We start from the raw sequence: 72,089 nt of genomic DNA, 5'->3' as shown, positions 1-72,089 counted from the left end.
CACTTAAGTATTACTTAATGATATAATATTTAAATTAGTAACTACTGAAGTACCTATATCAAAGCTGACAATATGACAGATAAAAAGCTAATGCTTACTATAAAAATAGAAAAAAACTATACATTGACCTTTTTTCAAATTTAAGATTAAAATATCTACTACTATATACCATTTTATTAGCTTAATGATAGCTTAAAGATAGATAGACATCTAATATTTGTGATTTTTGATTACTCGAGTCAAAGGTTATCTCTCTGTTTTACCACAAAGCAGTGTTAAAACTAAACATAACCATTTTATAAATATTAAAAAATTATGTATCAGTATTACGATTTTTAAGTTATTAGTAATACTATTGTCTTATCAATTAAAAAAATGATGAGGAATATACTTACATTGTTTAAATCGGCAGAGGGTACTTTACGGTGTCTAAGAATACTATTCTTTTTTGCTGTAGAAGGACTATCGGCTGCATTTTTTTCAGGCTTTGTTATTGTTTCAGTCTGTACACTTTCTGACATCTTGGTATCAATTTCTATATCACTCATCAATCTGTAATAATTTATTTCAAAATGATTTTTTATTTTTATTCTATGTATAGGTACTTACACCACCTTTAGCAAAATTAAATAATTTAGAAGTAATATCTTCAAACGAATTAGATAGGTATTAGATAATTATGAAGTTTGGAACTTCTTAAATTTGAAGTAGTGAATTGTTAATTGACTAGCTATTTTATTCAACTATAACTAAAACAATTAAATCTATTTTACAAATTACATGATAGTTGGAACTCCAGTTAATATTTTATAATAGCATAATATTTTATACCCATTAATCAGGTACTCAGCTTATAATCAAAGTACAAAATAAATACTATCAGTTCTATAACTAATTTAAGAAATCTAAGCTGCGTTGATAATCAATTTCGGTAGTTAAATTTTGACCTTCAAAAGTGTTTAATTCAATTTCGGCTAAACAATTAATTGTATGACATTTATTAAAAACAGAATAGATTACAATTGTAAACCATCATTGTTTTTAAGCCTTGAAAAGTATGCTCACATATGTTTACATACATAAAACAAATATACATTTTGTCAAATAATTACAGACATTGTAAATAAAAATGTCAATAAAAATACTTTTGGCTATAACATTAGGTGCCTATTATATCTAAAATAAAAATTTGTATTTAGTATAAATCAATACTATTCATCTTTGTACACTCCACGTTCACCAATTCATCATCTACTTTTCAAATGCATTTAATAAACAATATATTTTCCTATACATAGGTATATTGTGTACACATTTTGGTGGGATGAAAAATTATTCATACCCAGATTAATACCTATAGATTTTTCAAAAATAGTATGCTGATCAGTCATCAACAATTTAAAAATGAAATGAATTAAATTAAAATGTTATTAGCTCCTAGTTCAGAGGTATTTTAACTGTTTGTTGCAACAATTCATGCATATTTGTAGTGGGATCCATGGCACAGAAGGAGGAAAAAAATAATAATCATAGTACTAAATATATTTTTTTATTGTAAACGTATAACATTTAATTTTAATTTTAGTATCAAATGTATTGTCTAATATAATAATTAAACAACTATTGATGTATTTATAAATTTTAAATATATTATAAATAATTAAGCATTAAAATATTATTAAACATAAACATAAACATAAGCATGTATCCTAAATAACTTAAATCACCAAAATGTAGTGGAGCTGTGTAAAGAAGAAATTTTCTCTGGTTAGATAAAATATAAATCAAGACTTACTGGTTACATTTCTTATACATTAGTTGATATTATACCTAACATTCAGGTTTGACTATTAGACCTGTGGTAGTTGTAAGCAGTTTCTAAGTGAGAGGGAGGGGTGAATTCCTCTCTTTTTCTTATGGCATGGTATATTATTTACTAACAGTTATCTAAACTATTTTTTATATTATCAAAACAATTAATACTGGACGTTTCATATAAAAACTTATTTTTCATAAGGGTGATCAAAAATAAAAAAATGAGAAGACATTTAAGATTATAGACATTTATAGTACATTTTTTAATTTTTCTTTATCGTTTTTTAACATTTTGTAGCTTTTGATATCATTAAAATTATAATAAGGTTAAAGTTAATCAAATGTATTTTTAAAATAAAAATTGGATATAGTATTTCTTATTATTGCTATTAACTAGGCATCCTAATAATTCATTCACATAATAATTTAAACTAAATTTAGATATTTTTTTGAAAAGTACTTAAATGTATTATATTTAATACAAATTAAAATAATAATTAATATTACTACATTAGTAATATTTGTATTAATTACGTTGTAAATAATTCTAATGGTCATCATAATGTTGTCATAATTTGAATATCGTTGGTAAAAGATTATAAATAAAACTACTTCTTATATTTTAATTGAAGAAAAGCAAATAAATTATTTAATGTAATAATCGTTCAGTACAATATAACAAAATGTTTCATACGCTACACATATTACACAGAATTCTTGTTCATATTTATTATACTACAAAATCATCTCTAAAAGCACTCAGTGCAGAAAAATCAAGGCAAATGAAACCAATAATCAATTAGTTGTATTTTACTGTTCTAGGCAGATTAAATATCATACTATATCAGTGACAAAAGAATTCTTTGAAATTAAAACTTAAAAACAATCAAACAATGTCAGAAAAACAAATGAGTAATTAATAATTAACTATTATAATTTAAACCCTGCAAGGTACCTACAGAACAAAAAAAATTGTTGGACTATTTAATCAAAATAATAACAATAATAATTTTTGTGAGTGCCTAGCTAGTCAAGTAATTTTCATAAGAAACTGTTGAGTTGTACACCTAATAATGATTTGAGAGAATAAGACAAGTAACATCTTATATATATTATACTGGTACTTATTGTTTTAATCTCAAGTTGTAATATAAATAAATGCAGTGATATACTTTAACTAAAAACTACATCAAACAAAATTATATATACTAAATTATTTACAATGTCTGGATAAACTAATAACCATAGTTCATTTGATAGTAAATAACTAAAGTTAGTCTAAGAACTATTTATTTTTTCAATTTAAATTTTAACATAGTGAAGATAATCAGACAATTAATTACTTACAATATAATGCATATAAGATTTTAGTAAACAAACATAAGTTTGTAAAAAGACATTAATGAATATTTACTTACCTAAAATATATAACAAAAGCCTAAGTGGGAATTCAAGATGACCTCAAATGATTATTTAGAAAAACATTGTTTCTAAGAAAATTCTGTGTATATTTTTTTAGTGTATTAATTGAGGTAATAATTTAATCAATAATCAATTTGTTAAACGTAAAAAAGAACAATGTAATATTCATAAATAATTATCTAACACTGATAATTTGTGACCTCTTTTATGATCACATTTTTCAAGCAAGTTGTCATTTTATTAAATAATTACTTAAACCTATAGAAAAATATTTGACATAATAATATGAACTATTTTTTACTACTATATCTATGATTATAACTACCTATACTAGTAAATTGATGTAAATTGTATTGACCATATACATATCTAATGTACATGGTAACTAACAAAAAAAACCACATAAATTAACAAGGCTGAGTAGTTATTTTTTAAAGTCATAAATTGTAGTTCATTATAAAGGATAATGAACTTATAATGAAGAATAATGAATTATCTTTTCAAACATTAAGAAATAACCAAATCACAGGCATCGTAGCTTATAATATTGTATTGCTTTCCCGCTTTGGGTTGCAATATTTTGGGTCATAACCGACATAACCAACCTATGGTGATCAAAAAATAAACTAAAATCTCAACAACGGCTGTTAATTATCTCCTCGATCATCTCCTAGCAATTTCTACGGTCATTCAGTGGAGGTCTAGAATAAAGGGTTTCAAAAAAATTGTTAGGTTTAATTGAATCTACGTCATAACTAACGTCACAAACACGATTCTCCGGAATTTCGAGTAAATACCGTGTGTGGTCATGTTCAACATCAGAACAAAAAAAATGTACACCATAATAATATTATAATTTATATTGGAATAGACGAAAAACGTACCTGTTGCGATTAATTGAGAAGCTCCGTCGACCGGCCAGAAAATCTGAAAACCGTACACTACGTTCACTCGATAATAGTCGTCGGCAATCGATCGACCGACGACGAGCGATAAATTATACTATTATTGTGCTCGCCGTAAATACTAAAATATACTCGCTACGGTACGACTACAAAACAGACGAGTTACAACGTGTTATCACTACGGTCTAAGAGAGAAGTGAACAAAATACGTTTTAAAACAATAATTTTATTACGTAAGAGGCAGCGATGTGCGCAACGTCCGCCGAAACGAGTATCGAATATTAACGCCGTTATCAACAATGACAACAACAATAATAAAACTGAATACTGAATACTAAATACTTAATAGTAATAACTAGTAAATAATGAGAATGGTATAGAAACGCGTTTATAATGGGTGGGTGGTAACTGGTACTTGGTAATCTGGTAGAGTCAGTCAGTCCAGCCTCCGGGCACCAGGGAATGGGGATCTGTCACGGAAGACAGAAGTCACTTTGACTTTGACTCAAACTCGCGGAGCCGTAGCTGCTGGCGGACAACCGGGGCAAAAATGGAAAATGACAAATGAGTAGCCTATGGCCTATCGGACACCGGCGATGGGCGATGGGTGAAATGTAATAGGTGTTTTGAGTCGTTGATAAAAAATTATTTATCGAAAAAATAAACCCTCTGGCCGGGATAGGAAACAAGGAAACCGACTGACCCGATCGAGTTTGTGACGCACGTGAATGTCACAGAAAAGAAACTAATACGCCGCGCGGCCAACGGGAAATATCAAAAGTAATAATGATAATAATATAATTCGACGATAACGAAATGATAGCATTCGACCCGAGTATGTAATATGTTGTCCTATGACAGAATATACCGGGTGATCCATTTAACGCAATGTTGTAGTTCAATGGCTGTAGATAAATTGTACATCTAAAACCGTGATATTTTAATGTAAGAGTGGTTTAAGACACTCATTATTTCAAAAACTATAAACATTTTTTTTTAATGTTATATATCATTGTTAGAATTCTTTAAATATTTTACTTTTTTAAAGACAACGTGTACTGTTGACTCCTTATTCCAAAGTAAAATGTTTTTTGGAGAACTTCAATCCATAAAAATTTAATTTTTTAATTTATGAATTAGTTAAGTATTTAAAGCTGATGAGTGGAGTGGTACAAGGATAATTCGCAAAATATTGGTCCACTACTCCTCTCGTCAAAACGTATAAATTAAATACTTATAACTAATAAACTACTCGTCAGAAATTGTACTTTTTAAAAACCGAATAATGTTTTACTTCAAAATATAAAATTTTAAATGTATATGTTACCATTATTTAAGAACTTAAAAAATGAAGTCGATAAAAATAATTTTTTTGTACCTATAACGACTTAAAATTATGTAAAATAATTGTTTTCAAAAACGTTTATATTTTCTGAAATAATTACTAAAAAAAGTTATAATAGTGAGTGTCCCATACTAAATGTATACCCCGTGTAGTAAATAACAAAATGTTGTTGACCGCTGCATCAGAATAACGTATACTTTACTGAGGAGTGGAGGACAACTATTACAACATATTTTACAACTCGATAGATTAATGACGTTTTAAATAAAATGCTGTTATGATTTTTATTATTGGTGATTAGTGACGGTCAACCATCGTAATATTTATATTATTTGACTCAAATGTATTATGTATTTATATATATACAGTCGTAATTAAATATTTGAACACGTTGTTTTTACATAACTGACAATAATTGTACACCGATTATACGAGTACATATACCTGTGACATAAATTTCTGAGAAGTGAGAAAGTGTGAAATGTGAATGTTTAAATGTTTTCGTCGTTTTCGAGGAGTGGACGAGTGGTGTTCTTACCATAATATTTATATATTGTAACATCCCAATAGTATATTTTTTGTTAATCGGTAAGAAAATACACATGGCTAAGAATACCGGTACCAAGTTGAAAAACTCAAAAGTAAAAATATCATCTGGAAGTCAATAAGTTAAAAGTAATGTCCAAATGGCAAATTTAAAAAAATACTACATTAGTGTCTATATAATGTATAAGAAAGGTGAAAACCACTAACTGAAGATTCCATTGATTCCAATATTCCATAATAAAAATACTAAAATACTATATTTTTTATAACAATATTGTTAATAATATGCAATTAAAAAAATTGTATTTTAATGTTTGTAACACTGTATAGGTGATAACTATTTAAGATCACATACGTGATAAAAATTATTGACCAGTGAACCAGTTGTCTACTGTCTAGTTCTGATTTTCTATTTTCTGAAAGTTGTTCTAATATTATAAATACCAATACTAGGGCCAAGGAATAAATTATTTAGGTAATTTATTTAATTATTCTGTACTAGGACTACCTATTGACTAGGTAGTAGGTATTTGGTAAACTAAATAAATTGTATTTAGACATTTAGTATATAATAGGTATTGGTATTATGTATATGGTTCATACTTTAGAGTTTAGAATATAGAATATGGATTGTATCGTAGGTATACAATGTAATTTATAAAAAAACTATGGGCAAGTGGGTACCTATCACGTGGGTGGTGGGTTACTGTAATGGATGTATTAAATCTAAATTATATAAAACCATTAGGTATATTATAGTTTAAGCTAGAAGTTAATAAGAAACATTTTTTTAAAAAATAATATTGCATACGAGAAATGATTTTAAGCTAGTAAATTTGGTGATATTATTGCTATTAAGATACCTAATTTATTTAAGAACTATAATATTAAAAGATTGAATTAATTTTGCCAAAAAAAATGCATATGGACATTGTATTATGTGTATAAAATAGAATAATAAATTTTAAATTCCAACAAAATAACTTAATTTGTTATCCTCAGTTAAAATATCTGATTTAATTCAAATTTTAAATTAAAATGTCAAAATAAAACCAAACTGTTTTTATATTTTTTGATATTTTGGTTACAGTATAAATTATAGACAATACTATTATGAACTACTTATGAGAAACCTTGTTTTAAATTTCCAATCCTTAGTTATGAAAATTGAACATTTCATAAATTTGCAATTGTTCGTGATTTTGATGAACTTTATCAAAATTGTTACTTTAAAATTGTAAATTTTTTATACATCTTAAAATACTTATAACTCGCTACTATATAAAAATATAATAAAAAACCTATGAGGTTGCCTAAATAATAATCTTACCTTTAGATTTTATAAGAGGTCAATTCGCACTAATTTTTAAACTAACGGAGCTATAAGTGTTCTGCTGAGCGTAAAATTTGCTATGTTACGCACTTGTAAGACAGAGACAAGTAGACAACACATGTAGGTATCACGTCCTCTTAAATGTTTATAAAAAATAAATCGTAGGTATCTTTAATATTATTGAACTGCTATTAAAAAACGTATGGGGAACCTTGCGTTCAATTTTTAAGTTTTGACTTAGAACATTTTTTAAAAAAAAATCAACAAAAGTCGAAAATTTCTCAAGTCTATAAAATTTAAATAGCTCAGTCAAAATGTTTTGAACATTTAAGCATATATATAAAATGATAAAATAAACATTCGGTGAAAATTCAAGTAACAACCTATATCTACAGTTTTTTTTTAAAGTTAAACCGAAAAATTGATAGAATTTATAGAAACTATATTTATTATAATATAAGTTATAAGTTAAAATCTACGATGGCGTTTATGAATCCTTCTTCGCTAAACACAGAAACTATAACTTCAATTTTTTTTCTTCATTATTTTAAAATATAATTATAGTTAGGTAGGTATACTATAGTCTTTATTATAGTTTTTGAAATAATAGGCAAGTATTTCTTTTTCATATATTTAAAAAAAATTACCCGTACATATTATAATCAGTTTATAATATAAATTCAAATGATTTAAAGATAATATGTAGTTTATTATCCACAAAATACCATGTTATTTTTGTTCAATTTATGACACTCTTGTTATTGGCATTTTACCGAGGGAAGTTCCCTGAACCTTTCTGAATAAAACTTCTGTATAATACTTTCGTTCGTCACACCACCTAGGTAGATACATATTACCTACCAACATATTTTCTCTTCAGTGTTGGAGTTTGACCTTTTAAATATGTTTTAAAATATTGTATAATTTTACCCGATTAGAATCGCGATCAATTGGTCGATATTTAGAGACAATATGTCCATTGCATTAAAAATTAATTATACTAACGTCGGTTGATTATATGCTTAATTTTAAAAACGCATTTACATTTTATAGTTTATATTATACAAAATAAAATATTTTGGTTAAAGAAAGAAATACAATTTTCTGATGGAGAATAATAATAGAAGAATAATATCATTTACTATACAATTTATTGTTATGTTTCATGTAATCATATAAATAATATAGGTATCTTGTACCTAAATAGATAGTGGTCGATCACCACCTAACATATTTAAAGGGCTAAAAAATACCGGGAAAAATGTAATTACCTACATAGTGTTGCTGCAAATTAAGCATGCTTATATTCAGGGTTCGGAACTTATATCACTAAAAAATGCGCTTATATATATGACCCGATAAACTTAAAAATATGACCTAAAAATGAAAAAAAAACAGTTAAAAGTCATTAAAAAGGATTTATTTCATGTAAATATAAAAAAAATTGGAATTTAAATAAAATTATTAATTTAAAAATTTAAAAAAATAAAAATAAAATCTTTAAGAATTGGGTTTTGAAAGATCTGAAAAAAAAATTTGTACCGGTGCAGTTTATCGATCACTAAAAAAAAAAATAGATAAATTATTGTCATAATTTGTCAAGCGATTCGAATGTCAGAATGTAGATAACTGATAAATACGCATATCAGACGTTTTTCAATTAACCATCTCAGATTAATGACTACATGATTTTCGATTTATAAGGTATTTATAAATCACGTTTCATGTGCAGCATATTAACTGTGGTAGGTAGCTAATACATTTTGAACAATAATATCCACCAATCGTTAAAAATCGTTAAATATGCGACAGTACCTATTACAAAAAAAAACCCCAAAATTTGCAAAATAAAATTTCATATTTGATTTCTTCGTAATATAAAACGTACCTATATGTATATCACTCTGATATGTTTTACGTCATCTATGATGGATTTACAAATGCAATAAGTTCCGAACCCTGCTTATAATAATATATTCATTGTCCAAGGAGTATATATATAGGTACTTGCACCTTAGAGCAGGGAATTCTCAAACTGTGGTACGCGTACCCCTTGTGGGTACTCGAAATGTTTAAGGGGGTACGAGTCTGACCAACAAACCAACAAGGAAAAAATTCTTTAAAAGTCTTAAATTTTTTTTATATATATATTTTAGTTTAGTAACTAAGAAGGGAACACTAAAAAAATGTATTGATAAAAAGGGGTACAGTGTTTATAAGAGTTTGAGAATCGCTGCCTTAGAGAAAACAATTTGAGACCAACCGTACCTATATTAATTGTTAAGTGGTAATGGTGTCGTAAACGATCTACTATAATTTTTCGTTACCAACGTGTAGAGGGCTTAAGGGCATGTGTAAGTGTCGTCGTAAGTGATGTACCAAAAACAGTGTATGAACAAATAAGACCCGACCCATTTTACCTAGATCCCATATTATCATTCACACATTATACATATGGTAAAACATGGGTCTATTTGTCATCCCTAAGACCCTAACCTAACCAACATATAGGTAGGTATCCTATGAATCATTAATAAATAATGTCTACATTTTTAAAAAGAAAATTTCATCCCGATAACCAGTCACCAGACAACTGAAGATTCGGTTTGGCATGGGTATATTAAGTACCTACTAGGCTAGCAATAATATAAAACAATAATATTTATCAAGTTTATAATATATAAAGTATTATAAAAACAACAAAAAATTAGGGTGAATATTACATCAAACCTACGACAAATAATATTAAAATATAAAACTTAAGTCATAAATACAGTTATTTTATTATAAATATCTATATTCAATTATAAATTGAATTAATTTATATATCAAAAGATTAACATATAAAACAGCTAGGTATATAAATAATACAAATAATTATGTGTTAAAACATAAATAGCTAGGTAACAAGAAGTAATTATTAAGTAAAAAATGAGAATTTACTATTCATTCAAGTATGTATATTTTTTATACCATTGATATAAATATATTTTTTATAATTATTTAAATTTTCTAAAAATGTATAAATACATTATTTTGAATTAAATTTACTAAAAATGTAGAAATACATTATTTTTATTTTTATTCTTAATATTTTATTCTATTTTTCTCAGCTAACATAATATAAAAAAAAACAAATTATGATAATTGAAGGTTGAAAATTCATTAATAGATGCAAATTGGTGTGCTTTACCAATTTGTATCTATTAATGAATTTTTCATTAATTAAATTTAAGTATCTATATTTTTTTAACATGTTATAACTTATACAAAATATTCAAAACAATTTCATTTCAAAATATATTTAAAAATGATAGAAATTATTGTAAAAAATTACAATAATATAAAATGCTAAAGAAAACATTGCATTTTACATGTGAGTGTGCTAATCTTCTTGATGTATTCAAAAACATTAGTAACATTAAATTAATAATTGTATTAATTTATTACCACTTATACATTTATACTAATTTAGTGTCATAATTTTTTTTTTTTTTTTATGTTAAATAAAATGTCTTTAAAGTAAGTGATCAGCAGAAATCTGTCTTTAAGTATCATATTATAGAGATCTGGAGACTAAATTAATTGTTATTAATTTATAAAACAAATAGTCACATGCAAATGTAGTTTATTATTATTAATAGAACAAATTGTTAACCGAAACTATTGTTTAAATGACACAGATGCAGCATATTGTTGTATTTCAAAATAAGTTAAGAGGATGTCAGCGCACTACTTATTTTATCTCTCTAGACCCCTTAACATAGTATATTTGTGTTCAGCATAATCAATTTTGGAGAGATGAATTTTTCAATTTTCAAGTATAAAAGTTTAGAACATAATCCAATTATCTGTGATAGTATCATTGGGTGTTTTTATTCTTCTGTGATATATGAGCATTTTTAAATCATAACATTTTATTTATAACTTGCATAAAAATACTGTAAAAAAGCTAATGTACAAATACAAGTTTGACATTGATAATAACTAATAAGTATACACTAATATTAAATCTAACAATATAAAAATGGTTTTGTCATGTTGTGCATGGGTTGATTAGATAGAGAAAACCAACAGTGCGCCGACATCCTTTTAAGTAAACAGTAATACAAATCTATTTATCTAATCTATATGGTTACACATCTTCACATATCACATTTATACTATTACAATTATTTAACCTATACAGTGCATAGCCATTATAATTGTAAAATATGCTATACACAATAGTACACACCTAAGATACATTAAAAGTTTATAATAGAATAATGTTTATATTAATAATTTATAACATTAATCGAGTCAACATTTAAAATCCCATCGGGCAAATTAGACTCCACAAGCTATTGGCAGTATCAACTGGTTAAAGAGTTTTAATTACCCTTTACAGATCAAAAACAACATCAACAAAAACTTTCGAAGGTAACCCCACCTAATTTTTTTAAGTTTCAGAGTAAGATTATACTTACAAATTAATAACTGTATTAACAAACAAATTTTTAAGATTTAGTTCACAATACAACTGTACATGGTTATAATTGTATTGAAATATTGTTAAAACAAAACACCCAAATAATTTACATAATATGATAGTTATAAATGAATCAGATATGATGAATTATTGATAATTCATGTTTTTCATACTGAACATGGTCTACGGATTTATTTATATGTATACATATATAAATAACTAATAACAAAATACAATTAAAATCACAACAAGAGTTAACATAATACAATAAATGTGTTAAACAACTAAAAAATATAAATTGGGTAAGAAGAAGGATATTTTAAACTTTTATTAATCAATATTTTCATTGTTTTTAACAGTAATATACTTAAATTTGTATGAATATTTTTTTTTATATAATTTATAAATAATTCTATAAATGACGTATATATTATCCATATACCTTAAAATAAATATAATGTATTTATTAAAAATGTTTTATTCGTTAAGTATTTACTATTCAATAATTTAAAAATAGAAATTACTTTAATTATATTGTTATTTAAATAAATTACTTCTATATTCATATATTAACTAATAAATTGTTTTAGTATACTAAATTTAAAAATCACAGAACTTTTAACAAGAAAAATTTTGAAGAAAACTAAACAATTCATTCTGAATAAAGAAACACAGGATCCTTACGTTATCACAGTTGGAGAAGTACGTCCAGTAAATTGTACCAATTTAGAAATCTCCAAAGCTATCTGTAATTTAAATATATGTAAATAAATAATTAAATATTAAACATAATTAGTTTTCAATAAAAATAGTTATTGAGCAGTCATTTGAGTTTAAGATTTTACAATACTGAACATCAGATACTCAAGACAAAAAAAAACAATTCCCTATAATGCACAATTCAGTGAATCTAATCCAGTGTTTAACAAACTCTTTGACACTTTGGACAGTATTTTTTTTTTAGTGATGGCTAAAAAAATGTGTACCTAAATGTGTTCTTAATCGTTCTTCAATTTCCATATAAAACTAATGTTTTGTGCCTAACGTGCTAAGGCCATTACTTTTACAGATAATCAGTATAAAACAGTTGAAAAATTGTCATAGAGGTGTTCTTTTTAATTTGTTTGATATTGACAATATTAATGTTATAATTTTTGTCTTTATTATTTTTTTTTTTTATTGTATTTTTCAGATGATAAAAAGGTTGCTGGTTTTTTTTTTTTGCTTTGGAAACCTACATTTAAAATCCTGGCTATGCTACTATAAATTACTTTTTACAATATTATTTTTCAAGTGTACATAATTCGTATTTACTATTAATTAACTACCTAATGAATTGTTATTTCACATTGTCTTTATAAAATATTGATTGGTATCATAAATGTCTGCTTTCGTGAAATGCAACTTTACCTACTACCTAAATTGGTTTAGTGTTACATACTTGGACTAGAGGATTAAGGGCCACTTGAGCGTCTTCTAAAATATTCGATGTTGGTGGTTCATATGATTCAGCATATAAACGAATAGTAGCACCACTACTGCCAGTACCACTTAATCGAAACACAAATCTGGATCCATCTTCAAATAACACCCTTATACCCTGTTTATAAATTATATAAATTCACCAATAAATTACAATATTCTATTTTGATTTTTGTTATAAAGTTAAGTTATTAAGTTATTCTCCTAATCACCATTTTTTAGGCTCTACAGAAAATTGACCTACCTGTTTTTTAGTGACACTCTTATCAATTGGATCACAATATTCAAAATTATCAGCTTGTTTAAATATATAAACCTTTGAACCGTAAATAAATTTCTGGCCTTTAATTGCAGGATCAGTAACTTTTTTTTCCAAATCTGACATTAGTTGGTTAGAAGGTTCAGATTCACAATTTTCATAATCATATCTTGTAAAGTAATTACGTCCAAAAGTTTTCCAATGATTAGTAAGTATAGTCTCAACAGACTCTCCAGTATTGGCCAAAACTGACAACCATGCCAAAACAGCCCATATACCATCTTTTTCACGAATATGATCAGAACCAGTTCTAAAAGTAAAATTTAAAAAAACTATTGTGAATAAAACTGATAATATGTTTAGTTCTTTTCAATGTTACCCAAAGCTTTCTTCACCGCAGAGTGACAAACGACCTGCATCCATTAAATTTCCAAAAAATTTCCAACCTGTAGGCACTTCAAAAATTTCTTTTCCTAGCTTTGCTGCCACCCTACATTATTATTTTTAATTAAAATATATTTTTGTGAAGACAATAAAAAATATTTTACCTATCCACAGCTGCACCTGTTGGCATACTTCTGGCAAATCCTCTAATACCATTTACTTTAAAGTAAGGAATACATTCCAGATTATTAGCTAAAACAGCTAACGAATCACTTGGGTTGATGAAAAATGCCTTTTTGCCAAGAATCATATTACGATCCTAAAATAAAATTTGTAAATTTCAAATAGAGTAAAAAATATGTCAAGTTACAGGTAACAAATGAAGTTTTTTTTAACCTAAGTCCTAAGTATATCACTAAACATTTTTCTATAGAACCTCAAACAATATAGATTACAATTAAATAGTTCAACTTAAAAATATTCTAACTTTATTCTATTTAGTAGTTTCCAAAATATGTATTAAAGATCAATTATTTGATGGAGTTAAATACCCTCAAAAATTGCTAGCCCTAATAAAGTTTCGTATATCACAAACATTCAACACATAAGGGTTAATACAATGTTAACTACAGCCCTACAAGCAATTCATCATAACATTTTGATTTTTTTGACAAATGGATGTTGTCTGACTTTATCAGCACCAACTACATTTCTTAACTTGAACAGAGTATAGCATTGTAATTACTTTTAAACCTGAAAAATAACACCCTAAATTTGGTTCAGTGAATTTAACCTATTAGTTGAATTTAAATTAATTTTATACTTAAACACTTAGTTCTATTATTTTATAGCATTTCAAATCATCATATTATGTCCACAAAAACTTACACCATCTCCATCAAAAGCAGCGCCAAGATCATACTCCCCTTCTTGTAATGCTTTTACAAGGCCTGAAGCATAAGTGAGATTAGGGTCTGGATGAATTCCACCAAAGTCGGTTAAAGGTACCACATTGATAGCGTTATTTGATGGTGCACATAATTCTTCAATAAAAATCTTCTTTACATAAGGTCCAGTAACTAAAATATAAGTATTTTTAATTTTTTATAAAAATAAATTACAAATCTAAAATATAGATCAGATAAAATTTTGACTTTAAAACTATAATTTAAATTAAAGTAAAATATATCAAAACAATTAGATTGTGATCATGAAAATTAATATGTTTCATGTTTATTACCTCCATTCATTGAATCAATAAGAATATTAAAAGGAGATTTATTATTGGACCCTTGGATTAACTTGCGAATAACATCAAAATCAAAAATACTTTTCATCAACTGAAGGTAATCCACAACAGAGTCAATGACTTCTACTTCAAATTCTTTACCACTAACCTAAAAATAAAATAGATACATGTAACTTTCAAGTTTATGTATAAATGTTGTATAAAATCTATACTTTGAAATATTGTAAACCACAATAATCTATAGAGCATTTCAAATCTGGTACAATACTATAAGAAGAGATAGTTTTGGTTAACTCATAGATGGCATCTGTAACAGATTCTGGAGCAGGACCTTTAAAACAGAAAAAAAACAATTATAATATTAACATTGGTATTAGACAATATTATTATAGTATGGTTCTTATGATTTTTTCAATTTTAAAGTAGAACTCACCTCCATTGGCTGTGTTGTATTTAATACCAAAATCATTGTTAGGACCTCCTGGGTTATGACTAGCTGTAAGTACTATGCCACCGGTTGCTTTATATTTTCGAATGATGCAGGACACAGCTGGTGTTGATAGAATTCCTTTGTGTCCAACAATTAATTTCTTTACCTGAAGATTAAATTAAAAATAAATTTTTAAATTCATAATTCATATAACAAACAAACTTACACTAGATAACTAGGTACTACTCTTATAATTTCATATTTAAGAGCACTGTTCAATACTTTAGCTATACTATCATGGTACATTAGTATGATTTTAGTAAACTTCATATTTAATATTTAAAAATAAATATTTTGATTAGGATTTATTTATAGACTACCATTAAACTGGTCTCATTAATTCTTTTAAGAGAAAATGAAGAAGCCAAAATACATATTTGCTTCCTACTTATTTTATAATTATCTATGACTATTGAAAGTCAACTTCAGCCATTTATTTACATAATTAAAAATTTATCACTGAGTAAACATTTAGATTAAAATACAATATGTGCATAACAAATACATTAATTATTTAACCAAACTTATCGATGAACAAATTGAATAGCTATTTTTAATATGGTAGATTTACCATCAATAATAATTTATTACAAAATATGGTAGGCATTTTTTCGAAAATAATCAACACAAATGTAAAACTGTATAATCACGTTTCTTATTATTACCAACACGGTAACAATCCTTTTTTAAAAAAATATTGTCAACAATACAATAACAACCATAGGTACAGTAGGTATCGACTATCGTTGAGAGCAGACTTGAGCTTTTTATAATATATATGATATATATCTAACTAGGGAACTAAAAAATATCTCAAGAAAACTCGAATATGGTTTTATAAGAATCCATTCAAAATCATTTAAGTGTGGGGAGGGACCCAATATCAAATATGCACAATGTCAATACATGTAAATACCAATATTATAATACGCAAGTGCCTAGAATTGTTTCGTACACTATTATGTAGTATTTACGTATTGATCGTATTATGCACAATACAATATTATATCATTGATTAAATATTATAATTACATATAATAAAATCATCCGAAAATCATTTTTCGTCCAAGTACCTATACCAATAATATTAAATATGTTCAGCCGCCTATAGGTATTCTCATTGCCTGCAATTCACCGGCATCGATGGAGAAGGAGAAGGTTATATTAGAGGTTTATCTTTATTGTACTTAGATAATAAACTCATAATTTATTCATAGTGCCAGAGCCTTGCTGATAATGCGTGTATTACGCTATTGGCTTATCGTGAAATTTCACAATTCATAATTCAAAAAAAAAATAATATTGAATAACAGTAATTTCAACTCTGCTTGTATTCTGGGTTTGATATTGATAATAATATAATAATCGGAAACTCGGACGACTACGTCAAAAAATGAAAAAAAAGCTTTCTTACTAGGTACATGGGCAATTAATATTTACATTTATTTTTAAATGTACGTTTTCTAGTATCAAGCATAGCTCGGTAATATACTATCTAATAATACTTTTCGGTGCATTAATATTATAACGACGAAATTCGTGTCTCGCTGTTACAATATTATTAGGATTACGTACGTAAACGGCACGAACCTTTAAAAATAAAACCTAACATGTCGTGTCATACCGTGAAATAGGACGAACAAACCATAAAGAATATTATAACGTCTACAACTTACTAATTCTAAGACATAAATGTATGGTTCAAAAAATCCCCTCGGTGGGTGTCGTCTATGCCTGTTATGTAATAATTAATATTACGACCGACAAACAACCGCTGTGAGCAGCCTACAGTGTCATCAAAAAGCAACAGTGTGCAGTGTTGGTTTGGCGGGAGGGTAGTAAGAACTAAATTTAACTGTGGGTGGTGGGTTGGTGGGTGGGTACCTAACTAGCCGGCTGACTGCACCTAGGTGCTTCGGAAAAGGTTCAGAAATCTCGACGGTTCAACGGTGTAGGCAGGAATAATAATAATTTTTATAAACATTGGGCGGGGAAAAATTGTGTTGCCCGGCGCCTTTCCGTCCAGACGCCGCGTTAATCTATAGTACCTAATATATTATTATTCTACGGTCGCGTCACATACCCCGTTGGCAGCGGCGATTTTAATTATCACGTCCACGGCTTCGGTGCAGAAGAACCGGCCGTCGCCGCCGACCACCAAAGTGCTGCCGGCGGCCGACGGCTGGACGGCGCCGAGCACGGCCTGCACGAAGTTCTCCGTGTAGTTGGGCTGCTGGAATACTTTGACGGCCTTGCGCAGGCCGCTGGTTCCCGGCTTTTGGCCTTCGTACGGCGTGGTCTTCACTAGCACCGGTTCCATGGCGGGACACGAGCTGGGACTACTTTACAGAACACCGGTGCACTCGGATGCAGCGTGCGGACGGAGACGAAGCGATCGGCCGTCGTCCGTTACAGAGAAACAACGAGTGCGGAATGACAGCGGCGAACGTGAACCGTGAACAGCAAACGTCCCGTCGTCCTCCGGCGCGCTCGGCACGCGCACGCCGCCGTCCCGACAGCTGATCGACGCCGCTCACAGTGGAGGGGGCACATTCAAGGTTGGCGGTGACGTCTTTTTTTAACAACAATATCGCCCGCTGCCTTGTTGTTGTTGCTCGCTGTTGTCGTACAACACACTACACAGTTTCCCAATCGCTTGGAAGTTTTTTCCACTCATAAAACTTATTTTCACAAACCATATTTTTCAATCGTACATATTTTTCACAATAAGGTAATCAATGTAGTGAAAAGCAACGAATTTAGTACTTCCAATCGGCTAAGCATTTCCTCCTGAAATCCAAAAGGACTTGTGATGAGTGTAAAATTAAATTTGGTCCGGAATAAACAACGTTTAGATTAGATGACTAATGAGCGCACATTTAATTACAAAAACTTGAGATTTAAATAACACAACGTGTTCGACATTGTCGACTGCCGTCCCTTAGATATCGTTCAATATTGAATGCCCCATTCCCCAGGGAGTTCTGCGATAACATAGCTATGAAACAAAATCAGAAACGCAGGCACGCAGTCTGCTCATGCTGGGCAAAAGAAATGGGCTTGTCGTAAACTGCTCTTATCGTCTTGTAACAAGTTATGCAGCTTAATACTTTTTTAATGGCAATTCATTTTCTTTCGTATTAAATCTGTCAAGGGGGTCTATGTTTGCGCCTCACGAGACACGAGTCGCGACACTCGGATTATTGGAAAAGTGTAATAATTGAACTATGAAAATGAGATGATAATATACTACAAACAGCATGGCACGAAATCACGTGCACTGTGTTGAACAATAGCTTGATTGTACAAAATGTCTATCATACAATCTATAATCGATGTTAATGTAGGTAGTAGGTACACAATGTATACTTAATATTAAGACTCTTTATAGGTACACCGTAGTACCGTACACTAATACATACAAAGTTATAATGATAATATAACAATAAGTACAACATTAATACATTAAAATATACATTATTTGTATAAATAATCAATGCTACAATGGTGAAATACAATGGTATACTTATTATACTATTATAGTAAATACCAGTACACATATAAGCTAATATAAAGTCGACGAGATTCATCTACACGCTCGTGCTCCATGTCTAGGTATTGTTAAATTGTTTCAATGTCATTTATCCTATACATATATGTACCTATATAAATCTATAAACTAAATAATTATATCACGTACGTATTGCAGTCTTATTATTAATGCGTTTCCCTAGATTTTAAATTTATTCCCATGAAATTTGTGATGATAATACTACCATAGGTACTGTCCATACCTCACACAACATTATTTCATTAAACAATTAATAAATTAACATAATTAGGTTAAATCTCAACATTTCCTAATTATTGGACAGTGAACACTAATGATATCTTCGAGGTCAAATTGACATTAAAACAAAGTTTGACGTTTCCACCTTCCATCAGAAATAATGTTAAAATGTAATTCATAGTTTTATTGAATATTGATGAATGTTGTATTATTATATTCCAGATAAGAGTAACGCACATTTTGATATGAGGATGACGTAAGGTATTATATTATTCTAACAAACAATGACTTAGTATTTACTAATAAAAATACATTTTTAATACATTTTACACTAGATGTATAACTATTCCCTTTACTTAGTAATAAGTAATACCTACACTAATTTAAATAATAAATCATAATATGACATACGTACGAATAAATAAATAATATAAATTGCTAAAATTAAATTATTCTAAAATATAGAAATGATCAAAAGTACAACTGTTCAGTTGTATAAAATACTTTGCATTTTTTGTAATTAGGTATCTGATAACATTCTTTACAATTAAAAATTCATAATAAATTAAGTCTTAGCGATTTATTGTAGTCCCACAGTTATTAATTACTGAATTCCTATCTATCTAGTATCAGTAGTTAGTAGCCAGTATTAGGTACTATATCTTCCCACAACAACAGTCAACAGACAACAATACAACAATGGTACATACAACACAGCCATTTCTAAACCACAGAGTAGGTAATAACTAGTAACTAATACAAATATACGTTCTACTAATATTAATCATAATATATTATACAATATTTTCATAAGTCTGTCGTCTGTGGTCTAAGAATGTCAAGATATCGAACCAAATTATTAGCACATACGAATAACATAAATATTTTTTCTTCAAACAATTTTCTCGAATACTATTACTCAATATCCACGTTATCAGGTACCTAAATTAACCATAGCAAGTTTTGACGCATTTTACTGTACAATGATTATTGAACTGATTAGAAAGTTTGGTGTTTCGCTGAATCAGTAAAATATGTATGACTTCTTCCAATTAAAGTGTATATTTTGATATATCGCAATACTCGCAATTATAATGAATTTCAACATTTTTCTTTTCTTTTCATTTCATACCATATTTGATACAAAAAATATTAACAATGTATCCGAAAGCATTCAGAAACTAGTAACTACCTAGTAGGTCCCTACCATTGGTTTTACTCAAGCCATAAAAGTAATACCTATTAAAATAAAATGCATATTTTTTTTTAAGTCAACGACTGCTCATATAACTTATAAGGAAAAAATAATTAATGTACCTATAGAGAGTATAAACTATATAGTATATAAAGTAATAGGTCTTCGTTATTTCATTACATTCAATAAATCAGAATAATATTTTTACAATCTCGAGGAGAAAATTAAAAATTATCAATTATATTTCAACTGAAGGCTAAAACCACAAAAAGTAACAACTAAAACTAGAGCACTTTAAAAAAGACACAAAGTATAAAAAAAAAAGTAGCAAAATTTAAGATTCCTATATTATTAATATAATATTTATTTGTTTATGGTTCTCTCTGGACAGCAACTCGCCAATATCTAACTGAAATAAATATCTTCACTAATAAAAAACCATGCAGATGAAATTTGGTTTAAAACTGACAAAAAAAAATCAGAACTTTTTCACTCCCATCCCTCCAACATTATCCAACTTCATAATGACAATATATTCTCAGAATGTGTAAAAAACTATCTACTTGTCCCCCTGCCGCTTTTTGAACCCCCTAAGCAGTTCTCACCATGTGAAGTCCAGCACTACTTAGTACTTATAAATGTCCCTCCTTTCATACACCCCACTCCCATCATGCCGTCATCATACATTCATATTGTCCGATAAATTTCCTTGTGTGAAAAACTAGTTATAAAGAGTATTTCATTGTTAATATTATAGGGAATAGCTAAACAAGCAAATCTTTTTTTTTAAAAAAACCATATAATAGTAAGTAAGTTTCTTTTAATATAAATAAATAGGCCTAAACTTCTGACGAGAATCAACTGCAATTTGTTTGCATAGAACGATTTAGTTTTTCTTTTAAATGTCACCGCGTTATTTTTATACTTTTATACTAAATTTAACTTATCTCCCTATAAGTATTATAAAATATTTTTAAATAAAATATAAAATATACATACTATTATATTAATATATTATGCATTATGCATTAATATTTGATTAACTACATAATATATTCCTATTATAGTATAATAATATAAGTAGGTTATAAAACACAGCTAGTACACCTGCTGCAATATTAATAGTTACAATAATTACATTATAGATAAGTTTATGAAAGTGGTGAACATAATATATTTTATTAATAGACTAAAGTAGTATAGTATTAGATACATCCATCTTGTGTTAGACATTTATTTAAATATGAACGAATGCGTTAATCCAAAACACACAGATTATATAGAAAACCACTTTGATAGTTTGATAACACTCAAGAACTTCATAAAATATAGCTAAAATATAGAATTATTTTTAAAAAAATTAGAAGAAATATGACATAGCTAGATATTACTGTACCACATAATATTATACTTGTATAATAGGTCATTATTGTGTAGGTTGGTAAACTGCCAGGTAGGTAAGTTAAAACCACACAATTATATAATATATGGTAATAAATTATAATACAATAATATAGTATGGAAGTGAACATTTTTAAATTCATAACCTTTCAACTTGTAACGAAAGCAAATCTTTTTTTTGTTTTGACTTATTATGTTATACAATGATTAATTATTATTATGTACATGGTTGACGGATGCTGATCGATGGAATTTGGAATCAGATTTAGAGGCGTTATCTGCATAATAGCTAATAATTAATATATGTACGATGGTTTAAACACGATTATACTTATGTCTTTATATAACGAATATATATATATAACAAGTAAGTATATTGGTATAAATAATATAGGATCAAAAAGTCACGTCGACACAGAAAATTATATTCCAATGAGGATTTGTTGCAATGATCACGAATGTACAGGAAAAAAATTATTTTTCATGGTATATTAGTAGATACAAAAGCAAAAAAATAACATAATAGCTACTTTAATTAATATTGATAACACAAAATTTAAACGCATTTATACTATGCTGATTGCTGACCAAGCATACTACTGATCTATTATTGAAGACTGAAATATATAATATAAGGAATTGGTAATTGGTATATTCTAAATGAAATAATGCATAAGGCAGCCGGTGTTGATATAAAAATAAAATACACTTCAGAAATAATGATCTTGTTCTATAGAAGCAACCAAATTTAATTTTGATTTTTTTTAATTAATAAAGGGAAATTTTATACATCCCGCATTGAAATCCATTTTTCAATATTTTAATCTCAAACTTAATAAAGTATTAAAAAAAAAAAAGTTTTAAGCTTTTTTTACAAACTATTTTAACAATTATTTGAAATTAAGTAAAAAAACCAATATACAATGCAGGGTTTAGAGTGCTCTATGTTATCAATTAAAAAATAATTTATCTGAAAATATTCAGTTGACAATGACCATCCTCATTACTGTGAAGTGATTTTTGGTGTCGATACGGTCAACTAAATATTTTGTTATTAATTGTTCCTTAATACTTTATTAGTATACGTAAGTATTGGGTCTGATGTCATATTTTACTTGCAGCCTTCATAGATCTGTTATGGTGGTTGGCGACATCACAAGGGATACGTTAAAAACAAAAGCCAAAGATATTGGGTCAAAGGATGCAATATGTATTATGGTATTATGAATAATTCATAATATCTATGTCTTATATACATCATTAGGTAGGTATCCGTAGCCAGATTTAGTTGTTGGTTTTTTTTTTTTTTTGGGGGGGGGGTACAATATTTTATTGCTGGAGCTAGGGTACTACCGAGAATAATAAGTTTGATATTTTAGAGGGGGGCCTAAGTCCTAAAGCCCCCTCCCCCCATCTTGGCTACAGCCCTAGTAGGTATGTTTGTGTCTGCACAAAAAATACTGAGGTGACTAAAAACAAGTACACAAATTCAATAAAATAATAATCTAAAATATTAAAATAGTTCTAGTTTTTAGTATTTATATATTTGAATTTTGAACAGTGTTTTTAAATTTAACACAATTACATCTAGTGACTAGAAACAATAATTACTGCGTCACAAGGATTTATCAATTTTCTAAATAGTAGTATGGCAACCGTATTTAGTTTAAGTCCTAAAGACCAGATACGCTTTGAAGTTTAAACGCGACCAAAATACATTTCTAAACTTTATTGCCTTCAAAATGAACATTTATTATTAATCCTCGCGATTATCGCAACACGAGACGTTTCCAAGCTTCAACCGGTACGCCACTAGGTAATCTACCTAAACTATATTCAGGTTTAAAGTGTTAATAACTCCAGTTAAATATCTCATTGTTTTTAACAAGTGAACCCCAAACACTCTAAAAGCCTAACCTATATGGACTACAGTTAACAACGTGATTACTTTAAAGGTGAACATTAATTTAATCAAAAAATATTTGGAGATATGTTTATTATATAATTGGAAGTTACATAGAAATATAGTAATATATTATAATATAATTTTTGATTTAATTTATTTTTGAGCAATGGCCCAACATTTTATCAGGTATACCTGTGCTTCTCCACTGTCTCCACTCCGCTAATCAAAGTTTAAATATTCATAAGTCATTATGATATAAGTTATAAGCTTATTACTAATTAATTACCCGCCCGAAAGTTCGATTTTGTTCATACAAGTACTTAGAAAAATATTCTAAGAATAAATATAAAATTAAAAAATATGATGTCATTCAAAAACATAAAAAAAAAAAAATTAATATAAATAATTTTTAAAAAAATTAAATATTTTTATTGTCTTGCAATGACTTCAAATTATCTAAAAACAATATTTCTAAAAATATTAAAAATTTTCGAGAAAATGAATGTTAATCTACCTATGTCACCAAGAGTTGCAACTTATAAGTTGATTTGTTGATCAAAATATAATATTATATAACATTTTATTTTTTTTTTTAGCCTTAAAGATAAATTTGTTAAGTATTTATTTTATTATTTATATTCATGCATCATCATTAGAGATTTGTTCGAGTGTTCTCAATATTGTATAACCAATTATAAATGGAAATTTGTTTTCACTACATTTTAAAAATTGTTTACCGAAGTTATGTCACAATATGAACTTAAATTTTAAATATTTTAAATTAAATAATTTAATTTTCATGATTATTATGATAAATTATTTATAGTAGAATATTCGATGTTTATTTAAATTTCATTAATTTGTAAAAGACGCTGTAGTATATACCATGTATATAGATTATAGGTACTCAATTACTAGATTATATTCAATTTTTTCCATATAATATGATACCTTTATGTTATAAGATAGGCAATTTAACTTACATCAATTAAAAAAAAATCAGTGAAGTCATTGCGGTGTATACTATATTAGCTAAGGTTTCGAGTATCTAATCATTAACTGGGTCACTGTAATGACTAATGGGTGTGTTAATTTATTTTTCCATTAATAACATGGTTCTTATGCTGGACTTTTTTTTTCCAAAAACATCGCATATATTATATACCTGTAGTAATTATAAAACTATTACATTAGATATTATTGTTGGTAATATTTGGTAAGTGAACATTGAAGTACCTTAGAAAAGTGTGAATAAGGTAGTGGTGAAAAAGCTTAATATTACATTTAACTAAATATTTTGAAAATTTGATTTTATAAAGTATTTACCTACCTACTTATGTACGTATTGACGAAAAAAGTTTCAATTTTTTATGAATAATAATTTTTGAATTACGACAAAATAACTTATATCGTTCTTTTTTGTTTACATATTTAATATTGTCAACATTTGAAGTATTTTGGACTTTAAATCTCAAAAAAATATTTTTTAAGTTTCTACATGCCATTGAGTATTTTAAATATTTATACATTTCTTTAAGAAAAATTATGAACAATCTTGTATTCAATTTTGAAGCTATTATTTCACTCAGGAAAAAAAATATTAACATAAATCGAAAATTTCAAATGTCGATTAGTACTTCAAAAAGGGTCAAAATATTTTGAAAATTGTTTTAAGTCTTGTCAAAAATTGGTGTTTTATAAATTTCAAATATTCCAGAATATTTTGAAGTTCACTATGAATGATTTGAACTCCCCAATTAGGCACAAACTAGGATGTTTTAGTTGAAACCTCCCTCAATATCTTTGTAAAATCATTGCATTCATCACTCCACTTCTTAAATTTATCAAAATTGTAATGTATTAAAGAATTTAGAACCTGTTTGTTATAACTTATAAGTTACACTGCATACGTACTGTGGACTATTCGATCAATTGATAATTAATTCAAATGTATATTTATTTTTATTGAGATTCCAGTTCAGTTCAATACCATATATTATGTTAGTTAAAATGTACATTTTAGTTAACAGTTATTATTTTCGAGTATAATATAATAATAAATGAAAATATACAGGTATATTATGAAATATAATAAGTATAACACGTACAATTATAATAATACACATTTTCCTGGGATTCGCCAAATGAATGATATTTAAATATTGCATTATGATTTTAAGCTCTAGGCAAAACAAGATAGGAAGCAACTTCGTGGCTCTACAGGTTTAGTAGCTATACAGATGTTGTATCAGTAATACCACCACTTTAAGTTGTGTATCAGACAATATCATAGTAGTCCAGTGAGATCAATTTTTCGAATTTCCTACTAAACATTATCAGATGGCAGAGTTCAGATAAAGTTAAACTATTGCTACGACAACCTAAGAGTCCTACCACATTTTTTTACTGGTACCTAGTTTTTTCTTACGTTAAGGGATACTAGATTCTAGCATACTGTAAAGAAACAATTGAGAAACGACCTGTGGAAACCATAGAATCAATCATTATCATCTTATTCATATTATGCATAATATATCTAAGTCAGTATTCATAAATTTGCCACATGAAGCTACGTTGGATCCTTTTTACTACTCAAAAGTGTTCACATAAATCATCATTTTTAGGAAAAACCAAAAACATCATCGTAATTGGAAGACTACGATATACATCGCTAAATATGTAGTAGATATTAGTATTTATAATCTATGGTAGACGGTAGTATGTACCTATACATATATTCTTCGCTGCACAAAGCACAAATAATCTGAAGTATATATTCTTTACAGTTTACACTTTAAAAAAGGCTCGTTGAAATGTACACAAAACGTTTGGCAGTACACTATCTATACAATAGAAGGATGAAATTCATTTATGTTAATTTTATGTATATAAGCCATGTATGAAGCTACATTTATAAGGCAAAGCAGCGTGAAAAATAGCAATCGGAAACAGAAAGTACAAAATTAGTGAAACATTAAAACTCAATACAAAGCGATATGACATAATAGCTGAAGTAAATTGGGATTTTTTTGGGGATTTTAATGAATGAAATAGGAGTAAGGAATAGTTTATAGACGTATCTTGGTGTCATGCTTTGGTTTGCAGCAGTCTGATATAATTTATTATATTATTACACAATAATATGTTATAACTTATAATATATATATTATACTATAAAAAAACTATTAAGCAATAGTAAAGGCCGTTATTTTAACAATAAATACATAGGATTACGGATCGTCTTATCAATAAGTTATATCTTCCAAATACCAATTAGATTTATTTTAGTTTTACATTCCAAAATTTCCAAATTACATAACATTATAACAGTATAGTGTTCTGTATTTAACACATAGTATGGGTACACATTACATGAAAAACATTAACATATTATCTACTATGTAATGACTAACGCAAACCTAATGCAATGCCCCACACGTCCAAACGACTTGGTGAAGTTCGCATCATGTTATTCATTCGTACATCATACAATAAAATCAAATTTAAGGTTAAATTAAATTCAACCGTATTTTGAGTCACACACAACAATTCAACAATTAAGATGTAAAGATTAAAATATTAAATTGACCAAGTCAAAAAAAATATTTAATCCATTTTCAAAACAAAATTTATTTTGTTTCATCACATCTAACTTAACCATTGTTTGAAATAAGCTCAAAGTCTGTTAAATGCATGTATGTAACATATTGGTAAGTAATTAACAACAAAGAACTTTTTCTAATTATTTATTTAATAATTGTATAAACATTTGTTATTATAACTTGATTCTAAATGATAACGCTTATTATAATTACAGGTCAATGAAATTGATTTATTTATAAGGGAATACAAACTGTATATTTAACTATATTTAAAAATTATAAACAATGTGTATCTTATTAGGTAGGTTATTACTAACTATCGAATAAACATTAACAATATTTGAAATTTGTAAATTATAATTATTACGACTGTTTAACCGTAAATCGATACTACATATTATATAAAATATATCATATTTATAGTATACCAATTTAATATTGTTTTGAAAAATGTATATTTTGCGCCACCCTCCCTCCTCCCAAAAAAAACCAAATCCTAGATCTACCACTGCTCATTTAAGAGCGGATTATATTTTTAATCTGGACTGGGCATGTTAACACTCTATACTCTATAGGCAATAACAACTCTCACTTCCCGGCTCCCACCCCTTAAGTGAACTATAAAAATAATGATGTTTATATAATAGGTCATCTGAGATAAGTTTTCCGTCTCCACCATGTCGCATATGTATCGGACGTCACCTCTCTCTATAATAATAATATAATGTCAAACTAGTCACAGACCACAGTATACGAATGTAAGCACTTTGTACCACACGCGTTTATAATAATATTATGTAGAATGTATGGGCCACGGCCGATGGCTGTTGTGTTGTCCAACAATTTATTTACGTGTTCTCGCTAGATTAACAAAATTATTGCTAAAATAACTCTAAACTCTAAACATATTTAATACTACGTAGATGTAGAGAGCCTAAACTGTAAATATGGTAAGTATAATTAATTATTATTTTTTGACATTTTAATCATGAGTTAACAATTAACTAATTGAATATTATTAAGTGGTGTTATATGTTTATTTTCTCATCACTTTTAGTTTATGCGATGATTTATTATTTATATGCTATCGAAATTTTACACGAAGTATAGACTAAGAGTGGATAAGTACTAAATATTATACGATTTAAGTAAATAGGTTATGGTCTATGGCTATTGGCTAATATAATATAATATTATGTCTGATTATGCACGATGCACCTTTACATTAACGGGATATCGCGATAACATGTTATTTAGCTTCAATGATCTATAAATATTGAACGGACCGATTGGCCATGAAAATCGTTCAACAATAATATCCAAGATTGCATAAAAAGAGTTAGCGAATACACACTTCGTACGTAGGTACATACCTTAAAAATAATTAGCAATTACATTTTTATCACACAAATAATATTGTATATACATATATATCAGGTGTACATAATATATTTATACGCGAATCGGTTTCTGTGCTGACTATAACTACTGAATTTAATCTGGCCTTGTTTTCAATCTCAGTTTTTGCATAAGCATTGGTATTATCTTATTTTTCCAAGCCACGCCTTCTTTTTGCGCCTTTGACCAAACTGCCTTATTTAAACGATATGCATCTTCTGCCCGAAAATTATTGACGGTCTACTATACTATAATATAGACGCGCGCGATTCCATAAAGTAGGCTATGAGAACAAGGTGAATAGAGTTTAAGGGTCATTGTTATTGATAAGATTCGAACAACATAGCACAGCAGGTAGCAGTAGTGTAAATGGAAAAATAAAAGACATAGCTCCGAGAGAGTCTTACGAGTGCGTTAGATATGTAACCATGTGGAGTAAATGTATTACAATTTATTATTAAAACAATCATCCTATTTGTTTTTATTATGAACACTTAAAAGCAATGGGTAGAGTTTCTAAGAAGTCGTTTAAAAGGTCCAGTAGACCCAGGGCCAAGTCTATGATCACGGATTGTGAAATCCAACCACTATTAAATACAGAACTGAGCAGAACAAGCATAGCGTAAGTTCAACTTTTTTATACTATACTATAGTACTACAACAGTACTATTTTTTTTTCAGAGATAATGGATTCATATTCAAATATGATTCGGAAAACAGTGATTTAGAGAATAATAAAGCACCTACAACTCAGTCAAAGGCCAATGAATTACTATATCCGTATTACTTGAGGTATGCTCGACATTCAGATACATTGTTAAATACATGTTCTAAGTAAATATAGTAAAAATTTAATAAACAGTGTAACATGAATGTAATCATTTTTCAGGTCTTTTAGTTTGGACTATGATATACTAAACAGGCCAAAATTTTATCGAAAATTACAGCCTTACATTCCATTAGGCGATACTGTAAGTTAACATTTTTCATTTTTCAGTATACAATTTCACACAAATTACTAGTTTAAAAAATATATTTAAGTTAAGAACTAAGGTATAAAATTATAAAAAACAAAATAATAAGTGTAAGTAGAACTAAATGACGGTATACTACTATCGTTAAGACTAATTAATTACTAATATTTTAGTTTTTTATATAATAATTAGGTACTTTAACCTAACATTTTATATTTTTTCTTTTCTTTTATTGGCATTTATAATTTATAAATTACGTATAACAGTACCTACGTCCATAGTAACTTAATAAATAATGAATTGATAAAATATATTATAAACTAATATTTACGATAAGGTATATACACTGATCATTAACATCTGCTACATGCGTTTTATATAAATACGAATAAAAGGTATTTAAATTAAATAATACTTTTATAATAATTTTAAATTAATTTTTAGTATAATAAAAAAATTTAAAAAACGATAAAATATGTTATTACTTATTATACATTATATATATGTATAAAAAATTATTAAAACATTTTATTTTTATACATCAATAACGTTCACACACTGCTAACCCCAGTATGGTTTCTAATGCTTTGAACCTATAGTTACGTACTATAACATGGTATACCTCGAATTTTGAAAACCGAAATATGATATAATGAGCCTTGAAAATAATATCGTATTCTACTTTTTTTGTGGTGATATTTTGAACACGAATCAGTTAATATAGAATAGAAAAATGTGTAACTAATTTTAATTTTATATTTTTGAAACGAAGTCGTATATAAATGATTATAATATTAGTTTTACACTTCTAATTTCAATAGGCAATTTATACATGTAATTGTAACCAAGACTTAAGAAAGCGATTGTGAGGTACCTATTAAATTTTAATGCATATAAAATGTTACAATCCCAATTATTTAATTTATTTAAGAACTATAAAATAAAAATATCATTATTTCTAAATATGATTAAAACTAACTGATAATAAAATACCCAACTACTCTGGACGTATAATAATAACAAAATAGGTTGTTATAGGACATAGGTATATTATATAAAGTTTAGATATTTGTCGTATATAATTAATTAATTAATTTAAAATCACAAAATAAACTTCTTATAATGAAATTTAAAAATAACAAACAGTAATTTAATGGAAAATATAAATTATATAATAAAAATAAATTAATACTCGCTTTGATGTAGGTATAGTATGTTTGGAGTGTACCGAATCATCGAGTGGTAACTCTCGAGTACTAAATATTGACTGTGTTACTGTTCAATGGTTCTTTTTTAATTTTCAATTACATATTAAAGCATTGCATGAAAATTACAATTCTGAGGGGAGCCAGCAAAAATGTATAAGAATATTTTATACTTAATAACTGCACGCACATTATACATCACCATTAGTAACTTATTTTAGATTCTGAGAGGGCGATGAATATTGATTTTACAATGATGTTTTTTTTAAATTTTTAAACTTAAAAATGCTTTGATTTCCAACTTTGAGTGTGGTTTCTGAATCGAATTTCTAGTTGATACTTTGAGGGAGTACTTCGAAGAAAAGTAAAAATTCCCAGTTAATTACAAAATAATCCGAAAAACACATAAAAAATTTGAGAAAAACCGAGATTTTTAAGCGAAACCGGTTTTCGATATTATTTTTAATAATAAAAAAATTACAAAAAATTGTAACTCAGAAACAAATAAATGTAAATACTTAAAATGTTCACCAAATATGTACTATATAATATACAATATATATATATTATAATTTTTTTACATAATATTTTGTAGCGTTTGAGCTATTTATAGACATTTGACATTTTCAATTTTTAATTTTTTTTTTTTAGTTTTAATTGTTTTTAAACGTTGATAAAAAGTTGTTTGTTGTTTTTTAAATTCAAATGGCTATAAAAAAAAACAGTGCTAATGTATTTTCAATATTTTTTGATTGCTGTATGAACTTATAAGGACCCTTGTATTAAATACTCAAGCTTTTTGTCACGGAAAATATTATCAACATAAATCGATAAAAATTAAAATATAGTCAATAAATAGCTCAAAAAGAGCCAAAATACAACAGTGGTGTAATGAGGATGTCACAAATCCAGCATTGACAAAACATTTTTAGGTAGGTGTTGATGTATTGTAATTGTCTTGCAACACCAAAAAATTCAGCTTCTTAATTTTTAAATTTGAGTTCCCTAGATATGATATTCACCACGTTTTTAGAAAACGTATTAATTTATTTGTAATATGTTCGTTACGTCTGCTTAATATTAATATACAATTTATACTTAGTTCAGAATTACTTAAAATTCAACAATATATTTTTTTTAATGGCATCTACACACATCTTTGTATTAGATGAAGGAGGCCATTGAAGTATAAACGAGATTCACCCAGTTACAAACTTAAACCGATTTTAAACCAGAAACGAACAACCACCTTCAAAGTTAAATATTAAACCATTTTTATTTCTTCAAAAGATTATACGAATACAACAATAAAATTTGTATACAAAAAATAAAACACACATGATTGTAAAACCAATAGGTACATCCGATTAAAATTTAAAATAGCTTATTAATATATATTTAAACAATAAAAATCTAAATTATTTAAATATAGTTAGGTGCTCATGACTATTCTATTATCATCTATAAATATATAGGTTTCATTAAACTGTCAAAACTCTGGTTAATGAATACAATATTATAATCTTTATGTTTCAAATTAAATAGGTTAAAAGTCTAATCTTAGTAAATATTTTTACAAAATGATTAGTGATAACTTTTTACAATACCACATTGTGTCACTTATTAAATTAACAAAAATGTGTTTAAACATTTTATAGATTACCAATGAGCCATACACCCAAAATAGTATAATTACCATGTAAGTATTTTTTTTAAACATTATATTTTATTATCGTTTATCATTTATTAAGTATTAGGTTCTTATTTGACTAGTGTATGTTTCATATAATTGTGAAAATCAATAAATCACACTATCACAGTTCAATTAGTTGTAACATCGTAATTAGTAGGTATGAGTAAATGAATATTTCTAAAAAATACTCGACATTTAAATTTTGTATAAATATATTCAATATTTACGGATATCCGTGGCAACTTGCGTGACATCACGTGGCGACATGCAATGATGTGTTCGCTTATAAAATTTACCAATACAATAAAACATAATAGTATATAACACTTACATTGTGTCTACATTTTTCATCATAGACCAAGACCATAGTACATACTACATTCGAGTCCTAATACGTGTGTCGTATTGTCTGTAGGAACCCATGGCGGGTATATAATTGGGCCAAAAACAAAATTCAGAGGATTCGAAAAATGATGTATTTATACGATATGCTCACAATCACTTTTTCTATACCTACACAGTTCATAATTATATATTTGATTAAACACTAATTATTATTATTATTATTATTATTATACACGTTACACGCGTCTACCGACTACTCTACATCAGCTATAATATATCATATGCTCGAGTGCGTTACCTTACTATTCGGTGCAGTCTGACGTCTGCCGTTGCAGTGTCATCCCCGCCGCAGAGGTTGTGAATAAACGAACGATCGTGCCGCATACATTTTTTAGAGACGGAGGGCCGCCGAGAGATAGTGAGACATGTCGTTTATAAATGTATACACCGACAATCTATGCATAATGTTTTTGTACTGTGGTTGAAGAATTACGGAACTCGTAAAAGGGCACGCTTGTATCCTATATATAAATATATATGTGCATAAATATATAATAGTGATGACCGCCGACCGGCCGGCCGGCCGGCACTCGATGAATGGGGGTAAAGCCGCGGAGCGACGTCGGCGGCGGAATGCGAGCGGTTCCCCGAGACTAACACGTAGACGGTGGCGGCGGCGGCGAAAAGGGGTTTATTGATCTGCCAAACTAACCCCGGAGAGTCTGGGGTCGTTGCACCTCACGCACGCCGGGTCTACCCGTAGGGTTCAACAACCCGTGAAATATAGCGGCGGGTACAGGGCTTACTTATTTGTGTGCGTATATATTGTGTGTATATATAATATATATATAGATTATATTATAATATTATAATGATGAGTAATTATATAGGGCACTCAAATTTTCGAAATAAAAACACACGATTATTTTCAACCGAGTTCCGTCCCGAGTTACAAAATATAATTATCACGAAAATTATTGTGCCCGAGGTCAGTGACATATTTACATTGTGAACGACAGGGGGTTGGGATAGGATACCATACGATTATTATTCGCTCATACATAACAAACGTCGTATAAATGAAACTTATTATATAGAATTCGAATTTTTGGTTTTAGAAACACCATCATATTTCTATAAATCATCAAGATAATTATTTGAGTTCATTCATTAACCCGGTATACGTACCTACCGATCAATGTTATAAAACATTTTTTTTTTAATTAACTATTTACATTTTTTCTAATTACTGACAAATAATATATATTATACATGTATATATTTTTTTAATGGAGTATAAACGCTAAACGAAAGTTACAAAATGGTTAACAAACATAATAGGTAAAGTAATAGATCCAAGATATAAGTTATTTATTATTGACTACAAGTTCTGAACGTGCAGTAAATGGTGGTTATGGACGTACCTACAATGTGATGTGACTTGAGACAAATAAAGGAAACTGATGGCGATGGCGGGTAAAATAAAAAAGAAACTCTAAACGAGATTCTTACAAGAACATCTGGAGTATTCAAAGCTATTTAAAAGGGAATTAATAAACTGTTGGTCAGCTTCAATGTCGTTAGGAAAAAGCATGAATATGATGTAGGACTTCACGAATAATTAAAGTCATGGTGGGTAGCTGGGAAATTAAGAATATAAGAACAATATTAAAATACAAATCTATTTTGAACAGTTTCAAGGCGAGGTTTTGCAAGGAAAGGGTGGAAAACAACCACACCATATTTTGGAAGAGGTCTTACAAGTACAAAGTATAAAGTTCGGAGTCAGTCGACTGATTTAAAATTGTTGTCGCTAAATTTAATGAAATCTATAAGACTTCTAATACTCCTATTTACGGAAATGTTGATGAGGTGTTCTAAGGAACGAGAGAAAGAGTAGACAGAAACTCATTGGTGTTGAAAATAATTCAGAAAAGAAGAACGAACTGGGGTGGAGGAAATCTGGGGAAAGAATTTCCACTTCCTCAAATTGAAAGTTAAACTAATGTTAGTGACTCAGCGGCCGTTTTATAAGCTACGTATATGCTGTATTATTCAAGTATGCACTAATTGAAGTCAACAATTAAAAAACTAACAACATTCAACTATCGGTCGTAACTTTTTTGTTGTCACCTCTACTATGGTAGATCTCTGCTGAAATGATCGTAGGTAGTCCTCTATATTTATGCGACATGCCATTAGCATTAGAACTTATAGGATTTCCCTAACGGAATAAGCTACTAAAGCGGCCCATACTCGATCAAAATTAGAGACATCAATAAGAACGCGACAATAAATAGGTACCGAAACGGTTTTGATATTTTCAATATTATGATCGTGTTAGGGCTGTTTTAATCAAAACCAAGATATTTGGCGAATTTTTAGGTATCGGCGGCAACTCTATAGGTTCTATGGTTCTATGTATATGGTTTTGGATCTGCAACATAAATATTAAATAATATACGCAAAACGAACCTATATGTATTATATTAAGTTTAGCAATTAGCCTACCCCACCCCCAAAAGAAATCCTTCATAGAAAATTTGAGCTATACACTATCTAAAAACACGAACAATTTTAGTGTACAACATTAGATATTTATTCGTCGTAAAAGTAGAATACTTACCAATCAACAACTGGGTACTTATATGTTCATAACCCCACAAATATATTTTTTATTTTGTAGACAAATTTCAAAAAAATACCGACATATTACGATAAGTGCCGAATCAACGTGTACACATATTTATAATTTATTTGATCGATAGATTGACTAGACTAGGTATTATAAATAATATAATATTTGATTTTAGTTTCGCAATATGGAACACAATAATGGGAACATCCCTATTGGCAATGCCTTGGAGCGTGGAACGTGCAGGACTAGTGATGGGGTTATTACTAATGTTCATCATAGCTGCACTATGCTTATACACGTCCAATCGCATTCTTAGAGTGCAAGTACTTCACGGTAAATATGTTTCGAAAATCATGATTAATTAATGGCCCACCACCCACGAATAGAATTTATAAGAGACAACTGATAGGTGCTTTCATACCTTTTTTTCCGTTCAAAAAACTAGAAACGGGAGAAAACTGTTTAGCACAATAATTCCACCCGGTTCCGTATCGTTTATTCGCCAGGTGTTTTTATACCTGGAAATGACAATGAGTGAAAAAGTTTATGTATATTGCCTACATAAAAAGCGATTGAGCAATAAAAAAATTACATTTTCTAATGTTGTGATGTTCATTTTTTTTTTAAGGAAACGATACCGGCGAAGTAGCACAATTGAGCAAAAAGTTGCTGGGCCCTTGGGCCGAAGTAATAGCGAAACTATTCTCGTTCATAATTTTACTAGGTGCCAACATAGTGTACTGGATATTGATGTCGAATTTTTTATATTATTCTGTCGGATATGTTCACGGTAAGGCAAAATCGTAATTTTTCCAGACAAAATTATAATATTATTGTGACCGACTGATAAACCTATAATCATAAAATAAACTTTTGGCGCGGCTGCAGATTTGCTCTTTGCGGACGAAAACACGGGGTCGTTCGACTTCAACACTACTAACCGTAAGTCAGAGTATTAAAATTTAAACCCACTATGCGTCTGGATAAATTGTATTCGAAATATCGAATGCCAAGGGTCATTAAGGTCGCGGCACCCTCCCAAGCCCGTATTTCTAAAAAAATGTGTATTGATGACATCCCTCCACTTTTTTGTATTTACATTTTTCATCCCTCTACTTATTTTGTCTAGAATAACGCATTCCTCCTAAGACTTGTGTTTTAAAATTAAATATTTATTATGATTTTTATATTTATATCTATGTATAAGAAAACTTTTTATTTTTCGTATAGGCCTAAATCTGAATTGTAAGGGGACATCCCTCCACTTATCTTGAGCCATTTCGACCACAGCTGACGATTGCGTTATTATGTGAACTTTTTAAGGTTTTTTTTTTTAAGTTCACAAATGGCATAAATATATGAGGGAGCTAGTTTAAAAAGTAGAGACGCTAATCACACCCCCTGGGTCCCCTACCCACCAAAAAAATTCCTTATCATATCATGTAAATTGTAATCATTTCGTTTCAGTTATATGTCCAAGCAATTCGGACTATATAAATGCTACGTCCAACACGACCAGGCAGTGGACATTATACGAACGAATTTGGGATCTCAACACAACGGTACCGATATTTCTCGTCGTGATCGTTGCCCCGCTGTTGAACTTTAGATCGGCCACGTTTTTCACGAAGTTTAATTCTTTGGGTAAATTGATGAACATGCCACTACACGCTTGGTGTAATTATATAATAGTCGCATTTGTCTCACAACTCGGCGTTTTATATTTATATATTTTTATTTTCATTGGGTAAACGATTACTGAATAATGTTGTGGATGTACAAGGTTATTCATTTTAGTTTTTTTTTTAATGTTTTCACTAGAAAATATCAATGAGTTTTTTAATTTATGTCTCTAAAAATTTTAAATTTATTCAGTTTCTTGGGACAATTTTTCTCGTAGGTAATTAAAAAAATGTTATGATTATTTAACATAATATTTACAGTTATACATTTTCAAATCTTAAATACAATTTAAAAAGAGCAATTTAATACCTATAATATAGTTAACGTCTATACTTGCATAAAAAATAATAGGAACAAATAGTTTAAAAACTTAAAAAACAAATTTGTCATAAATATAATATATAATATATTTATTGACGGCGATGAACACGGTAAAACACTTTGTATCACTGTATAGGTATAGGACGATTCACCAAGAATGCTCATTCCATATTTTTATTTAGTTATTTGTACTACTTAAGGAGTATTTTGTGGAGACTCAAACTTCTGTTTCTCAAATGACAACGCCCTTTTTCTAGTACAAATTATTTAACGGATATATTTTTGTGGGAAATGTATCACAATAAAAATTCAAAGGAGTGCCTCACGAGTTATTTATCATTGAATTCTAAGGACAATAGGCTCATGATAATGGGTTTGGAAGATGTTGGGGAATAGCTATTTGAACATTAATTTAGTACCTGATTGATATTAATTTATCAATATTTATAGTTTGTAAAAATGGTCTAAATATAATAAATACTAGATTCAATTCTTATTTTTGTAAAACCATTTTTAAGGACCATTATTCTTATTTTAAACATTTTGATAACTGGGAAACTACTCATTCGAGTTTTGATTTAGGAACATAAAAGTTTTCAAAAAAATTACTCACTAACTAATTTACAGTAGAAACTAGAAAGGGTGTTTTCATTTGAAAAATAGAAGTTTAAATTGCCACTGGATAACCTTAAGCGAGCAAATGGATTTGAGGAGTATTTAAAAATTCCAAAAATTAAAATTTGAAAAAATGGAAGTGAGCATGCTTAGTGAATTACTCTGTATATACTTAAATAGATTTAAATTGATTTTCTAGGAACTCTGGCTGTGCTGTATCTATTCATATTTGTCCTAATAAAATCATATAGTTGGGGAATAAATATGTCTGCACCAACTATAGAAGGATTAACAGATTATTCTGAATTTTATAAAAACACATTTCCTGCAACGTCTGGTATGCTTACATTATCGATGTTCATACATAATATTATCATTACGATAATGAGAAATAATGAAAATCAAAAACATAATGCAAGTAACTATATTATTATTTTAAAATCAAATACTAACTTTGAAATTGTTTTCATTACATTTAGGGCCGTGATCTATCAATAGCATTCACTCTTGTTCTCCTAACATATATATTAATTGGAATTACTTTCTATGTATGTTTTCCATTAGCTAAATCATGCATCGAGGATGTAAGTATAATATAATAACTACTAATATTATACAAATTATATTCTAATAAGCACTCTGGGGCCAAAGTACAAAGTTTGCCAAAAGTCGATAATATGACTTATGAGCTATAAATCTATTGTAGATAATAAAATACAATGTACATAATATAGTACATCTTAAATAAACTAGAATAAGAAATAAGAATACACATTTTAAAATTCAAATTTTAACAAATTATTTTTTACCTACTTTATAAAGAAATTATATAATAACTGAACTTAATTTATTTGTCAAATGTCAATCTTATAACAATAAAATAAAAAATTATTAGTATTTTTTTTAATTTAGAACAATTTAAATTGGCATTTCTATTTCTATTAGTTAAATAACATTTTTGTACATTAACAGATGTAATTCTATAAATCAGTCACTTCATTAACCATTAAAATGGACTTCATACCCACATGTATTGTCATTTAACTCTAACTTCACAAAGCAAATTACAACATACAACATAACAAACCTGTGTCAGAAGAACCGATTTTGTGATGTAAACATTAATATAGAATGAATCTCAAGTTTTAAGTTGGTTTTTTACAATATTTTAATTTCTAAGCATGTTTTAAGCAATTTTAAAATGCAATATTATACACACTGATAACTTCTATAACAAATTTTCATAAAAAGTGCAAGAACGTAGTACAAATGCAAAAAATGTTCTATACAACTTATACCTAACTTTAAGTTTAATCATAGAATAATTTGTCCTAATATTAAAGCTGACAATACAAAACTGGTTCTGCTAAATGCAAATTTGATATGTTGTATCAAGTTTACAGTTCTTTGTAAGACAGAGACAACACATGTGTGACCTCCCCTTAATGTTAACATTTAATAAGAGTAAGTTGTGTTAACTATTAAATATTAACAATAAGCAAAGAAAAATATTGAACAATAATTTTGAATGCCATGTTACTAAAATGAAACATAAACCATTAAATCAAGCCTCAATTTCAAAGATAATTGATGATAATATTTTGACTTTTACAAGTTTTTAAACTAATTCATAACTAATCAAGGCAGCATAAAATATAAGTCTAGTACAGTCTTAAAAACTATTTCTGTGACTATTAGTTTCGTTTTTGTTTTTACCATCTAACTTATAGTTACAGTTAAGTTAATACATTATGGTACTTGAAAGTGGAATCACACATAATTGTTAATTATTATGCTTTAAATATTTAATTGTATGTACATAATAACAGTAATAAGTGGGTTGCTAATATCTTTTGGTTTTTTTCAGAATTTTTTGAACAATTTTCCTAGAACAGATGTATTTAGCATCATTGCTAGAGTTTTTCTATTCTTTCAATTATTGACTGTCTATCCTTTGATATCATACATGCTACGAGTACAAGTGTTTGCAGCTCTTGAGCTATCAATCTACCCCAGTGTTTTACACGTTATTGCACTTAATTGTTTTGTAATTTTCATATGCATATTATTTGCAATCTTCATGCCACATATAGGAACAGTAATACGGTAAGAAAATCCTTATTTTTCTGTTTGTGTTCCTATGTTTTCTTAATTAAATCTGTACATAACAATATATTACTGTATTTTCCTTAGATTTAGTGGAGCAATTTGTGGATTTGTCTACATATATACATTACCAACCATGTTACATTTGGCATCACAGAGAAGGCGCAATCTTTTAACATTTGGTTCAGTCATTTTTCACATTTCAATATCATTAATCGGACTAGCTAATCTAATTGCTCAATTTTTCGTTTGAAAAATAACTTTAAATTTTGTTTAAAAAAGTTTAAAGTAAAACCTGTAAATTATTATTGAAATTAATATAGCCAATTTATTTTCATATTCATTAATTAGTTGTCTTTAATTTTTCATCAAGGCATTTTTTTTTTACTGTGATCTCTTAATGATAAGAGTGTGATATCCATTGACATTTCATTACGTATTTTTTTAACTTAAATTATTTATTTAAACTATTATTTATTATACACTATCTTGTAACATAATAGAAAATAAAAATTCATTGATTTGAGCCTATTTGTATTTTATTTTAAATGTTCAGATATTTGTAGGTAAATTATATACTTAAATTGTGAATCTTATTAAATATTTATTGTTAGGATCATTACCTACTAGGTACCAATTACAGAACTACATATCAAATACATAATACAACTGAGTATGAACTATTAGTGAAATATATATTGATAGAATACATAAAAACTAATAGTTAATTAATTATAGTTATAGTAAGTATAGACATATAACTTGTTTTAAATATAATTAAAATGCCTACCTGAATTATTCAACCCCCAAATGTATCCTCACTATTGTAATTTTAAATTATTAGTCCACTTTGATTTTTTTAAATAGTATTGTTATTAATTCGGGATTTTATTCATTTTCCCATTTTTAAATTGTAGTTAAAAATTCAATAACTATTTTCGTTCTAAATATTTGTTCACAAATATTCATTTTATTTGTTATTTTTCTATACATAGAAAACTTCATGTCAGTTTGTCAGCTACATAATATACATTTTTATACTAAAATAAATAACACAAATAATATGATTACCTATAAAAACATGTTCTGATGGATTATGGTTTGGTCTTAGATATTCTATAAGCCCAAACTCTGTCAATTCCTGTGCCAATGACTAAGTAAGGTTCTAAATTTGGGAGAGGAAAGCGACAAGCAACTATTACTGTTCCCTCAGACAATTCCGTAGAGAACTTTTTTTCCAGATCCAACATCTAAAAAAAAAATGTGTATTTGTAAATAGACGTTATATATATATAGTTAAACTACGGTTATAAATATGAGGTTATAGACATTGATAATACACACTAATACACTCTGTTAAAGTTATACAACATAGTCAAAGACCAACTTGTGCTCAAGGTTGTGGCAATACTACATGGCCGGTATGCAGATAGTTGACTGGGTGAGGTAAACAAACAAGTACTGCCTGACCACGAACTAACAAAACCTGGTTGCAGCCGACTATGTTTCTTAACTTCCACAGAGTATATATACATACTAATAATATACTATACAAACTATAAGTTTTACATTATCAACCTAAAATTATAATTAATAGACAAGCTAAAAATAAAATTTAATCAAATGTAAAATATAGTTTAAAAGTATAATTCATAATGTAATACTGTAGGATTGCATAAAAATGTGTTACAATTATATTTTTGTATAAATTTATAATATATTCATAGAAAATTATTAAATAATTACTAACCATTTCTTCAACACCAAATATTACAACATTTGTGAAAGGTCCTAAGTGATATTTCCACAAATCTGTTCGAATAAATTTTGGAGAAGGCTGAATTTTAGATTTCATGGCAACCAAACGTGAATACATCACTAACCAAAAATTTAACTCTACACCAACTGATTCAAATCCTGCTTTCGCCGTATTCATAACCTATGTAAGAAATTATTTTAAAATTAAAATTTTTAAGTAGAATCATACAGGGTAGGTTATAATATATAAAACTATACATTTTTAAGACATAATACATTTATTTACATACTATTCTTCCATCGCCACTGCCTAAGTCTACTAATTTCCCTTTTCGCCCTTTGATTACATTCAGTACATTTTGGATTTGCATATTTGTAGCTGGAACATAAGGTAAACATACTTTCCGTAAAGCTGGAGAAACGAATGGATAACAAATTACACTCAAAGCAATAGAAATACCGCCTAGAACAACCAAAAATAATCACCAAAATTATAAAATTGTAGAGTAATAAATACTTGTATGCATAGTTTAAAAATATAAGCCTAATAGATTTAAATTGGTAGAGGTACCCTATAAGATTTATAAACAAACATTGAACGTTATAGATAGGTACTAATGAGAAATATATATATACATACCAGTTAATCCCACTAAAAATAATCCTCTGAGGCTTCTATTCTTATTAACTGACTGCACATTTTCAAATGATTGATTTACATCAATAGGGAAATCACTAGACATACTAAAAAAAAAATTTTCTTGTAAGTACTAATTTTGTAGATAACTTAATACTAAACATTCAAATAACTCTCTACTCAACAATTAATCATATTAATACCTTGGTATTTATCACAATGTTTGATTTAAATACACAGCAGTATCTAACAAACGAGTAGGTTGACATTTTTATATTACACCTTGAGTATTCTTCATTTTCTTTTTTTAAACAAACAAAATTACGTTCTACAACAAAGTATCTATATCTATGTATGGACATGGATAATAATAAAAACTGATAACTGATTTATATATTTTACATGTCTTAATATAATTTTTTTTACAGACACAATATCAAAATTGAATACCGATACAATCAAGATTACTTACTTAAGTGTTATGGCCTTTGGGATATTGTAGCAATTTGTTAAAGATTATTAATTATTTAATACATAATTCGAAAACGTCTCGTGTAAGATACATAATATATTTACAATTATCTGACTAAATCTCGACTCTCGAAATTTGGAATTCCGATAACTAACTTAATAATTAATAAATTAACTAATATAGGTACAGATATTTATTTTTTATACCAATAAAAGTGTTGTGTTTAACTTTCCTGTTATACCTATTATGATAACAGTTTGAAAACTGTTATCACAAATCACGTGCTCGTGTGCATATTTTTGTTATCTAAATTCGCAAATCACTTGTTTATTTTAAATGAATTGGGCGGAGTTCAGGTGGTAGATAGTTTGTAAAGTATTATTAAATATTAATTAATAAATAATAATATTATAAAGATTTAAGATATGAAATATGAACTATGAAGGACGAAAACGAAAGACGTCAATAATTATTGTCTCATAAAACATCAGTCTAAATTATAATTCTTTAAAAACTTTTATTCATCACCCAACTGGCTTATAAATGTAAGTAGACGGATTATACCAGTATAGAATACGTATACTATAATATAGACACGTACCACTTAATTTATAACTTTTTTAAAGTTATGTCTGCATAAATATTTTTATTATTTTTTTATTGTAACCAGATACACAACTCAAGGTGTTACCACTGAGAAGTACTGAAGATATCTTGCCTGCCCACTACAATTGAAAAATGTTTCAAAATATTGATACTTGTTTGGAGAAATATATTCCACAAGAAGAATTAGAACATGTGCAGAGGATCTTGTATGGAAAAAAATTAGAGTGAGTTTTTTTCGTCAACCGTGAAATTGTGATTTGATGATAAAACCTTTAACCTACAGGCTACATTGTGTCAATTATTTTTACAATGACTAATATGCAACCGCAAAGACAACAGATAACTTGATTTTTAAGAAAATACCATTTAATTATTATCATAATTTGATATTTTATGCTGATTTTGAAAAGTGAAAATTTTTAGAAAACTTCTAGTACATGCAATAGTTCCTTTTGAATATTATTTTGTACTATCTAAACACAAAAATAAATTATTGATTTCTTAAACAAAAAAATAGAACATAATAGTTCAGTTAAAAATCAAATGTTGAATGTTTTTGGGAGAAATTCGTGATTAGGTAATATTAATTTCAATTGTTGATTAATTCCAGAAATAAATTTTCCATTCAGAAATAGTTTTGAAAGAGGAAAATCTCTATTTACAGAGAGGTTAATTCGCCTTATATTTTTAATGATATATCCTAGAAAAAGATATTATGGTATATACATAAACCAAATTGTATTATAGCTAAATATTAATTTATATGTGATGCAGTTTTAAACTAAAATAATAATGATTAAAGTAAACAATGATTTTAATTTCAAATTGTACACTTTTCAGGGAACTCCAACTGCCAGAGTCATGTATAAATAATGTAGATAATGTGGAAGTTAAAGGTTTCAAATTTGATAGTTTAACTGAAGAGTTACGAGAAAAACGGTAAAATTAATATTTTTTTAATTTAACTTAATATCTTAATTATGTTGTTTAAAATTTGGTTTAATTCTAAATTATCAAATATAAAATGTGGCAAGTAGGTAACCCTCTGCTGTACAATAGGTGTTGGGTCGTTGGGTGTACTTCAACATTAAGTAGGTCACTGCTACGTTGGACTCTAATGAATGCGTTAAATTTAAATTCAATAATAAATCATTGAACGTAAAACGATTCTGAGCAGAGATGTTTGGTCAGCCTATATTACTATATATATTTACATTGCTACTATATTAATGTATTTTAACGTATTTTCCCATACTTTAATATTAGAAGTACGGTATGAATAACTTAAATTTAATATAAACGTTCTGAAAATGTAATTGTGTATAGTAAAATATAATAATTATGTTAAGTTTCAAGTCTCCACAAATATTCTTAAATTGCAACAAAATAATAAAAAAAATAATTTTTTGTTTAAATAATAGTTACCACTAAAATTTGAACTCCAAAGTCAATGAAAAAAATAATTTTGCCTAAATATTTTTTAGGTATTTGTATTTTATTAATAACTCCTTAAGAGGAACTTTATATTACATTTTCAACCTTTTTGACAGAGCATACATTTTGTTTTATAAAAAAAAATTAAATTTAAGTTCATCAATGTATCAAAATGAGTCAAAATAATTTTAAAACTATACCAAATATAGAAAATGTCAGTATAAATATTTAATGAAATTTACAAGTACCTACTATTATTGGTTTAAGAATTACAATAAACTAAAAAATTGATTTTGTCAAAAACAAGTTTTGTGTAAAATTCCTGTTTTTCCATAATTCCATTTTGGTTTTTCCCAATAATTAAAAAAAGTTATATGAATATTTTACTTTTAACTCCTCAACTTACCAACTAGATTCACTTCCCTTTCAGAAAATTAAACCATTTGTATTGCTTCAAAAAAAGTCACTGTAAAATCAAAGCATTTGGTTCCACTCAGAATCTAAATTGTCATGTTAGTAAGAAAAATAATTTGAAAAAATATGAAATTTACAAGGATTGTAAGAGTTGGAGTTATTCAAAATCAAATTGTTCTTCCAACTACAGCTCCTTTATCTGAACAACGTAATGCAATTTATCAAAAGATAAGCAAGATAATATCACTTGCTGCTGAAGCTAACGTGAATGTGTTATGCCTTCAAGAAGCTTGGCGTAAGACAACCTATGAAAAATAAATCCTATGTATATTTCTAAATAAAATGTACATTTTTTAGCAATGCCCTTTGTGTTTTGTACAAGAGAAAAATTTCCATGGTGCGAGTTTGCTGAATCAGTTGAAACAGGGCCAACAACTTTGTTTTTAAAAGACGTGGGTGTTGCGGAACATATACATTTAAACTTTAAAGTCAAATCAACTATATTATATTATTCAACAGATCTGTAAACAGTACAACATGGTTATCATATCACCAATTCTGGAACGTGATGAACAAGAGGTGATATGGAATACAGCTGTAGTCATAGATAACTTTGGAAAAGTAATTGGAAAACATAGGAAAAACCACATACCTCGAGTGGGTGATTTTAACGAGTCTACTTACTACATGGAAGGAAACACGGGACACCCTGTTTTTGAGGTACATAATTTCTAAAATTAGGCTAGAAAATAAAAGCAACAAATCGCCCAATAGTAGATTAATTTAGACAGCTTTCGGTCGAATTGCAATCAATATTTGTTATGGACGCCACCATCCACTGAATTGGTTGATGTTTGGGTTAAATGGAGCTGAAATTGTTTTCAACCCTTCGGCTACAATTGATGGTCTAAGGTAAACATGAATACAATGCTTAATAAAAAAAAAGTATTTTAATTTTGAAATAAATGTCACATATTGTAGTGAGACACTTTGGGGAATTGAAGCCAGAACAGCTGCAGTTGCCAATAGTTACTTTTCTTGTGCCATCAACAGAGTAGGTACAGAAACTTTTCCGTCTGAGTTCACTAGCGGTGATGGTAAACCAGCACATAAAAGTTTTGGTCATTTTTATGGATCGAGCTATATTACAGCCCCTGATGGTTCAAGAACTCCTGTAAGACATTTAATTATTTATTTTAGAATTTACTAAGATGATAAAAAAAAACCAACAATAATTAACAATAATATTAAGTTTAAAAAAATTACATTTTATTATTATTAAGGCTTTTAACATTTTTAACACTCAAAAAACACTCATAAACAAAATGTTATGCAGCTTATATGCATATAAAATTTATTATTAATATGATAATAATGAAGTAAGTGCAACTCATAATTCATAATTGTTTAGTTTTTTTTTTGAAACAAATAAATACATTACTTTTGGTTTAATATTATTATTTCTTTATTGAAAAAACTTAATGTACAACACAATCTCTTTATGGATGTGTAGAAATTACAATGAGAACTATTTCTAGTACAAATAGTATTCAAATTCACTTTCTATATATAGCAAAATAAACATATCGTACATAATTTTATAACCATAATTAACTTTGAACTAAAATTAACTTCCATACTATTTCTTATTGTCGTTTGTATATTTGCCAATGATGATTGTAAATAAGTCTTAGAAATTCTATTAATTAAAAAAAATTGTCTTGATTTATAATATATTTAGTATTAATTTAAAAAATAAAGACAACTAATAACTAATTTTTTTTTTTATTAAAATAGAAAAAATGGTAATGTGTAGCATAGTATGTACAGTAAGCAAATAAGATAAAATGGAGAATATTTATGAGGAGGGAGGCTGTCCTGTGACAGAACCCTCAAATAGTAATTTATTCATATTTTATATTGTACTTTTTAGGGCCTTTCTAGGACTCGTGATGGATTGTTGATTTCAGAAATAGACTTGAATCTTTGTAGACAAGTAAAGGATCATTGGGGTTTCCAAGTAATATTATTATTTTCCAACTTTTTTTATAATTTAAATTTAATATTTTATTTTCAGATGACACGAAGACTAGATTTATATGCAGATTCGTTGGCAGACATTGTAAACTCTAAATAATTGTTTTCACTTCAAAAAAGAATAATAATAGTCAATAAATATTAATCTGTATATCTAATACAAACTTCTATATCACATTGTTATACCTTTTTAGTCAGTCTAATTAGTTTATAACACATTGTCATTTTTGTTTTGAATATCTTAAGCATACTACATAATATAATATAATATATATAACACTTATTTGTCAATATATATCGGCAATGTGTGATGTAATAACAATTTTAAAACATTTAGTTACTGATGTCTTCAGTTTCAATATACACTATGTCGACTGCCAACGGCACAACCATTTACAATCAGTTGTATATACATTTATATCTGGCTTCTAATTGAAGATATTACCACGAAAGTCACACATATCATTTAGGACCCTCAATCCTTAGAAGTAAGAAGTGTTTGCAAAGAACATCTTTCATATTAAGTGAACAATACGCGAACCTCACTTTTTTTTCAAATTGAATGTGAACAACATTTATATTTTAATAAATTTTAACTATTTTTATGACACTCAGTTTATTTACCATTTAATAAATATATGTTAAAAATATATTGATTAATTATATTATATTATATTTTCTTATTATAATTCCTATTATAAAAAAAAATCAATGGACGACCCAGTGAAGGCATTCATTTTTTCAATGAACCTGAGTGCGTCCATTTGAAAAACAAATATGAATGTGAACAAGTTCCTTTTTTAAGAACTGAACTTGAACGTTCTGAACACTGTTCTGGCGTCCTCCAGGTGAAGGTTTTTCGTACGCCCGTGATTCAACGCTCATCAGTATCGTTTTAGTTGTTTTTATTTTTTTGATGTAATTCCGGAATGTGGCAAAGCACATGTTTGAAGGACTAATTATAACAGTAGAATATGCTACATTAAACAATTAAGGGGTTATATTAACATAGGCCATTTCTCTATAATTATGGACAAATAAATGTTTCAATACAACTCATTATATAACTCAGCAATCTGATGTAAAATTAAAAAAACAAAGAAACTGCCGATGTTGAGTTAAAATATTTTTGAATTATCTCATTACCTTTTATAAATGTAAGAAAAAATTTCATGAGATAGACCACTGTTATGCTCAACCCCTGGGGATGATTGGAAAAGTGGGAAAATATATTAGTTAAAAAAGTACCTTAATTTTTTTGTAAGGTACTTATTAAAATTTAAAAATTCTTAGTTTCTTTTCAAATAAACTCAAACTACTAAATGATTTGAAAAATAATTTTTTTTTTAGTTTACCATAAAATCAGCTATGACTGACTATAATAGTTAATAGTATGCTCTAATGACCCACAACAAATAATAAAACAAATAGTGGTCAACCGGTTTGCATTGGATGTATTGCGTCTTCTAGATAACTGAATTATAGGATTCAAAATAAAGAGAAAAAATTTTTATTTTTAACTTGAATCAGTCAGAAGTATAATATATTATAAAAGTTATAAATGTATACAATTTTAAAATACTTATTACAATATTTTACAGTATCTCTATAAATAGCAAATGCTATTGTCATATTTTAATCTTAAGATGGTTCACAACTAGCAAACATAAAAAGGTTTTTTTTGTACATTTTAAATAGGTTGTGTACATTGTATATTCTTGAGAAATGTAATAAAGATTAAACAAATTATAAAATAACATTTATTTCTCAATCAACGCAGCATACACACGCTTGAATGAAGAGGGAGGCTTCTTGTACAGCTGTAAAAAAATAATAAGGATACAACAATAATTGTGATGTATTATCAGAGGTAAATAAAATATAGTTAGTACCTTAAAATAAGTACATTTTTAAATAATAATGATATATTTTTGTAATAATAAAAAAATCTCATTCATCTATGTTAAACACAATTGTTTGTAAAAATTAAAACATTCCAAAATAAATTTTTAGTTCACAGTCTATAGTTCGATACTTAAATAAGACATACCATTAAAGTCAACCATGATTATAAATAAAAAAGGTTAGTAACCCTACATAGTACCATTTAGACATTTAGTACTTAATGGTATTCTTGTTGACATGTTAAATATGTAATGGTTAGCGGTAAGTATAGTGTGTACAAGGTCAGAGGTATAGTTTTTTAGTAACCATATTTTGTTTGGTCCGTCATTAACACACGAGGATATGAAGGTATGACTGTAAACGGTGTAGCCAATCAAGAACATACAGTACAGTCACCAAATATACCAATGACATTTTTGTGTGCCAAATGCAACGGTGTCCTAAGAAGCAGCACAACTAAAACTTTAGTAAGTCAGCAAATAATATTTGTATGTTAGAATGACGGCAAACAATACAAAAAATGTTTAATCTAATGCCTATAAGTTATTCCGTATTTAGAACTGAATTTTATACTAACCTCACTAACTCGATTTAATAACATTATCTGATCACATTCTTCTAATGCTCTAGGTCCTAAAGTAAACCAATAACTAGTTTTTTCTGGATCAAGCGATACTGTTGTATCATCAGTAATTTTGAATTGAAGATATTGATCTTTTACAAATTTCTAAAATCAAATCAAAATTTTTATGTATTATATACTGTATAATATGATGTATACAAATATAATATTTGGAAAATAACAAAGTTCTATACTAGGCTAGGTTGGAATAAATTGTTTTAATTTTAAGTCTCTGGCTCAAAGCCAACAAATATTATGTTCATTTTTAAATAACAATACCATACTTACAACTCGTAGTAAAATAAGATAATTCTATATCCAATACAACTTATGGCAAAAAAACCTATATAATATAAACACATTTACAAAACTTAAACCTAAGAATTCTAAATACAATCAATTTTTTCAGAAATACTTAGGTCTATAGTTATATGAATTGGTGGTTCTTAACTGGTGAACTTGAACTTAAGACATTTTTTTTGCCCAGAATATAGAAATAAATGAAAAGTTATTGATCAAGAAAAATAATTATTAGTTTCAATGCTTTAACTTGTTCTATTCAGCTTTATATTTTTTTATTGATTCAAATGTTAACTGTTATACATGTTATTTTTGAAATACATATAATATAAGTACTGTTCTATTTTACGGATGTGTACCACACGTCTTATTTATTAATGAGGTTTGGAATTCAAAATAAGACTGCAAAGTAGGTAATGAAAACAATAAATAAGCACTTAATAAGCATAAAAAAAGCAAATAAAAAATTGAAAGGGTTTTTTTGCCAAATTAACTAATTTGTATTAAGAAAAAAAATTCACTAAAATATTATATTTAAATAAACTGTCTACTTAAAGGTGTTGACAGTATGGGCTTGAACATAGTTTTAAACATAGATAGTGGTCTTTCAACCTCTACCAAAGTTATTGGGTAGTATATAAAACATAAATAATTCTCTAAATTACTATTTTTATGAATGTTTAATTCATTGAGTGTGGTTTTTTTAATTAGAACTAAATCTTGAATCTACGTATCAAGAACACATTTTAATATATAGGTAGTATTATATGGGTACTTTGATAAAAGCTAAATTAACTTTTCGTGACAAATACTTTATTGATGCCTCTAAAAGCAATGAAGCATGTTCATTATAAGTAATTATAAACAAAACTTCAAACACATATTGCCTTTGCTAGTTTATCAATTTGTATCATGAATATATAATAAAAACAGTTATGTTCAATTAATTAAAAAATGCTCTAAATTAACAAATAATCACAACCTAAAACTTTCTCGGGGAACATTTATCCAAATTTTAGTCATTCTTATTATTTAAATGTTAAAAAAAAATTAAATTTTAGGTTAGTAATTTATAATAAACATTTTGGGGATAAAATTGTAATATATTAAATAAGTAAATATTTACTCCTTTAACAATTTGTTTAATAAAATCCATGTCTAAATTGAATTGAAATGCAAATTTCTCCAGTATATTCCACATTTGACCTGGAAAAATATTTTTATATCATAATATTATATTTTGTTTGTAAATTGAACATCATTCTTATAATTAAGTAAATAACGATTTTGTAAGCAGAAAATTAAAATTATAATAACCTTCGCTGATTGGTGCACGAAGCATAACTAAAGCCCCAAGTATTGGTTTAAGTAAAACACGATATTTTGATTCTTCAGAAGAACAAAATTCATGAGTTTCAATTTCATCCATATTATTCACAATTAGGAACTGTTTGTGGTCATTTTTAATATAGGATATTGAAAATCCAAAAGTCTGAAATGTAAAATCTTCAAAATTAATTAAATTCGCACAAAAATATATGTTTTTGAAATAATTTGAATATTACATTTTTTAAGGTAATTTCCACTTCTTCCATAACTCTTTCGTAATTTTTTCCTATACTGCGACCCTTGAAGACAGTTTTCATCAGATCATCTTTTTTAATGACACTTTTAGTTTTCATGTGGTGTGATATAAGGTACTGAACACAGAGGATGGTGGCACTTTTACTAGGATTTCTAAAAAATATACATATTATTTCAAAATAAGCAAATAAATAATTGTACACCTATTTAGTATTTTCTGAATATAAAAAAGTAAAAGTTTGGTATTTTCTTATTAAATTACTAGATCGTTAAGTGAACTGAATAAAATAATGATAGATACTTTCTAGTTCATGATTATTTAAGAATTATTTGATACTCACTCAATTTCGATTGAGTCCTGTTCGTCTGACATAATTGGGAACAACTACAAGGGAATTGAACCAGTGTAATATTAGTATGGTGCTTCGGAAATAGTATAAAATCAATTAAATTATTATATATAACTGATTTTTATCTCACGATACCTGATTAGTAAAATTAATCTATAAAATAATAATAACAAATTGAAAATTCATCTACTTCACAATGTAACAATACTTAGACATCAGCTGCGGTCGTTCTGCTATTGTCGTAATATCGTTGGTCTGTTGGAGGGAAAAAGGAAATCTAATATCTATTATCTATGCAAATTTCAAAGAAAATTATTTAAATCATTCAAACTCAAAATAAACCACGGTCGGCGGTTACCAGTCGTATACCTACACATGACAGAATATTCTTACAAAACTTATCAGCCATGAGACCGGCGTTATCTCATAGAGTAATTATTACTTATTTTTTTATTAATTATTACTCTATGCGTTATCTGCAACAATTTATTATCGTTAAATATGATAACGAAATAGAAACGATGAATTGAAAATTCTAATAATATTAATACTAAGTACTAACTACATTCCGAAGTACTGTCGGAGTCATTGGAGTCAACGGTGAGTGATGACGAATGTAAAAAATATCATTTGGTTTTACTGATTTATGTTTGCCCTCGGTCCGATGTTCATTCGCTAGTCTCATTGGACACTGTCGCATACCATGAACAGAAGCAGCTCAACAGCACTCAAAGAACATTTCGAGGACTCGCGTCCGGGGTTCAGCTCATACTTGGACTGCTTGACGAGATCGTACGGCACCGGGCTAGGCGCGCTGGCGTTCGCGTTTGCCGTGGTGCACGTGACACAGCAGATCGCCATCAAGCGGTTTCCTGCGGTTCGCAGGACCCACTTAGCCGTTTCCACGGCGGCAGGCGCAGCGGCTTCGTACATCGCGGCCAAAGACAAGGTGCGAAAATGCCGGGACTCGTGGGCCGCTTCGCACGAACAGTGATGGCTGGGCGGTGCGGCCGTTTCGTCAGATGGTACGGCAGCGGTGGTGGTAGTGATGATAACGACGGCACTAGCAGCGGCGCAGATGACGCTCAAGCCAGAGAACTGATCGACAGACAGTTAAAACTGGCGCCGGCCGGCGGTCACCAGGTGCTAATCGTCCAGCCGTACATCAAATGGGGAGTCAACAAGGACAGGAGCACGAGGCCGGAAGTCAAGGCGGACGAGAGCCGGTCGCTAGTGCGCACCTTGGCTGAATGGTCTGTGACAGACACGTTATTGGTAGGCCTCACATCATACCGGAAGCATACGTTTTTTGGCCCTGGTAACGTGGACACGATCGCTCTCAGGGTTGCCCGAGACCGCCGCATCACAGCAGTGTTCGTCAGTGTCAACGTGCTGAAGCCGGGCCAACATCAGCACCTGGAGCACCGTTTTGGTGTACCTGTCTACGACCGGTACCTGATGGTGGTGCAGATATTCCGCAGACACGCCGTCACTAGGGAGGCCAAGCTGCAGGTTGCCCTGGCCGAGCTGCCATACATCTGGTCACGGATACGCGGCGCACAGGACGGGTATGCCGAGCGACTGGGCACAGAGGCGGGCCAGATAGCCCTTAGCGGCAAGCTCATGTATGATGATAAGAAGGACTTGCTCAAGGCATACGAGAAGAAGCTCAAGAAGTTGGTGGACAAGCTCAGGAACCACCGACAACACCTGCGCCACAATAGGACCAACAAGGACTTACCTGTCGTTGCCGTGGTCGGATACACCAACGCTGGCAAGACTTCGTTGGTCAGAGCTTTAACTGGTGATGCAGGCCTAGTGCCTAAGGATTGCCTATTCGCTACACTCGATGTAACTGTGCACGGGGGCGTGTTACCGTCCAACATGACCGTATTATATGTAGATACCATAGGTTTCATATCAGACATACCGACTAGACTCATCGAACCATTTGTCGCTACGCTAGAGGATGCCATGTTCGCTGACGTTATTGTCCACGTACGGGACATGTCTCATCCAAATGTCATTGTACAAAAAGCTCATGTAGAGAAGACACTAAAAAGCTTAAGCATCAACCCAGACTTATTGAATGGTGTGATTGATGTTGGCAACAAAGTTGATCGTCTAGACAACGTAGAGCATGATGGAAGTTCAGTTCTGATATCTTGTACCACCGGAGAGGGTTTGGACGAGCTGAAGAAGAAAATAGAAAGTCAAATAATCAAAGCTACTGGTAGACGAATAATTAAAATTCGGGTCCGCACTGGTCGTGATGAATATGAATGGTTAAGAACACACACAGCCATAGTCAGTATTGATACAGACGGCGATTATTCTGTGATGGAGGTTATTGTTACCCAATCTGATCTAGATGTATTTAAAAGTTTGTTTATACGAAAGAAAATAAACAATTAGTTATACTGTAGAAAATGTTTTAATTAAATATAAACAAAGTATTGATATATAATTGACTAGTTTTTATTGTATTAAAACAAAACAATCAAAATTACAAAAGTAAAAAATTGTATATTTATAGACAGTCTTTTAGGTATAAGGATTACATAACCACAAATTAAAATAATAAATCACAACAAATAATAAAAACAGTAAAAAAAATTTGTACTCGAGCAAGTTGTCCAACCTTTGTCACAGGAAAGAGTCAAGGAATATGTATGTAGTAGAACCAAATTCTCCTGAAACAAAACAGATAGACATTACAATAATGTCAAGTAAAATAAATTTCACGTAGATGCACTAAGTTTATATATAAAAAAAAGTATTAACAAAAACGGATCTTTCAATTATTTTTTTATTATTTTAACAAAATAAATGATATAAAAAACGCGTAGTGTTTTTAAATAATTTATATTTATGTATATATTAACAAATTAAATTTTAAAGATGTACCTGTTATTTAAATATTTTCATTCAATTTTGATTTCTTTTTTTCCTTCATATTATTGATGTATTACTGAGTTTATAGTTATTTATAACTTTTGTATGTTTTTTTTTTTTGTCAAAGTCATCAAGTTAGTTACAGTGACATTTGACGTTATTTAACTTTAAAACGACTTACCACATTTTAAACATAATTATAACAATACAATGCGTTCCTATAAAAATATTATCATTTTCCAGGTTAAATATGTTATGTATGATGAAGTGCATTAGACTTCACCATTTTTTTTTTTTTTTACAAAATTAGAGAATTATTCTCTAAAATAGGGGTTTCCAAGGCCGCAGGAATCATCGGCAATCAACACGATAATAATTTAAACACATTTTAAAGCATCTCCACTCCTCTTTATATTGGTTTTCGTTTTCTGGAAGTTAATTTATATCATAAATGTAATGGCTATATATATATATATACTCCTAAAATGATAACATAATGATCAATTTAAATATTATTAATTATTATCATTTATCATGTATTTTATCCAGCACATTTTTTTCATGGTGAGGAATTAGGTTTGGGTCGTGCAATAATTGGTTATAAGGATTCACCTGAAACTTTATTGTTATTAAAAATTATTAAATATTATAAGGTTGATGTGTATGTATAAATAAATATATGTTACAGCTGATGTGCAATTTTTGGTCAATGCTAACAATACTAACAGTTGTTCATAATTATTAACTCATGTAGCTAGAGACATAACTTCAAAATCAAGTAAATAAACAATAATTAAAATATACTCAATTTCATAAGTAGTTTTAGAACATTAATGACAATTGCAAAACGGTGAAAATAAAGAGAATAAAATATTTATTTTTAAAAAATTTATTATTCCACAAGATTAAGAAGGCATGATAAATTTGATCATAAATTATAATTGATAACCTCAAATTACTTTCATATTTTCAAAACTCGTGAATATAATTTATAGCATCGGCTATTCAAATGTCAACAAAATCCACAATATGCACATCATCTATAACACACAATTATATAATAACTATTTGTATCAATAGTATATATTATTGTGAGAGCAAATATAATATAATATGTATATATAGAAAGATCAAGTAAATTGTAAATATTTTATTTTATTTTTTGTAAGTTTTTATTTTATATAAATTTTGTTATTCCTAACAAACTACAATATTATTATAAATCTAAACATCTATTGATAGCATTAGATTATGCGTAATCCATATTTTTATAATAAAATGATAAAAAAAAAATAATAATAAATAAGTAAATAATAACTGTATAAAACAATAAATACTACAAATATTTCTTCCAATTTATTAATTAGTAATTACATAATATATAAGTGACATTTTAAAATGAATCCAATGGATCTACCAAGTTTTAATCAAACACATAAATATAATAAAATAATAATTAAAAATATTATATTAGTCAATTGGTTTGTTATTATTATAATAATCATCATCAATCACTGGGTTCGAATTTAAATTTATATTTTTATAATAAATCAGCATCTGTAATATATTAGCAGCAACAGGCAAATTTTAATTTTAAGCGGATTGTTACCTCTGCCACAATAGAATTTTTTAATTATTGCCCTATGCTTATTTTTGTTTTTATTAATATTTAATTATTAAATACTATAGTGATTGTGTTTTAACTTGTTTGAATGCAATTTAGTGTTTGTAAATAATTATTTGTAGACAAATTTATTTCATTATTCTTTTATTTAACAGTATTATATAGGTAAAGGAACTCAAATATTTTATCAATAATAATAGCTATAATTTATTGAATAAAAATATATTGTGGCAGTGGTGCTATCCTTTAGTAACAATGTATGTTCTAAGTATCTATAAAAGGTAATAATCAAAAATACATCAAAAAATTATAAACATTTTCCTATAGACAAATTCATATTTAAAAAAAATAATAATAAAATAAGTAGCCCAACAATATTTGATATAAAGTTATAATAATAATCTAATCAAGAAGTTTTGTGCAGAACTTGTATTTTACACTCCATTGTACAAATTATATTATTTAAATTGTATTCCTTACACAATTATGTTTAAATTATAATGTTTTATCTTAAGAAAAATATGATTTGGAATTCAACATCCCATGTATACACAACTTTTTTTTGGATGTACAATACTTTTATATTTTATATACGTATATAAAAAAAAAAAATATATATATAAGATAATCTTAATTTGTTTTACTAAGTGGAAAATTATTATTGAGATAATTATGAAATGTCAAATCATGAAAAAAAATTATTCTACCCAATATTTCTCTTTGTTGTCAATATTCGTTTACAATAGAAATAGGCCTGACAAATACCTGATTATTTTTGTCTGGTATATGGGGCGTTGCGACCTCCATACCGACTACCTTGATTACCAGTCGGTTTGGATGGTCCACTACTACCGCCAGTATTGTAATTTTTCCAACCACGTCCACCTCCACTTTGAGAATTATCTAAAAACAAGGGGAATTTAAAATTTTGAATATAATGTAAAACATTAAATATATAATTCTTTTACCTTGCGAATATGAATTTCCCGAGTAATAATCGTCATTACCACCTCCATTATATGTTGCTACACCACCATACCTGTTAAATGTATTCACTATTACTTTCTGATTTTAACGAAATAATTGAATGATTAATTCTGAACAATTTATAAAATAATATAAAATATTTTACCCAGAATCAAAATGAGAATAATGAGATGAACCAGAATCACCATAGCCACCATTACCAGGATAAGCATTCGAGCCTTCCATTGCTGATCGAGCTCTATCCAATATGCTCATTACTTTGGCCTTTCCTGGAACTGGAGCTCTCGGCATACGTGGTGGCTGAGGTGGCATTTGTCGAATCACTGCAGGTGGAGGGGGTGGAGCGTGAATTATTGGTCCTGGATGACGAACAGGTGGAGCACCTCCAAATTGTTGCATTTCACGTGCTTGTTCTTGTGCAATTTGATCATTATGGTCGGGTATCAAAAACTTCCGGAGTTCTGCAAGTGCATAAGCGAGACGGGCATAAGCTTCAGCAGGAGGCGCATAAGCAGTAACTTGCACATGGAGTTCATCAGCAAGATGCGCAAACTTTGGGTTTAATGAGCTTCTCATTTCATCTTCCTATAAAATATAAATATACTAATCAGCAAATGGTAAGATTAATAAATGATATATTATGCTATAAAAAATCTGTTGCAACTAAATTCATTTTAATATTCATAATATCTATTGGTTAGAATACTGATTAGTGATTTATAGAATTGTACAAACAATTAATATAAATCACATCATATAATACAAGAAATTTAAAATTGTTTAAATATTCATTCACTTCCTGTACTAGTACCTATTGTGAAAACTTAACACATACTTTTTCCTTGTTACGCATTGATCCTTTGCCCAATATCGCCATTTTGGTCATAGTATCTTCTTGAAGACGTTTTAATGAGTTTCCCTTAGGTCCCAATAGTTTACCAACAAAGTTGAACTGAAAATGTAAAATTAATTAAATAATTTACAAATTTATATATAAGAAAATCATTAAGCAATTTATATAGGTAGGTAATATACTAATATGTCAAAAATAAATACCCTTGGGAATTCTTTAGCTGGAACCATAATTTTTGCAGTTAGCCGAATAGGTTTATCACTATTTATGTCCAAATAAGCAGCTTCTGGTTTTCCATTGGTGTTTTGTGCTCTAGCAATTTCTAAAATAAAAATAAATATGTATATATAAATAACACTGTTTAATAAATAAATAAATTGAACCTAGATAAATATTATAATATGACATGGGAACCTAATTATTCAAAATTGTACTTTATATATATTTTTTGTTGTATTAATTATTAAAATATGAAATAGTTAATTTAGTCATTAGGATATAAATATATAATGTAACAACTTATGAACATGCTTGAGGAATTCATATATTTAGCTAATTTTGTGAAATTTATAATTTTCAAGTCGTTATGCAATGAGTAGTTATATATTAGAGCAATAGAGCAACAGTAATGATTACTGCGGAGAAATAAGTGTTAGAAAGATGGATATTTGAAGATTTGGTTGGTTCTCCAATACTTGAATACAATATAACAAGAGTCTGAGATCACGGAATTGAATATTATAGTTTTGGTTTTTGAGATTGAGTTTAAGGAATGGGGGTAAGTGTTATTAGCCAGTTTTTGTTTGAAAGAGAGATTTGCAAGTGTTGTCTCCGTCTTACCAACATAAACATAGCAAAAACGGTTTTGCGTGAAATGACCACTCAAGCTGTAGTCCCAAGCTAAGAAACCAAATTTTTATACACTATAAACAAGAGAATATTTACCGTGCAACATCGTTTTTATTTTTTAGATATCATAAATACAATAGAAATTCTTATTGTTTAAACATTTATTATTTCAAACTTGAATAACTTTTAATATATTTGTAATATTGAAAAAATAAAAATGAAGTCACACAGTAAATGTTCTCGTCTTAATAGTATGAAAATTTGGTTGATTAGTTTGGACTACAACTTGAGTGGTTCTTTTTCTTTAACAGTTTTTGCAATGTTGAATGTTTGTATGACAGAGGCAACACATGCAGGTGTGGCGTCCTCTCGAGAGCTTGTCTAAAATCATACCTACAATTATCAAGGTACCTTTGTGGTTATGTTTTAATTATTAAATCTAATGGTAGATCATTTAGTTTTTAATATATACCTGGATACCTAAGTATCTTAATATTTATTACACCATTGAATAGGCCTGAATTCTGTTGCAATAATAACATTAGGTTGATGTTGGATGGTGAAAAGTCTTGATGTAAACAATGTTTTATTAGGTATGCATACAATTGGTAAAAATGAATTGCGGAATAAAAATCACGAGGAAAAAAAATCCCCAGACTACAACATTTCTCACACAAACACATGCAAATTATTGAACTTTGTGTCAGGTTTGTGAGTGGCAAAATATATACTCCAAGTGTTATGAATTAGGTACCTAAGCCACTTTGACGTATTCAAAATATTTTTTTATTCTACTTTTCTACCTTCATTAACTATTGTTTGATAATTATTTTTATTTTATAATAATAATATATTTCATCTATATAAAGTAAAACTTCTAAAAACGCTTCCTAATATATAGGTACCTAGTATCTACTTAGAAGGAACTTTTTATTTAAAATAATAAGGAAATAGGTACAAAGAAAATCAAATCGGTTCGCAATCAATAGTAAACATAAAAACTAACTGCTGTAAGTACGACATTATGGCAAATTACTAACCTTCGTCGATGAGCTTCATCGTGTTCTGATGGGTGGCAGCGTCCAGAGCGTACTTCTCCTTGACCAGGGCCGACACGTATTCGTTGGGTTTGGACTCGGAAGGCATCTCACCGTTGGCGCCATCATTCAATTCGGTTGAAGACATGTTGATCGAGAAACGGTTATACACTAACGAACACTAGGGCGAGACGGTAAAATAATAATGGAATATTATTGTCGGTATGAAAGTGTTTTGATTTTACGGTGTTCCGTGCTTAGTGCTTAAACACACGGGTCAGACGGAGCGGCAGCAGTAGGTCGGCTGCGTCAAACTGTGTGACGAAAATGTTTACGGTGTCTAGCTCGACGTAAATGGGTACGCGGTATGCAGTAGGCGCAAAACGTGACACACGAACAAAAAATATTTAACTATGTCGGCGGAAACAAGTTACGGGAGAGTATGGTTAACTAGGGAACACGCGTTGAAAATGGCCGACAATACAATGAACCGTGAACATGTACGTACCACAGTACCATGGTCCGGGAGTGGGGGTGATGTGGTGAGGCGGGTTGTTGTTGGTGGGACGGGCGAGCGGGGAAAAGGACGCGCGAAACGGTCGGGCGCAACGTTTCGCAACGACGGTGAAACGTTCGAAAATAATGAAAATCAATATCGCGCGACCAACGAAAAGTACCGCGGACCAACGAAAAGTTACGCGTGCACACCATAGTACCGTGAAGTGGCCGACAGTCCGCGACACCAGTTATGTGCCGAAGAATAAATTTTGCTGTGCACGACAAACCCGTTACCGTGTGGGGTGGCACGGTTCGGTGCACGCCGAGTGTATCGACCCCGTGGTTGCTCGCGTGCTGTTTACGCGTACCTACCCACCCGCGCCCCGCGGCCCACAAACATCGTCCACGTTCATAACGCACCCGCCACCATACATATATATATATACATTATATATACTAATCCATGCCCGCCGACGTGTCACTGTGCGTCCGTCGCCCGCGTGCAAGCTGCGGATGACTTAGGGACGGACCCGGGAGCGACGATCTGGTGGGAGGCAGAACATTCATTTGAATGTACGTCACATCAAGAATACTTACTTACATTTTTCAAATCCATCAAATCTATCGCTTGCGCTTATTGTTAAATTATCATTTGCAGATGGTGCGATATTATATGGCGTAAAGTATAATAATAATAATTTGTCACCTACAACCAGCCTGCACCGGGTGTATCTCATGCCTTATCATGATCTTTGTTAGTGGGTTTTTTTTTTGACGATCATGGATCGATGATATGAGATTTTGAAAAAAACAAAAATAGACGTATTTCTTTAATTTGAACAGGAAATTTTTTTATAACAATTTCAAAATTTTTGAACTCGCAATTTTACACCGACAGCAAAATCAACTTAATTTCCCTTGATTTTTCATATGGTAACAACTATATTTTTGAATGAATTCTGGTAAAACTTTTTTTCTGAAAATGTTGATAGTCAAATCATCAATTTTGGTTCAATAGTTTATTAACTATGATCACCTAAAGTTTAGTAAATGCATTCATGATTAATGCTTTGAACTGAAATAATTGGCATGAATTTAATTTAAAAGAGCTAAATATTTTTTTTTTATTATTTAATTTCAACTATCTTTTGATACACTAAAATCAATTATCTAATGAGACAATAAATATTTATTTAATATTTATTTGCAATAAATTCCTACAAAATTGTTTGCAAACAATTCATTATTTTTATTTTAACATACAATCATCAAAATAAGTATTATTATTGTAATTTATTATTTTAATCGTACCTTATTAATTAATTACTTTACATTTTATTCATCACAGTCACTTTTCTTACGATAACAAAAATGTGTAGTCTCTGATTGTCGCTAAACATTTTTTTGCTATGCACAAATTATTTTTCTACCTCCATACATAATATTAATGTCAATAAACGAACACCAATTTACCATTTTACCATTATTACCTTAGCCACACAACAAAGAATATAAATTTTCAACTTTTGTTAATATTATTTTCGAGGAACTTTAATCATTGACTTTAGAATATTATTCTAAATTCAGTATATTATTCTAAAATCAATGGTATAATTTATTAATATATAATATTTGAGTAATAAAGTGTACACAATAAACAATATTACGTTTACAGCAGTATCTACATTCACTATTCACTGATACTACTGATATTTCGGTAGTTTGTTGTATCCCCACATATCATAACTAGGCATCAGGATCAGATTATCAAATTATTAAATTAATTTGTACGCCAGACTTGCTTTTATGCAGCATCATATAAATTGGAGTAAAAGAAAAACAACTAATAGGTAACAATCATTAGACATATCATTTGCATTATTATACATAATAAAAAAATCCATCTGGAAACCTAGTAGGGCAGTAGGCTATCCTGAAACTTGGCTAGTGAATATGAGCAGTCCCCAGGTATCAGATGGGCGAAAATCTTAACATAAATATATGATTGGTGGCACTGTGGCAGACAGGACATGGGGAATGTGTTTGAGTTTCTAATATTAGTATATTACCTATTTATAACTCATGTTATCTTATGAGTTGTTATTATAACTCAATTTTATAAGTATTTATTCCTGGAATACTGAATAGGATTTTGTTTTTGTATCCTGTCTATTGGTATGATGGTTTATTGATGTGAAAATAATGATATTAATTAATATTATTAAGTTTGAAAATATAGATATTTTCAGCCAGATATTCTAGTGTAGTAGTATGAATCAAAGATAGTCGATTCCACAAGTTGTACAATTGTGTTCTCTAGTGAGTGACAAATAGCAATAGTACTGATATTGACTAATTCAATTTTATTTTTTGCCATTTTTCTGCACAAATACCAACAATTTATTAGTGTGGTGCACGATTTAAGATATTATTATACCATCTTAAATCGTAGATATTTAATTTTTGTAATTACATAATATTACTTGTTGAAATATATTTAGTAGGTACATTTAAATTGCATAAAACAAAAATGATGAAAGTAGAGTGAAAATGTGAACGTCCCTGATTGCATCCCAAATTTATTGAATGTATAGTTGTTGAAATAATCAGTTATATCCTTCGTAAGAACTTGGGAACCAATTCGGATACACCATCAGTATTATAATATACTGCTTGTCAAACACCACTAGATATAGATAGCCCTACTCTAGGAATGTCTTGTTTAAAATTTAAAAAAAAAAATGTATTGGACAAAAAAAAATGTATTCTTTTATTTGAAATGAAATTAAAGTAAGTCTGGTGTGCATAACCTCATAGCGGATGTCATCAACTCACCACCGTCCAAGGGTCAGTTTAGGCTAAAACATTTTGAGCACTTCCAAGTTTAAGACTCAACGTGTGTACTAAACACAAATGTGTACTAACCTTACCTATGGACAATGGACATGCTTCGTCTTACCGGCTCTCAGGTCATATTATTTTAATCCCCCATTTGCAGTTATCCTGAAATGGTACAATTTGTTCACTACCTGGCAATTGTTTTAATCAGGTACACTATATCATCTTTCGTCAAATAATCATACATATTTAATAATTTTTTTTCAGTATCTAATATTAAATTATAATACAATGTTATGTAAACCATAATATTATTAATATAATTCATTTTTATGACGGTACAAGGGTTGTAAAAGGCAGCATTTTAAAATCTGCCCTAGGTAGAATATTCGTTAACGCCGGTACTGGCCTGATCCCCGCTTTTGGCAGTTGTGGTTCGGACGCGGGAAGGAAGACGATTTCCGGCGCCGCACTCGACCAACAATTCTATATATTTTGCCCGGAAATGGTATAGCGGCTGACTTTTATATTTCGTATTTGTCTTGTCGTGTTCCCATGGCGCACTCCACCCGACTATGGCTATACTACGGAAATTTGATATGGCGGGCGGATGCAAAGTGTAAATACCTTTTTAGCCTTATATAGGTATAATCTACAAGATTTATGGATGAAAAAAAATTGTTTCCACATTATAATCATTTTATGAAAAACAAAAATTGTACTAGGTGGGTAGTTATATTTAGTTTTTGGTCTGGTCAAATACAGAATCGGTTCTTTATCTCGTTCAGCTGCAGCGAAAAATGCACATTCATGAGTGTGTAGCACTGTAGCGTAAAACATTACCTATAATAGTTGAGGCAATAGAAACGATTCTTGCTAAAAAAAAAAACGGAGGTTCTCGTTATTACTGAAAGAACATTAATATGTATATGTGGGACATTAAAAATATAACTTTTCTTTCTCCCCGCTTGCTCCAGCTTACTTAAAAACGAGGGGATAAGAATACACACAAAGTCATGAACATTTCACTCCTGTCGAGCCGAAATGTCAAAGTTATGCCACTGTTATATGAATAAACATTGCATATCCTAATATATTATGTATTATATACCAGTATAGTGTACTTCCATTGGGATATTAGGATGTAACTCTTGGTATTTCGTCTCGAATTTCCATAATTTTAAAATTCTAAATGTTGTCAAGTGTTTCTTATTAATATAAAATACGAAAGGTAACTGTGGAAATGTGGTATGTGAAATCTTATGATTGTGTTAAAATTCTTCAAAGAGTAATTTTATATTAATTGATTCACGAGTGCAATATAATTACTGTATAATATTATACTATAAAGTTGAACCTCGAATAATTTTTTTTTAGCGCAGTACAAATTCGAGAAATAGTATGTGATTATAAAATGATGTTATAAAGTATATAAACTAGATATAGTCATATAATATTGGTATATATTAAATATAATACAAAAGAGCAGTCAAGTTTGGTTTAGAGAGACCAGTGGGGGGATGTGCGTCTGCCGTTTGTTTACTGTTGTAGTAAGAAATAAAATAGTATAAGTATATAATATAATATGCATAATATCATGTATAATATATACAGTATGCCAGTATGCACACCGCATATACGATGCGTATATGTACGTTTAAAAGACAAAAAAACAAGTTGTTTTCAAAAGATACAATATTTTGCCCTCGAAATTATGCCAGCATATTATGTTATTATTATATATTTAATATTTATGTATAACAGTATATAGTTGTTATTACCTATATTTTTCACACACAATTTTGGTGAGGTGAACATACATTTTTGTTTATATATATATCTACTTGGCTACGTAACAATGTAACATTAATAATATTATATTAAATTGAAATAGATATTGTTTTCTTAAATGTTGTCTCAACGTTTAATTATTATGACTTATGAGTAAGGCAACTTATTCAGTGGTGTAGCCGCATTGGTTCAGTGTAAATATTAGCAGAAAAATTAGAGGGCCCATTCAAAATGTGTTGTAGTGTGTTAGGTATATACAATATTATAACAGTTTATATTATTAGATTTTATACTTGTAATATACAGTACTATAGTGTATAGTCCACATAATTATTTGATTAATACAAAAATGTATAACTCAACTTTTAATAATTAAAATATAATTTTGCATGGTACTTAATTAATTATTTATGCATTTGTAATTTGTAGGAAATTAATTAACATGCTGCCAAATTGTATTAGTTTTTACAATATTAATGTATCGATGATTGTCCCATACTTCCATGTAGACTCTGTAATACTTTATTTATCAACAGAAACTTTAGTAACTTTTTATCTTTTAGACTTTCATCATTCATGTACTGTTCCGATTTTACCCAGTTGCAATCGAAATAATTTCTCTTTTTTTTAAATGATTAACAAAATCTACAATTTTTTGTTACAATAAGTGATCATCTCAAATATCTTTGTTTGTGTTAACTTTTTTTTCAAATATAATTACAATCTATACATCTAATAAGTACAATAAGTAATTTTGGTTGAGTACATAATAATAAGCATTAACAGATTGGGAGAGCCACTCAGTAGTGCCACCCGACTTATTATACTTATTAAAAATAATTGTACCGAAGTAGGCACTTTATTATTGAATAAAAAGTTGGAATCATAAATTTTGAATTGTATGACAATTGACAAAATCCTTTTGCACACGATAATGTTTCTCTGTTTACATTATTCATCATTTTCTACGATTGAATACTTGAGGTTCAAAACGTCTGCGTTATACTCATTACTTACTTATTAAACATAATTTCAATGAACCTACTATAATAATTCTTTCTTATTGGGGCGACGGACAGAAATCTGTTTGACTTCATGATCAAGTGCGTTAATTCTTTTTGTAGATTTTGAAAAAAATGATGGAAGTTCGGAGATTTGTATGAAATATATTTTATATTCCTTTACACAATCAACAGATTATTTTAATATTAAATTGCATTTTTGTATTGTGAGTCGAATCAGCACTTGTAAACCTGTATTGACTTGTCCCCGCCCCATCAGTTTGTGCCACAATTTAATTTCCACCACACTTATATTCATGTCAATAATGAAACACATAGATATTCAGTTTAGCAAGTAGCAGAATGGTCAGAGCTGACATTTATTATCTATAAACACCAAAAATAATTTTCTCATATCTGTATTACTCATAGATAGATACCGTATAATGATAGATAAGTAACAATTGAATATAGCTTCTGTGTTTTAATACTTTCATGCATAATTATATAAATACAAAATTGAGATTTTCGATTTTACATGATACACGAGACAGGAGAATTTATTTGTAGATTCTATTTTATTCTGAAGAGAGGGCTGAACAAACCATTTTGGGGACAAATCTCTTAAGACTTTCATGCATCGACGCATCATTTCATTTATATATTTGTCATTATTACTCAGGTCTGACTATAGACATATAATAAAGTATTACTTATAACACAGAGAGCAGGCCAAAATTATTAGAAAAAGATTAGGAGTTAAAGAACTTAGGTTCTAGCATATACACAGTCACACAGGTGATAGGTATTGAAGATATTTATCTAACAATATTAGTAACTACTTGGATACCATATTGTAGTAGGATATTTTGGACACACACTCCATATATTAATATGTCTATAGTCTATGGGCCTGAGTGCCTGACAAACAACACAAGATTCGTACTACTGAACGAAAATTTGACATATTATGCGATGAGATGGAAAACAAGTGCACTGATCTTGAATACATGCAGGCCCGGATTAACACTAACGACCCATGTGCTAATACGGTCCTGTTTTGTTCAGTATTTAAATGATTAAGAAATAATGTTTGGGAGCGGTAGTGTTGAATCTCAGTATTTTAAGCCTTTAAAAACGAAAATATTTACAACATGAAAATGTTTTTTTTTTTTTAACTCAACAATCATGATATTTTACATTTTAAGCACATAATGAGTTCTATTCTTGTTACATACTTATGTTATTATTGCTTAATATTACAATAGGAATATTATAAGTTTAAAAACAAATGTACCCCTCATAAGTGGTGTCCCCCAATAAGCCACGAAACAGAGGACTATATTTAATAAAAAAAAAAGTAATAATAATGTTGCGTGTGTGAAATGTTGCAACCCGGAAAGTTCGCGAAGTAATTCATTATTACCGAAATAATTAGAAAACAATTTTTGTTCATGAACTTGATTTACATAAATAAACTTGCAGCTTTGTTATGCTACTTTTCTAGTTGGTTTTAAATTGAAATAGTATTATATCATAATCAAACGCATCAACATTCAACACCCTAGCGTAAAATTAATTTATGTAGATTGTGAAAATCGTAACCATATTGTACCAAAAAAATCCTTGAACAAAAAAAAAAAAATTTTGGTATTAAAATTGATATTCAAATAGATTTCCAAATAATTAGGTTCTTTACAGTTATATCTTATATTACTTAAAATATGTTTGCACAAAGAAAAACTACGTTCTGAAATGAAATATGCAGAAAGTACATAACTGAAGTTGATACTTTACACAACACAATATTTGATCAGATTTGATTCATCTTGTGTGCAAACACAGGTGCAATGTCAATTAAAGTCGGTCACTCGGTCTTTAGTTATAAGTGTTATAAGTTTATAACTTATAAGCAGTGCTGGAGAGTTGCAGCATTTGCTAATTATTATTTATTTTTGGCTCTAGCAGATAGTGCCACTGAAACTCATGTCAACATTATGTTACAATTATTATCTCAAATATTAAATTTGAAAATTCTTTTCTTTTTTTTGTACTTGTATTATTTTAAAAATGAGAGAAATATTTTATTCTTATGTTTTAAATTTATTGACCAGTTGTCCGGAACACATTATTATTATCATGTTGACAAAGTCAGCCGCTCAGAAAACTCAGACGACATTTAAACGATACTTTAATACATGACTCGCGCTGTAAATATTATCACATTTTCTTATTCTTATATAGTTGCATACTGTAATTGCATTATCTTAATATTATACGTTTATAATTTATTATAAATATTGAAGTACATAAAAAGTCATGTGATTTGGTCGCAGTAAGTTGGGCGCGATAAATTGGGCGCGGGAATTTAGGCGCAGTAAATTGGTCGCGGTGTAATATTATCGCGCGTCATATAATCGTTTTGTATTAGGTCGCGTCAATTTAATGATATCGTCGGATATCTAAATTATGATCGTTTTAAATTATCGTTGTCTATATTGCGGTACCTATCTAAATTATAGGTAAAATGATAGGCTCGTGACTCGATGATTTGTGATTATAAATCCTATAATGTGTTATGTTTACTTTTGAATTTTGTATTTTACCGTCAGTCTATTGTCAACGCTTGTTACCGATTTGTTACGATTTATATGTAAATACACGGCACTGTATAATTGTATAAATCGTAACAAATCGGTAACAAGCGTTGACGATAGACTGACGGTAAAATACAAAGTTCAAAAGTAAACATAAGCTTACATAACACATTATAGAATTTATAATCACAAATCATCGAGTCACGAGCCTATCATTTTACCTATAATTTAGATAGGTACGAGGTACCGCAATATAGACAATAACGATAATTGTTACGATTTATACAATTATACAGTGCCGTGTATTTACATGGGATAGCTGTTAATTTCCAGTTGCAATTATAATTTAGAACTTTATTTGTATACATTTTTGTTTTTATTATTATTAGCTATTTGTGGCACAATTTAATTTATATTTTTAAAATTTAAAACTATTTTGACTTATTTGACTTAAATTATATTTTATACTTCCCTATAAGTTATGCATATTGTTTTCAAACTAGGTATTTATAATAAAGTATAAAATATTGTACATAAGGCATGTATCGTCACTCGCCGAAATTACGTGCGACGATATTACACCGGCGCCCAACTTGCCGCGCCTAATTTACCGCGCCCAAATTACCACGACAAATTTACCGCGATGTATTTACGTGACACCACTCTGGACCCAGTGTTGGGTAAATTACTTTTAAAAAGTAATAAAATTACGTTACTCGTTACTGCAAATATTTTTATTTAAATTACATTTTCGTCACCTAAAATTATATTTATCACGTTATATTACTTTTTTATTAATAAAGTAGTGTGTTATAAATAACGTTACTTTTTTATCATTGATAATAGTTATCATTTTTCTTCGAACCATATTCAATTTATATGATTCAATTATTATGTATATATGTTACAATCATAGACTTTAGTAGACCTATCGTGTGCAAATGTAAATGTACAATCATTTCACTTATATGGCTATATGGCTAATATATGTATATTATACTGTGTACTATATAGTATTAATCGTTAATGGTGACTGCAGACTGGTGAGGTATAACTTTGAGGTAGGTCGTAGGTAGGTATATAAGTTTTAAATATCTATATAGGTATATAGCCATATGGTAGACAGGCAGTTTACTCATAGGTCATAAATCATAAATCATTTTAACCCTTTCAGTCCCGACTTTTCATTTTTGAAAAAAAAAAATTTTTTAATGTTTTTTTTTTTTATTTACCATGTACTTAAGTAATTCTAAAAATTTCAAAATTTTAGCACACTTACTTTTTGAGAATTTGCAATGTACATTGTAATGTACATTGGGACTCAACGGCATAAAAATAAGACTTCAAACCGAACGCTACATTATGTTTTTTTATACGTACCAATAAAACAATTTCGTTATCTACGAAATGATTGTGGTGTTTATAAATAATAATCATTTATAAGAATTAACATAAGTATAAGATTGTATTTATAGTAACGTTGTACAATTATTTTTTCGTAACAACTTTTATTATTGATAAAATTAAAAATATAAATATGAATTTATAAAAAAAATAAACATAGTACTTGTATTTATTAGATGGTAAAATATAATAATATAATACATTTTAAAAATCTAAACATGAAATGTCCTAAAACAATTTTTTTTTGCCGTAAAACATAAATGTACATTGCATTTGTCGCAATATACATGCGTTCTTCCTTTACATTTCGTATTTTTGCATCTGGTTGCTTCTTTTCGAGTGTCATGATTCGGCAAGTGACTCACTTTATCAAGTTGAATAGATGTCGATGGTCGTGAGTCTATATGTTTTAATTTTTGATTTTCTGAATACAATTTTTTTTTTACTGTAGGTTATGGTGTATTTGGTGGTCTCCCTTTTTTCTTCGTAGGTGGAGTAACTGTTTTGCCCATATAAATTAATTCTTCTGCCAATCTCATTCTAAATTTTAATAAGTCCATAATTTCTTTTTTAGGAACTTTTAATTTTTTAGTATCTTCAATATACTCTAACCAACTATTACTCACAGCCATGTCAAATGCATGGGCAACCATTCGTAGTGTCCATTTTTTGGACCTTATGAAGCAGCGATAAAAACTAACGAGTTGGTCGTGTTTGTCGACACCCCCCATCGTTTTATTGTAGTGCCGTACTATTTCTGGTCTTTCAATATATATAAATTCTTTTTTTTTTCGGTCCCATCTTTTAACTACGTCAACCTCTCCTGATGTTACAATATTTGAGCACAAATATATAGGTTTGTTGTCGTACCACTTGACAAGACCTATATTTACATCCGTAACGTTAGAACTGATCTCAAATGTAGTCCCTCTTCCCAAATTTTTCATTGTTTTATCCGATAAAAATGGAGGATTACAAAATCGATTCGAACGTATTGTACCTGTTGCATAAATTTTTTTTTTT

The 72,089-nt window shown here is 28.7% G+C and overlaps 8 protein-coding genes across 20 annotated transcripts in view; 3 read left to right on the top strand and 5 right to left on the bottom strand.

Annotated features, from left to right (window-relative positions):
* The window catches only part of LOC111029471 (adiponectin receptor protein-like), a 13,575-nt gene extending 8,731 nt beyond the window's left edge, over positions 1-4,844 (bottom strand). Inside the window, exons 1-2 of one of the 3 annotated variants that reach the window (XM_022308493.1) lie at positions 4,122-4,844; positions 396-552 (exon numbers count right to left, since the gene is read on the bottom strand). In XM_022308493.1, coding sequence (XP_022164185.1) covers positions 396-548 — 153 coding nt within the window. In that variant the 5' untranslated portion in view covers positions 549-552; positions 4,122-4,844. Of the gene's footprint in view, positions 1-395; positions 553-4,121 lie in introns of those variants that run through there. The other 2 variants (XM_022308486.1, XM_022308479.1) reach the window with 2 other exon arrangements.
* A 7,601-nt stretch (positions 4,845-12,445) lies between these two features.
* Positions 12,446-33,786, bottom strand: LOC111029772 (phosphoglucomutase). The gene is made up of 11 exons (XM_022308930.1): positions 33,509-33,786; positions 17,785-18,491; positions 15,645-15,807; positions 15,424-15,542; positions 15,203-15,359; positions 14,851-15,041; positions 14,127-14,281; positions 13,958-14,068; positions 13,564-13,888; positions 13,279-13,437; positions 12,446-12,583 (listed from the first exon to the last, which is right to left on the bottom strand). The coding sequence occupies exons 2-11, from the start codon at positions 18,019-18,021 to the stop codon at positions 12,518-12,520; spliced, it is 1,683 nt and encodes a 560-aa protein (XP_022164622.1). The 5' UTR covers positions 18,022-18,491; positions 33,509-33,786; the 3' UTR covers positions 12,446-12,517.
* LOC111029778 (sodium-coupled neutral amino acid transporter 9-like) lies at positions 27,686-40,920 on the top strand. Of its 3 annotated transcripts, none has more exons than XM_022308960.1 (13): positions 27,686-27,703; positions 29,495-29,615; positions 29,675-29,785; positions 29,883-29,964; positions 32,831-32,871; positions 36,024-36,181; positions 36,477-36,638; positions 36,737-36,790; positions 37,316-37,492; positions 38,667-38,881; positions 38,947-39,051; positions 40,335-40,573; positions 40,661-40,920. In XM_022308960.1, the coding sequence occupies exons 2-13, from the start codon at positions 29,497-29,499 to the stop codon at positions 40,824-40,826; spliced, it is 1,629 nt and encodes a 542-aa protein (XP_022164652.1). In that variant the 5' UTR covers positions 27,686-27,703; positions 29,495-29,496; the 3' UTR covers positions 40,827-40,920. The 3 variants fall into 3 exon arrangements, with proteins under 3 accessions (XP_022164652.1, XP_022164644.1, XP_022164636.1); XM_022308952.1 differs by lacking the exon at positions 27,686-27,703 and adding an exon at positions 28,087-28,545; XM_022308944.1 differs by lacking the exon at positions 27,686-27,703 and having other exon boundaries at positions 28,641-29,615.
* A 723-nt stretch (positions 40,921-41,643) lies between these two features.
* On the bottom strand, positions 41,644-43,653 carry LOC111029838 (protein FAM173B). Of its 6 annotated transcripts, none has more exons than XM_022309075.1 (6): positions 43,441-43,653; positions 42,972-43,075; positions 42,792-42,794; positions 42,622-42,710; positions 42,324-42,512; positions 41,644-41,823 (listed from the first exon to the last, which is right to left on the bottom strand). In XM_022309075.1, the coding sequence occupies exons 2-6, from the start codon at positions 43,072-43,074 to the stop codon at positions 41,668-41,670; spliced, it is 540 nt and encodes a 179-aa protein (XP_022164767.1). In that variant the 5' UTR covers position 43,075; positions 43,441-43,653; the 3' UTR covers positions 41,644-41,667. The 6 variants fall into 6 exon arrangements, with proteins under 6 accessions (XP_022164767.1, XP_022164749.1, XP_022164757.1 ...); XM_022309057.1 differs by adding an exon at positions 43,172-43,316 and having other exon boundaries at positions 42,622-42,794; positions 43,441-43,649; XM_022309065.1 differs by adding an exon at positions 43,172-43,296 and having other exon boundaries at positions 42,622-42,794; positions 43,441-43,649.
* Positions 43,654-43,850: 197 nt separating this feature from the next.
* Positions 43,851-48,534, top strand: LOC111029801 (beta-ureidopropionase). Its single transcript, XM_022308984.1, has 10 exons — positions 43,851-43,985; positions 44,111-44,270; positions 44,887-44,985; positions 46,035-46,189; positions 46,252-46,346; positions 46,414-46,614; positions 46,682-46,806; positions 46,876-47,068; positions 47,828-47,914; positions 47,972-48,534. The coding sequence occupies exons 2-10, from the start codon at positions 44,179-44,181 to the stop codon at positions 48,029-48,031; spliced, it is 1,107 nt and encodes a 368-aa protein (XP_022164676.1). The 5' UTR covers positions 43,851-43,985; positions 44,111-44,178; the 3' UTR covers positions 48,032-48,534.
* Positions 48,535-49,448: 914 nt separating this feature from the next.
* LOC111029817 (melanoma-associated antigen B2-like) lies at positions 49,449-53,052 on the bottom strand. 3 transcript variants are annotated; one of them, XM_022309032.1, is made up of 7 exons: positions 52,901-53,052; positions 52,684-52,727; positions 52,324-52,495; positions 52,076-52,250; positions 51,885-51,964; positions 50,414-50,563; positions 49,449-49,751 (listed from the first exon to the last, which is right to left on the bottom strand). In XM_022309032.1, the coding sequence occupies exons 2-7, from the start codon at positions 52,713-52,715 to the stop codon at positions 49,692-49,694; spliced, it is 669 nt and encodes a 222-aa protein (XP_022164724.1). In that variant the 5' UTR covers positions 52,716-52,727; positions 52,901-53,052; the 3' UTR covers positions 49,449-49,691. The 3 variants fall into 3 exon arrangements, with proteins under 3 accessions (XP_022164724.1, XP_022164716.1, XP_022164707.1); XM_022309024.1 differs by having other exon boundaries at positions 52,828-53,051; XM_022309015.1 differs by having other exon boundaries at positions 49,450-49,751; positions 52,684-52,827; positions 52,901-53,048.
* A 576-nt stretch (positions 53,053-53,628) lies between these two features.
* On the top strand, positions 53,629-55,159 carry LOC111029797 (putative GTP-binding protein 6). Its single transcript, XM_022308971.1, has one exon. It carries the CDS (start codon positions 53,650-53,652, stop codon positions 55,105-55,107), a length of 1,458 nt encoding a protein of 485 aa, XP_022164663.1. The 5' UTR covers positions 53,629-53,649; the 3' UTR covers positions 55,108-55,159.
* Positions 55,149-61,431, bottom strand: LOC111029810 (KH domain-containing, RNA-binding, signal transduction-associated protein 2-like). Of its 2 annotated transcripts, XM_022309001.1 has the most exons (7): positions 60,941-61,431; positions 59,255-59,373; positions 59,034-59,150; positions 58,344-58,783; positions 58,180-58,250; positions 57,977-58,114; positions 55,149-55,385 (listed from the first exon to the last, which is right to left on the bottom strand). In XM_022309001.1, the coding sequence occupies exons 1-6, from the start codon at positions 61,083-61,085 to the stop codon at positions 57,981-57,983; spliced, it is 1,026 nt and encodes a 341-aa protein (XP_022164693.1). In that variant the 5' UTR covers positions 61,086-61,431; the 3' UTR covers positions 55,149-55,385; positions 57,977-57,980. The 2 variants fall into 2 exon arrangements, with proteins under 2 accessions (XP_022164693.1, XP_022164684.1); XM_022308992.1 differs by lacking the exon at positions 55,149-55,385 and having other exon boundaries at positions 57,100-58,114.
* Positions 61,432-72,089: the final 10,658 nt, after the last annotated feature.

The sequence above is a fragment of the Myzus persicae genome, unplaced genomic scaffold (assembly GCF_001856785.1).
Source record: "Myzus persicae strain clone G006 unplaced genomic scaffold, MPER_G0061.0, whole genome shotgun sequence".
NCBI classification, from domain to species: Eukaryota; Metazoa; Arthropoda; class Insecta; order Hemiptera; family Aphididae; genus Myzus; species Myzus persicae.
The sequence above is the reverse complement of the archived record's forward strand: the minus strand, read 5'-3'. Positions and strand labels throughout refer to the sequence as shown.

Coding starts and splice junctions, on each gene's coding strand:
- LOC111029772 (XM_022308930.1), bottom strand. CDS start 18,021: ATGGAACCGGTGCTAGTGAAGACCACGCCGTACGAAGGCCAAAAGCCG. Junction 15,808..17,784: donor AAATCGCCGCTGCCAACGGG/GTATGTGACGCG, acceptor TTTAATCTTCAG/GTAAAGAAATTAATTGTTGG. Junction 14,282..14,850: donor CTGCTTTTGATGGAGATGGT/GTAAGTTTTTGT, acceptor ATTTTATTTTAG/GATCGTAATATGATTCTTGG.
- LOC111029778 (XM_022308960.1), top strand. CDS start 29,497: ATGGGTAGAGTTTCTAAGAAGTCGTTTAAAAGGTCCAGTAGACCCAGG. Junction 29,965..32,830: donor ACATTCCATTAGGCGATACT/GTAAGTTAACAT, acceptor AACATTTTATAG/ATTACCAATGAGCCATACAC. Junction 38,882..38,946: donor ATGAAAATCAAAAACATAAT/GCAAGTAACTAT, acceptor CATTACATTTAG/GGCCGTGATCTATCAATAGC.
- LOC111029838 (XM_022309057.1), bottom strand. CDS start 43,074: ATGTCTAGTGATTTCCCTATTGATGTAAATCAATCATTTGAAAATGTG. Junction 42,795..42,971: donor ATTTTTAGTGGGATTAACTG/GTATGTATATAT, acceptor TGGTTGTTCTAG/GCGGTATTTCTATTGCTTTG. Junction 41,824..42,323: donor TATTTGGTGTTGAAGAAATG/GTTAGTAATTAT, acceptor TTTTTTTTTTAG/ATGTTGGATCTGGAAAAAAA.
- LOC111029801 (XM_022308984.1), top strand. CDS start 44,179: ATGTTTCAAAATATTGATACTTGTTTGGAGAAATATATTCCACAAGAA. Junction 46,190..46,251: donor ATGCCTTCAAGAAGCTTGGC/GTAAGACAACCT, acceptor TACATTTTTTAG/CAATGCCCTTTGTGTTTTGT. Junction 47,069..47,827: donor CTGATGGTTCAAGAACTCCT/GTAAGACATTTA, acceptor TGTACTTTTTAG/GGCCTTTCTAGGACTCGTGA.
- LOC111029817 (XM_022309032.1), bottom strand. CDS start 52,715: ATGTCAGACGAACAGGACTCAATCGAAATTGA. Junction 51,965..52,075: donor TCGTGCACCAATCAGCGAAG/GTTATTATAATT, acceptor ATATTTTTCCAG/GTCAAATGTGGAATATACTG. Junction 49,752..50,413: donor TATTAAATCGAGTTAGTGAG/GTTAGTATAAAA, acceptor ATTTTTTTACAG/CTGTACAAGAAGCCTCCCTC.
- LOC111029797 (XM_022308971.1), top strand. CDS start 53,650: ATGCCGGGACTCGTGGGCCGCTTCGCACGAACAGTGATGGCTGGGCGG.
- LOC111029810 (XM_022309001.1), bottom strand. CDS start 61,085: ATGTCTTCAACCGAATTGAATGATGGCGCCAACGGTGAGATGCCTTCC. Junction 58,251..58,343: donor TATTCTCATTTTGATTCTGG/GTAAAATATTTT, acceptor TACATTTAACAG/GTATGGTGGTGTAGCAACAT. Junction 58,115..58,179: donor GGGAAATTCATATTCGCAAG/GTAAAAGAATTA, acceptor CCTTGTTTTTAG/ATAATTCTCAAAGTGGAGGT.